Source organism: Pleuronectes platessa, chromosome 22, assembly GCF_947347685.1.
Source record: "Pleuronectes platessa chromosome 22, fPlePla1.1, whole genome shotgun sequence".
Classification (NCBI taxonomy): Eukaryota; Metazoa; Chordata; class Actinopteri; order Pleuronectiformes; family Pleuronectidae; genus Pleuronectes; species Pleuronectes platessa.
In genome coordinates, this window is record NC_070647.1 from 9,639,121 (window position 1) to 9,708,971 (window position 69,851).

General features: G+C 41.7%; 6 protein-coding genes across 7 annotated transcripts in view; 3 read left to right on the forward strand and 3 right to left on the reverse strand.

Annotated features, from left to right (window-relative positions):
- Positions 1 to 18,897: 18,897 nt before the first annotated feature.
- On the reverse strand, positions 18,898 to 30,260 carry LOC128429052 (DENN domain-containing protein 2A). Of its 2 annotated transcripts, XM_053415335.1 has the most exons (20): positions 29,940 to 30,260; positions 27,993 to 28,064; positions 25,975 to 27,078; positions 25,753 to 25,844; positions 25,305 to 25,399; positions 25,014 to 25,223; positions 24,738 to 24,831; positions 24,602 to 24,652; positions 24,274 to 24,491; positions 23,384 to 23,493; positions 23,078 to 23,147; positions 22,538 to 22,615; positions 21,787 to 21,927; positions 21,406 to 21,554; positions 20,591 to 20,768; positions 20,435 to 20,476; positions 20,217 to 20,322; positions 19,846 to 20,115; positions 19,673 to 19,759; positions 18,898 to 19,572 (listed from the first exon to the last, which is right to left on the reverse strand). In XM_053415335.1, exons 1-20 carry the CDS (start codon positions 29,978 to 29,980, stop codon positions 19,541 to 19,543), a joined length of 3,240 nt encoding a protein of 1,079 aa, XP_053271310.1. In that variant the 5' UTR covers positions 29,981 to 30,260; the 3' UTR covers positions 18,898 to 19,540. The 2 variants fall into 2 exon arrangements, 1 of the variants encoding a protein (XP_053271310.1); XR_008333866.1 differs by lacking the exons at positions 18,898 to 19,572; positions 19,673 to 19,759; positions 19,846 to 20,115 and having other exon boundaries at positions 20,239 to 20,322; positions 20,549 to 20,768.
- A 1,145-nt stretch (positions 30,261 to 31,405) lies between these two features.
- On the forward strand, positions 31,406 to 41,166 carry slc37a3 (solute carrier family 37 member 3). The gene is made up of 14 exons (XM_053415336.1): positions 31,406 to 31,531; positions 33,186 to 33,426; positions 35,055 to 35,169; positions 35,762 to 35,854; positions 35,990 to 36,073; positions 36,404 to 36,549; positions 37,115 to 37,211; positions 37,306 to 37,390; positions 37,712 to 37,914; positions 38,004 to 38,145; positions 38,398 to 38,499; positions 38,766 to 38,965; positions 39,236 to 39,301; positions 39,649 to 41,166. Exons 2-14 carry the CDS (start codon positions 33,350 to 33,352, stop codon positions 39,739 to 39,741), a joined length of 1,503 nt encoding a protein of 500 aa, XP_053271311.1. The 5' UTR covers positions 31,406 to 31,531; positions 33,186 to 33,349; the 3' UTR covers positions 39,742 to 41,166.
- A 199-nt stretch (positions 41,167 to 41,365) lies between these two features.
- cdkn1d (cyclin-dependent kinase inhibitor 1D) lies at positions 41,366 to 47,902 on the reverse strand. Its single transcript, XM_053415338.1, has 3 exons — positions 47,636 to 47,902; positions 44,489 to 44,961; positions 41,366 to 44,396 (listed from the first exon to the last, which is right to left on the reverse strand). Exons 2-3 carry the CDS (start codon positions 44,955 to 44,957, stop codon positions 44,338 to 44,340), a joined length of 528 nt encoding a protein of 175 aa, XP_053271313.1. The 5' UTR covers positions 44,958 to 44,961; positions 47,636 to 47,902; the 3' UTR covers positions 41,366 to 44,337.
- An 8,605-nt stretch (positions 47,903 to 56,507) lies between these two features.
- LOC128429054 (uncharacterized) lies at positions 56,508 to 58,020 on the forward strand. The gene is made up of 3 exons (XM_053415337.1): positions 56,508 to 56,805; positions 56,905 to 57,187; positions 57,327 to 58,020. The coding sequence occupies exons 1-3, from the start codon at positions 56,624 to 56,626 to the stop codon at positions 57,978 to 57,980; spliced, it is 1,119 nt and encodes a 372-aa protein (XP_053271312.1). The 5' UTR covers positions 56,508 to 56,623; the 3' UTR covers positions 57,981 to 58,020.
- Positions 58,021 to 61,357: 3,337 nt separating this feature from the next.
- sapcd1 (suppressor APC domain containing 1) lies at positions 61,358 to 66,426 on the forward strand. The gene is made up of 4 exons (XM_053415508.1): positions 61,358 to 61,692; positions 64,300 to 64,470; positions 65,018 to 65,173; positions 65,572 to 66,426. The coding sequence occupies exons 1-4, from the start codon at positions 61,594 to 61,596 to the stop codon at positions 65,659 to 65,661; spliced, it is 516 nt and encodes a 171-aa protein (XP_053271483.1). The 5' UTR covers positions 61,358 to 61,593; the 3' UTR covers positions 65,662 to 66,426.
- A 2,364-nt stretch (positions 66,427 to 68,790) lies between these two features.
- LOC128429235 (achaete-scute homolog 4) overlaps positions 68,791 to 69,851 on the reverse strand; it is a 1,469-nt gene continuing 408 nt past the window's right edge. The window contains exon 2 of the mRNA XM_053415507.1: positions 68,791 to 69,851. This exon is cut by the window's right edge and continues 158 nt beyond it. Within this exon, the coding sequence (XP_053271482.1) occupies positions 69,475 to 69,851 (377 nt within the window). The 3' untranslated portion in view covers positions 68,791 to 69,474.

Below are 69,851 nucleotides of genomic sequence, written 5' to 3' on the forward strand. Positions count from 1 at the left end.
AGTCTCACCAACTACATGCTCATTCTTTTTTTCCCCCCAGAGAGTAAAGCATGAAAACAAGGATCTTCTATCACTGTCGCGTGGCCAGTAATTTTCCTTCAGGGCTCCCGTGAGAGCCATACATTTTCACATATGGCAAGCTCAGTCTGGGTTTTATTGGGTGAATTGTTTTGGGATTCTGTGAGAAGAGAAGGAGTAAAATTTTAACTGTCAGTGGCAAGACAGAGAGGGAGAAGGAAAGAGACAGAGGGAGAGAGAGAGCCAGAAAGGGAGAAAGAGGGAGACAGAGAGGGAGAGAGGGTTTTTTTTTTATCCCTCAGTTTATCTGTTGTGACGTGAAAAACTGTTGAAAATTCAAAGTTATTGGCTCCATCTAATACACACTGATATAAAACCAGCACTCTGCACTTTGATGTGCGCTTCCTGCTGTTTCTTTTGTCTGCTGTTGCAACACTTTTCCAAGCAGCGTTCCATCCACACACACACACACACATACACACTCACACACTCTTACAGGAGGGGTTGTCTCATTGAAATTCAGTGTTGCCGTATGACTAAGATTAGGTTCAGCTCATGGCTTCTGTTTGCAGGGACCATGTCTCTCGATCTCCACAGTTTGATGCATATAAGAACCGATTGCACCGGGATAAATGAATTGCATCAATCGTTTATCACAGTTGCACTTTCATTTGTAAAAAGAAATAATGCGAGGGAGTGAGAGTTTTACAGCACATAGTGAGCTGGGGCCTTTTAACTTGACCTCAATGATTGTGCACAAGGCAAACCAACTTGAATTCACTGCCCCCTGCTGGTAATAGAACTGGAGGATTAAACCTAAAGGGGTATTGAGAGAAGCCTATTTGAGATTTCGAATACATTCTGCTTAAAGCTTATTTATCAGTGAGAAATTAAATATAAAATTGATCTTGATTCATGTATTATGATCTTGCAATTTCTGACATCAAAAAGTACACACAGGTTTGATGACACCACATTCATACACTCAGTGTGAGAGTTTGTTTTAAAAGGGTAAGTCTCAGTGTCTTGATGAGGGAAGTTGCTGGTAGGTGGGCTTCCTCTACTCCCACAAGGGCTCATGAGATTAATCTAAAGGGGTCATGAGAGGAGGAGGATGATTACTGGATAACAAGGACATGAAATAAGGAAAGTACAGTCTTCTGCGTTAATTTTTTATAGCATTTTTATGGTTTTATCTCTCCAGCGAAAACAGTCTCACAAGGGAGAATCCCTCCTCAGATCACCTGATCGTAACTCAGAGATCTGTGAATTGATCGAGTCAGTTTCTGTCCTGGAGATGCATGCGTGTCTTTAACTGGCCTGTAGAACCATTACCCTCAAATGATACAGTACAGAACAGAGATGTATCTGCATCCAGATTTTGTGGATTACATAAGAACAGATAAAGATTTGGTTCAATCCACATTTACACACGTGGTTCTTGCTCTAATATGTACCGAAATCAATGTTATATCTAAATCCTCCTCTCCTCTTTTATATATCCACTATCTATATATGTATGTCCTTTGAGGACTGGGGTGGGGGCAGGAGTCGATCCCAGTTGAGATTGGAGGAGAGGCGGGGTACACCCTGAACAGGTGGCCATTGTATCAATTTACAGAGAGAAACAACCATGCACTCTCACATTAATAGTCATTTCAGAGTCTCCAGTTGACTGTTACCCTTATCTTGATGGAACTGTTTGAGGAAGCAGGAGGACCCAGAGAAAACCCACAAAAACACGTGGAGAACGTGCAGCAGGAACCTTTTGCTGTGAGGTGAGAGAGCCAACCACTGAAACAACGTATCGCCCCATCTGCATACACAATGTCTGATTTCCATAAGAGTACGAGAGGATTTGGTTAAATCCACACCTCCTCCTGTGGTGCCTCCCTGTTTTACATGTTCTAATGTTTGCCATGACCAACTTTATGTCGAAATCATTAACAGTTTCAACTTCTGTCAGTCTTTTTGGTGCTGTAGCTCCAAAATGCTCAATTCAACAATAGTTTAAAGTGCAACTGGAATTGCTGCTCAACGTCTTTCAGAATCTAGAAGTAGAAAAATGGAGGCAGTCATTTAGGGTGAGGAAAAACTTCAACCTTCGATGTGACTTTTAAAAAATCCATAAATTTTAGCTCCTGCAGTCGCAACAGTCGAGCAACTGGTGTCGATCATCAAGCCTATCAACACCCTGCGGGTTATTTTATGGTCAATTTTTCCTAGGGGGCTGTAAAACTTGGACTCGCTGCTCCTTCAACAAATCTCAAGGAAGTTCCTCCAGGATAAGCTGCTGTTAACTGTGTCCTTCTCCTCTGATAAAACCGCGCCCTCGTCTGGGAGGATGACGTCTCCCTTCTTCCAGCTCAGTTTCTCACCTACAGTCGAAATAATCAAAAAGGAAAAGTAGTCGTCCTTCCTTAACCCGACCTGCTTACTTTCGAAATGAGTCATGTTTGTCTTTTAGCTTTTTGGTTTATTTTTTGGGTGGGATTTCATCGAAAAGAGGCTAATTTCAACAGGAACCGGTAAAACAAAGGTTAAATAAAACTTCCACTCTCCCCCACACCTTCCCCTCCACTCCAAAACAACCTGTACACGCCTGATTTATTGTTATTACAGCTGAGGAGAATCAAAGAGTGGCAGGGGCACAGACAGGAAAGGCAGCAGGAGGAAGGAGAAGCTGACGTGGCCCGAGGCTACGGTCCGCAGATGGTACATGGACTTTTAAACGGAGCGGGCCAATATGGCATTTTAACATGTCTGGTAACTTCCATTTCCTCATGTGGGCCAGTTTTTCGTCTGGTAGGAAATCAAACACATTTCATACGGCTCAGGGACACAGGAGGTATACGCTGATATATATTTGTTATGTGTAATATATGTTATTATGACAAAATGTGAGTGATTATATCTAAAAAAAATTCAAGGAGAAAAACAGTTTTATTAATTAAACCCCTGAAACTTGACTGATTCCTTGTTTTTCTTTATATTCTGTCCACTTCTACTCGTACTCCTACCTAAAACATATCAGAAGATGTTTAATAATTCAGATTTGTCAGAAAGTCCAATTCACTGAAGCCAGGATTCACTGATGACATATTCTCGGGGTCTGGACACAGCATAATTCTTTTTTTCCTGTCTTTAGTTCTCCACCTCATGCTCTCAGAAAAGTACGATGAGTCAAATGGCACAGGCCTCTCTGTGCCAAAGTCACATGACTGTTGTGCAAAAGCCCGGAGAGCAGTAATTGACCAGATGTTCCATAGTTTTTGACTCTCTTTCAACATAATACAGCTGTATACATACGTGCTGATTGACTGACTAATTCACTCGACAAAACCCGCTGGGAATATGTTTGTAATCAAAAATGTATAATCCTCTCAGTATGGTGAAGAAGGACTCCGGGATCAGTGATGGTTCTGGCGATATCCCATAAGTTTGTGTTTTTGTTCGCTGATGCAAAGGTTCGTTAGTAAAGAGCAGTTGAGAAATGACTTCTTCATGTTCAAAAGGCTTGTGGAGTGCGTGTTCTATCATCTGTGTGTGATGTGGTGATGAATTCCTTTTGTGAAGGGTGTTTGAGTCTGATTAATTACTTCTTCACCTATGGAGCAAGTGTCGGATTCAGCAAAACAGAAATTACATCATTTTAACATCTTTTTCATTTGATTCATGTCAATAAATGTAAATAGATACGGGATCAAATTTTGACAAGTAACAGTAAACCTGGCCCAAGCTTTTTACTCTTGCTTTTTTTCCTACTGCTTTTAAGACTTACTTACAATCTCACAGCAAAGTCCACAGATATACAGATTGATAATTATTCATCTAATGTTTTCACGGTGTACAATTTGCCCTGTTCCACAGATTACAACCTTTAAACCGAGGTCATGAACATCATCAAGACTCATGAACTCAAGGCCACAGGTCCTCATTCTGTGCACTCTGTTCCGTAACGAATGGATGGTAAATGGATTTATATAACTGTATCTATATAGTGTTGTTCTAATCTCATCGACCACGGTACAAGTCGCAATTTACCATTTACAAGCACATTCATTCAGAGCCTCTTTGCACAGCAGTTTTTCTATCTTACACCATTAACAGACTTCAGGCAATGTTGAGCTGGGGAGTCAAACCTTCTGGTTGACTCTACCTCCTGAGCCACAGCTTATGACGTATGACCACATATCTGGGTGAAGAAGTGGAGTCATACTGACAAAGCACTGCTAGGGTTACTTTGAAGATAGTTTCCTGAGATTTCCTGTTCATGCACAGGACTGTAAGTTTGGAACAGTCTCTTCCAAGCGCTGTGCTGTGCTAATGCGTGTTGTGCTGCTGCATGGATACAGCATTCAGCTCATATCTCAACATATAATTAGATGCTCATAAAGTTGTCAGTGCTCTTCGGATGCATGCAATCTGTGTGTTTAATGGTATTTCAGTGGAGCAGGAGTTGTAAATCTGTCTCAGCGTACAGAGGAATATGTCATCTGTCAAGTCGGTGAGAAAATTAAAGTTGCAGCATGTGTGGGATTTTTTTTTTTCTTTTACCAGAACATAAGTGTAACACTTACACACTTTGTCCCCTCGACCTGCTGTTTCCTGCTTCCTAATGCCCACGGTTTCACACGCTAAGTTCCCACCATCCACTCCTTCTTCCCTCATCCCTACTACCTCTTTTCCCTTCCCTCCATGCAGTTGCCTCTATGGTTTCACATCCACTTACTGGTTCCATCCACACCTAAATCCCTCTTCTCCACTCTCTCTTTCTTCCGTCGCTTCTCGTATTTGTCCGGCCACTGCTCTCGCCTCATCTCTCTGACATTGCATCTACCTCCGTTCCTCCTCCTCAACGCTGAAATCCAGGTCCAGCTGAGTTCTGCTGGGAGCCAGAGCTACCAGATGACACCAGGCAGAACCCAAACATCTGCATTACCCAACTCGGCCCAAGTGGGGCTCCCAAGGATACGCAGCTGTGTAAACAGCTTGTGTGTAAAAATGCGAGCTATGCAGCCAAACACAGGGGTCCTCACCGGGTCGCTATGAAAAGAAATATTATTAATAATGATAATAATGAGAGAGGAAATACCTTCGCTTGAGACGTGACTCTGTGCTTGTGTGACAGCGGGGCATGGGAAAGATGACAGGAGCCTCAGGCTAAGATTAGATACACTACAGGGCACAGCTGGCTGCATTAAAAACATAATTCATTGCAGTTATAGTTACGTACAGTATGAAAAGAGCCACAAAGAATAACTAAAGGAATAGTGACAACGCTCTTGGGAGATTTCTTGCTTAGAGATGAGAAGATCAATACCACTCTCATGGTATCTACTCTATTATCCTATGTTTTCCAGTTACATTTTCTGTTAACAAACATTGATCCCTCTATTGTGTTCAGGTCATATTCAATATTGCATAAACATTATTGGAACTTTAACCCCCTGACCTCTATAAAAAACGTTTCCTGGATTTTTTCTAGTCTGCTGTAATGGTATGAAAGCTACCACACACACACACACACACACGTACGCATGCCCGCACTCACACAGACACAGAGAAATAACCCCAAAAAGTCCCTTGTGGTGAAAGTTGAAGAGCACACAAAGGCCAGGATATAGTGCAACAATGGGGCAGCACACAGTGCATGAATGACTAAGCCACGCTAGATGAGTTTTGGGCTAAACTAGGATTACCTGCATGTGGACCGTAACACAAGTATCTAGTCATACACGGCCTCTCAAAATTCAACAAAAGCCTTATCTGTCTTGTGTCTATTCAGTGAACATTTTAAAGAAACACAGGTTTGGGCAGTTCTGTGTTTATGTGTGAGGGGTGGATTATAATAGCTTATCTCACGGGGAGCCAGTGGCCTATTCTCTTTTGCCCCAAACTCCAAAACAACACTCAGGCCCACTTGAGAGTCCTCTGGGCTTGGATTAGCTTTGCCTCTGGCACAGAGACATCGGCACAAGAATCTGGCTGCCGCCCAAAGACAATATTTGTCAGAGTAGCCTTGTTTCAAACCTTTACTGTTTATTACATTCTGCAGACTCTACTCTTTTTTTTTTTTGCATCAGAGATGGGGTTCCAGATTAACTCTTAAGATTCCACTGGAAAAGCTTTTCATGTTTTTAATTGTCCAAAAACATGTTCAAAGAGTGCAGTGTTTTTCATCAGGCTGCACAGCTGCAGTAAGTGAAAAAAAAATCATGCATTCATTTTTCATCTGCATCATATGGTTCAAATAATTTTCCGCTCAGTATTCTTTAAGAATAGCTTTCACAGTGCACGTCAGTCTATTGCAATCTGGGTTTGTGAATAGTTATGAGCCACACTGAAAAAATCACCTACTTTTAAATTCTTGCTTTTCTGAACAACATCCCATCTGGACGGAAAAAGTTCAGTGCCAGTTTTAGATTTCACCTCCCAAGGTAAAGTAAATCTACTATAATTGTTTTAATCAAACTCAATTTTATGCAATAACAATGCAAACATGTCAAAGTGAATCCACTGGGAGGTATATTTTTCAGTGCATTCATTGAATAAACAGAGCACTATTGCACAATCTAACCTTTGACCTCTGCTGCTGTTTGGTTGTGCAAGCTTTGACTGGTGGAATGTAATTTGTTCCTGTTCATTTGAATGCATTACTGAATGCTTGAAAAAACTTCACAGACAATGCAACAAGCCTTTTAAGTTGATGCAGTCAAGTATCAAAAGGCGGCAGACCCACAAGGGCCCAGGGTGTAGAGCAGTCAACTTCCTGCACCTGCAGACTCAGCATATGGCAGAAGTCTGGACCACCCGTGATAAATTATTCACAATATTCCAAAAGACAAACTTGCTTTCCTGAAGTATCTGTGTGTGTATGTGTTTGTGTGCGTACATTTTAGCTGCTAAATTAGCTAACAGTTTTAACATTGTGTTCATTTATGACTGTGAGACTCTAAATTGAACATATGTGTGAATTTAAGTGTGAATTGTTGTTTCTCTCTGTGAGTTGGTTCTGCTAGTGGATAAAACTGAACCTGATTTAATTTGGTAGTACCCAGATTCTGTCTTCTCAGCAACGGCAGCGAACTGCTTTGAAAGATCAAAGCGACGAATGTGCCGTCACATCTGAGCGTGAGTCCTCATATTTCTGTGCTTGGTGCCAGCTTCTTCCTCTTAGCTGCAGCCTGTACAGTGTGGATGGCAAACAGCCACGATCCTGGTTCTCCATCATAAAGCACAGGAAACCCCTGGTGTCTATTGTTTGAAAACTCTCCCGACGGCACCACAGCCGCAGCTCTCAACAACGCAGATTGGCAAATGTTCTGTGTAACGTTAATAGAAAATGAGTGCCGAGGTCTCCCTTGAATGACTTTCCAGCACATTAGTGCCAGGAAGCCGTTCATTTTAATGTCAGTGGTGTATTAGTGGTGCTATATAGTGTTTTGACTGTAACTATCGCAGCATTTACTCTAAATATACACATAGCATTATTCTTCTGCTGAGCGTATCTTTAAGGCATACTTAAGTAATTACTGGAGATTTTAAAATAAACACATCCGGTGCACAGACTCGGTTTTGTTAACAGTACGACTGTTACCACCCTTTCATGGTGTAGACCCAGCGCTGAATAACACTTGAGTCGTTTCCCGGGGAACATGACACATGGGCTCACTCCAGAAGGAGATGGAGTGCTGCTCAGGGCTTCTGTCCTGCATCTCACTTCTACAGCATCCTTCATATTTCATGCTGAACTTTTCATTTCCAAGGCCCTGGTGTCCTGGTTACTCAAGCAGCCTGGCATGAATGGTATGTGACCGCAGTGCTGTGCATTTAAATCTGGCTCGTGTCATGCCCCTTCATTTTCTCCTCTTCCTGTCTCGCCATAGAGCAGTCACTTGTTGCAGCCTAGTTGGGCCTCATGTGGAAAACTGTACAATAAAGTAAAAATGCGTGCATGTATAAAGTTTCCTAGATGTTTATAACAAATATTCACAATCCGTTTTTCCAATATAATGTTTAATGCACCCATTTTTATATCATTTAATATAACTAACCTCTTACTATGATTAATCTCACACATTGTCCAAGGGCTCACATGGAGGTTGCAATGTTGACCTCGTAAATTTGATTTGAGCTTTCGTAGCGGCAAAACTCTGGCCCAAGAAAAATAACGAATATAATCAAAAATACTCTTGGTTGTCTCCTGACATAGAAAGTGTGATATCATTTATAATTGAGTGCAGTGTGTCTATCATATAGAAAGCTTTGCCCTGTCATTGAGGACAACCCCCTCTGTCTGGCACCAGTCAAACGTATTACAGTTGCATCCTGCCCTCTCTTCACAAAGAATGCTTGTTTTGGCATACATTTGGATGTGCTCTCCATTAGAGGCTTTAACACTCTCAGTGGCTGCATTATCTGCGCCCATTAATGACTGTCAAAACACGGGAGGGACTTTGCATTGCCAGACACAGGATACTTGACACCACTTCTAATCTTTGCCTGCTTGAAATACCAAGCAGAAGTACATGAACAGAGGTACAGACAGAGGGACGGAGATTGTTGAAACGATGATGATTAATGACAGTGAAGTGGTTTCGGAGCAACGAGTAAAACAAGTAGCCATTCTGTTTGAATGACTCTTGTAAACTGTAAATCTACATCCTACATATCCCATCAATCTTTGAAAAGGTGGTTATGTAAATCATAAATTCTTAGTGTGGATTTTTGGCCTTTATTTGTGAAATTGTAATTAGATGAGAAGATTGATTGTCTCGAGTCTGTAAGCTACATATGAAGCTACAGGCAGCAATCAATTAGATTAGCTTGACTAAACCTCCAGGCATTTCCTTTCAAACACCTGCCTTTAAAATCTGTTTTCTGGTTGAGTCAGGTTAATTTGACCAGATGCCTTCACATGTGCCTCAAGTCCTATTAGACCCTCTTTAACTGCCTGTAATAAGTGGTGTTTACCATTAGCTTGGAGAACTGTGTGTTCTAATTCTGATGGTAATCACTTTAATGGCACATTTTAGCACAAGCTGCTTTCTCTAAATAAAACTCAGGCTTCCTGTTTGATGTGAAACTCTCTGTTTTGAGACACACTCAAGCTGCTGATGCTGATTTGAGGCCCACTGCATCGGTGTGATTCATTCACTGAGCTCTGTTTTCTGTTGCCTTTATAATGAGCTGGTTCAGGGCCCGAACCAAACCCTTGGGAGCAATAAACTCACAGTTTAATGAGCTGTATCAGGCCCAGTGCAGAGAGCTGAGGGATTCCTGAGTTCCTGAGGGGGCTACAGATCCTACCTGTTACCCCGAATGCTCCCATAACCAAACACCTGCATTTAATAGCAGTTAACCACAGTTTGTATTAGCTATGGCTGATCCAGCTCATATTTATCAGCAAACTTTAAAGGCCACAGCCTTAAATTGATTCATTTGTGTCTTTTGTAGTGGGTTTTAACTGGTACACATCATAGACTGTATATTAAGATGGACAACATGAGGGGCCCATAAAAAGTGAAGCCCAAAGTGTCCCAATCACTCCCTTGTGGCTTGCTGCAATATTTTTCAGAAACCCCGCCCATCCATGTTAGTGGTTGGGACATATATCTAACAAAAAAGTCAAATTAAACATGAAATAACCTATCTCTGGTTTCTGCCATTTGAGGTGCTGATAAGGCAGATTGCAATGTGCACTTGTATCCATCACAGTTTGATGAGACTATACAGCAAAGGCAATGACAAGCTGACAAAGCTCTGGTTAAAGGTGTCTTATAAGGTCTACCTCTTCTATGATGTGGGGGGAAGTTGAGCCTTACCCAGTTATATCACATCTAGATATGTCCAACTCTTTCTACATTTGAGGCCTTAAGTTTGATGATCCAGCTTGCCAGGTACAATCAGTCCTCCTTATGGATATGTCTTCTAGCTCTTGTGAATATTGGCCTTAGAAAAGTAAGGTCAAAGTCTTAGAACCACCTGCACACACACAACGTAATGTGGCTTTTGAAATGTTGATATTTGGCACCTGTTATTTCTGGAAGAAGATGACTGGAAGGCTGCGCAAACTGGAAGCACTACAGATGGTATTACCTGGAGAAGCTGTTTGCACGGTCATTTACACTTGTGGTCACATCAAAGTACTGGGAACTCCTTTAATAAAGTGCCACACACAGGAACGTAAGGAGGATTTAAAATATGGGAAAAACAGAAGTCGTTTTTATCAGTTCAAAGACAGAATTAACATCCAGCTCTCTCATTGAATGCCAAGGCAGGTATAATCATATTACACCCTTTGCAGTGAGTATGTATTTTTACCTTAGTTCTTTCTAATATCTTCATTCTAGGCAGTTTGAAATGTTATGGTCTTCATTACCAGGTCTGGTTGTGTTATGGTTTCTTGTGAGTGGAAACTGACTGGAAGGAGACCCTTTCCCGGAGGCAGCTCTGTAAGAGGGCGACAGCCAAGATGTATAAAAGGACAGAGTCTGTGTTTGTACAAGTGTTTCACATAGGACCGGTCCCAGACATACTTCTGAATGGGACTAAGTGACGGACGATTTTCGGAATCACAACTTTTTTCCTCTTGGATGAGTCCAGGGAGATTCCAGGGTCCACAGACGCCTGCCTCATTTCCCAGGAATTCATCCGCTGGCGCTACTGTGCTATACCCTTATATTACTATACACAGTTTTCATTTTTATTACCTGGGATTTTTTGCATGAACTGCCAAATGATGGTGCCGATCACAATTTTTAGATTTCTCCTGAAACCACTGAGCCTGAACCTCCCGACCACCCACTCCCAGGTTTATTTGACATTCCAACACCTGATTGATTATAAAAGCTGCTGAAATGTAAACTGCATATTTGCAAGTCGGGCCAGGTTCTTCTGTTTACTACCGTTACTCTCTTCATGTCTTTTGGGTTCTGAGGAGAGAAAGAGAAAAACGATGAGCAACGGCCTCCACCGCATTACGGATCTATACTAATTGATAACATGTGTAGAAGGAGGTAACTTGATACTAAGCAAGCGCACAACTCAAACACGGGCCACCTGCTGCGGTTTTGGAGTTAGCAGAGTTTATCTCTCACCGCAGTCTGATTCAGACAGTTCAAATGAGGACGGCCTGGTCAGAGTCCATAATTCAATCAATCTGCTTGTTCGCTTTAAAGTACAAAGTTGAAAAAGGTTGGGCAAGAGTGGGGAGGCTGCCTTTGCGGGAGCAAAAAAAAAGAAGAGTCAACTTTCAGGATACAATATTCGACTTTTGGTGAAAGTTATTTATCTCTGTACCCAAAATAAAGAGTCTCCAACATGTTAAAGTGGTGGGGGTTTTTTCACAGTTTCATTGTGTGCTGTTTGGCGAGACAAAGTTTCACCTTTTCCTATAATGGATATCTCATTTTGGAACCCAATGTTCAGACTCAGGGGTGATTGCAGCCAAATTGACCCATATGTCATTCAGAAGATTTCATTAAATGTCTCTAGCCTGCAGTCACTGAATGTCTTCTGGTTTGCTCTCTGGCCAAGAACGAGCTTCTGAGCTGAGCACAATCACACTCTTTACTTTCCCTCACAGGATTTTTTTTTTTCCTCCTTCTATCCAGACAGCTTTGTACATATCGACTCCTAGCGCAGTGGAACATCGTGGAGGAAAGGAGTTGAAACCTCTGCACTGTCTCCCAGACTCCCTCTGTGGTACAGAGAGACAGGCCTGAAGGCGGCTGCTACCACACACGCAACTGTGCTTGTCACTACTAGGACACAGTTACAGTCAGTGGCTTGGACAGTACATAGATAAGATAACACGAGTCCCAGCCACTTCTCCTTTTCCCACATTTATCAAAGTGAGGACCAGCTACCTCATGTGATCTGTACATTGAGTACAGTATGTCCGCCATAACATCACTATCTGTTCCCTGCAGCAATGAGCAATGCAGCTAATTTAAGAATGCCCAGTCACGTACTTTCAGCTTTTTCAGAGCACAATGTTCTGAGCATGTTGGTGTGAAAGGAAATTCATTACTAAGGAGATAATTTTACAGGCAGCTTGAGTGTGTCAAAGTCTATTTTCTGCAATTAAGTTTGGATTAGATCAATGATATATTTAACAGTAAACCTGCATTTAAATCACTTTAACTTGATTTCACTCAAGATTATTGCACTTTATTTCATTCCGCTATATGTTTTACAGATACGACTGAAATGACATAAATAGACTTGAAACTTAAGTAGTAAGCATAAAGTAGTGGATTACATGATATGGCTAAATCCACATGACACATATTTTGGATCCACTGTTCAAAACATATGAAATCCTTTGCAATCTATTCCAAGTTGACTGATATATGTATTTGGCTTATGTCTTTGTCAGTATTATCAAACATACTGTACTCTAACACTATTAAAGAATAACTGCACCCAGCTTATAAATCCTGCTCGCGACTAATGTTGAAAACAGGCTTTTCCCACAATCAGTGCAGCTGTGATGGCGCGTGCAACTGTAGCTACATCACAGCTGGGTGTGGTTGAAGAGTTGTCATCTAAGCCAATGCAATGCTTGTTTTTCCTCCTTCCATAATGTATTATGGGATTATCAACCCATGTGCTCCAACACAAGCCCCTTTAGCATGAATCTGATCTTTTCATGACGTGACAGGCTAAGAACAGAGGCCTGCTGTATGTGCCTGGTGTCCTGAGGTGCTGGCTGTTGGACACGTATGATTTGCACCAAGCTATAGAGTTGAACTGATGCCAACTCCTGCTCTCTTTCTCACACACATACACACTCACACACATACACACACATGTTCCAATGTATTTCTCATGTGCTTGGGATCTCTCCGTGCCAAACTTTTTTACTTCTCCTCCCTCTCTTTTCTCTGGGCCCCTCAAATCATCTAAAGTGATAACATGTCGCATATATTTCAGCCCTCCATTATACTTTTTTCCTTTTTTTTATGATAATGGACTTTCAGTATTTAAAACATCAGATCCCATCACATCGGGCTTGTTAAAAACCTATGGTCTGACCTTCAATAGCAGATTGAAAAGCCCATCCTCTGCGATCTGCAGTGGTGGAACAAAAACCTCCCTTGTAACCCTTTCCAGATCTTTCCAGATGTACACCGGTTAAATACCTGCTGGAGCACAAATCACAGCGAAGAGCGGCTGAAGTGGAAAATGAAGAGGACTTAAAAAAAAAAAAAAAAGTATATATTTTTTAATCCTGACATGTTATCTATTACTGTCATTTTTAAGTGGAGAGCAGCAAGAGCCAAAGTATTACAGTAGAAATGCAATGATCGGAGCAGAGCGTTATACTGCACAGCGTCATAGACAGTATGTTGGCAGGACATGAAAGACACCTGTGGAAAGTTGCTTGGACAAAATGTGCAGGAGCTTTAGTGATAGCGATGGTCATTGTCAGCAAAAATAAGAGGAGAAAAAAAAAGATGTAAACCACATCAGTGTACTGCCCGTTCTTAAACCTGCCGGTTTTGAATAGACTTTTTGCTGCTGTCACTTTTTTATTGTTTGTGTGATGGACGTTGTGTGCTGGACGTTGTGTGCTGGATGTTGTGTGCTGGACGTTGTGTGCTGGATGTTGTGTGCTGGACGTTCTGAGCTGGATGTTGTGTGCAGAGCTTTAGTCTATGGTGCAGACCGACGTTAAAAAAAAGGATACAATTTGAATTGCAGACAAACCAGGTAGAATGAACACAAAGTTTTCTATTAAAGAAACTCAAATGGCTTTTCTTACTTTTGTTCACCTACAAGTTCAAAAGATTTACTTAACTACTTAATTGCACGTCGGCCATTTCAGCAATCTGCACAATCGTCAGACCCAAATTCATAACTTTTCACAATAAAAGCACTGTGTCTTTGTAGACAATTCGCTGAAGGGGAAGTGATGTATAAATGTTGTTGGCATGTTGGAGATCATAACTCCCATCAATGCACCTGTCAGTCTGATATGGTGATAATGTAGTTATTATGATGATTATCTTGCGATGATTTCTGATCTGCTCTGTTACCGGCCACTGCTGATGTTTATCTTAGGACGTAGACAAAGACTAAACTCAGGCGGCAGACTGACAGATAGCCTCCTGACCCCACCCCACTGACTGTGTGACAACTGGGGAAATCGATTACGTAAGTGGTTCGTGAGACTCTTGTGGAATTAGTAGATACAAAGAAACAACAGAAGTCATACACCTGAGTGAAGGCGTGGAGCATTCTGGACATGCACACCCAGAGACAGCAGCTAAAAGCGCTCTGGAGGAAAATAAACACGGCCACCGAAGAGATAAGCGTTTCTACCCCCCCCCGAATAAACACACAGGGTGATGAATGGCTGAGTGACAGCTTAGAGACAGAGCCTATTTGTATGGGCGTAGTTCCTCATGGCAACATTACTCACAGGCAGCGTGTACAGTTGTCAGGCAATTTTCTCTCTCTGCAAATAGCACCGCTCTCTCAACACACTCGCTATTGCTCGGGATGCCGGCACATTAGGCCCCATTCTCTGAAAAAAAAAAAAAAAAACTCAATTACTCCAGTTGACATCAACGCCAGAGTATGAAATTATACTCAACTCATCACCACGAGTGGAAAAACAAGCCTCGATTTCTTAGGAATACATACATAAAACACGCACGCTCAAACACTGGCCTGATGTTAATGTGAAAACCACATGTTACTGTATATTCTCCTTTTCTTTTTTTCATAGCAACAGTAATTGTCAGTCAAACTGTTTTATGTCAGGCTGACCACTGCACTTTAAAACTACAAGTGTGCCGCAGTGAGCGCCAAACAAAGGAACGAGTGGATCGCGTTTCATCCAGATTATCATGTTAGCAGATGGTCCACTCATACAGGAAAAGATATCATGATTGTGGTGTAACTCTGGCTGGCGGACACATTAACGTTGGAAAGCTGATGAGACGCTGAAGCTGAAAGGTGAAGGAGAAGATGCCAGCCTGCTTCAACAGCTATTGGATTAATTGATATAACGTTTTTTTACTTACATTAACGGTCTTTAGAGAATGAGGTTAAGATGAGTCTTTACCTCTGATGCCACTCTGAGGTCACATTTGCAGTTTTGATTATGTTTCTCAACAGCTTTAAGATGAATTACCATAAAATAGCAATACATTAAAGAGTTCATCCTAAAAATAAACGTTGTGCATTCAAGTTGCATTGTGCACATGATTTACAGAGGGCATGTCGGCGGACATGTTCGATTCCGCACCAAGTTCCTCACGTCCGCACCATGGGCCGCACATAAAAACCACATGAGGAGTGATGAGTCTCCGCACTGACACTTACAGACTGGACCACCCTGCAACTATACTCTTGACAAAGACTCCCGTGCGACCGGCCTATGTCAGTGTGAGTGTGTGTCTGGGTGTGTGTGTGGTCATGAAGGCCACTCCTCGGGCTCCAGGCTCCAGACAGACTCCTCTCTCTCTCCGTGCTCAGAATAGATACAGAGTCAGACGATGTAAGGTGAGATAAGGGAAAAAATTGGGGGTATGACCCTTTAAAGGGTCTATTCCAGCTGAACGAGTGAGTGAGAGAGAAAGAGAAAGAGAGGAGGATTTTAACCCTCGTCGTCAGATGCCATGACTAATGGTGGTGTAATAGTGGTGTGGATAAACTTGGACACATCCAGCCGACCACATGCAGACGGGCCTGACTGACTGACGCACCCTCAGGCCTGAAGAACGATGTGTGTGGCCCGAGCTTCCCTTCCCCCCCACCCCCTAACGGACTCTCCCTCCCTCTCTATGGCTATCTCCGAGCCTCTCTCACCCTTTTTTCTTTCAAAATGTGAGATTACAGGGAGAGAAAAAAACAGTCGAGCTGCACAAGCCACAATGGTTTTCCTCTCCTCCTCTGTGACACGCTTTAGCAGCGAGGAAATGGAAAACCCTCCCTTCCTTCCTAATCCCTTTTTTCTCTCTCCTCTTTACTTCCTACCACCTCACTCCGTCTTCTGTCAAATTCCCCTCTCCTCTCCTCTCCTCTCCTCTCCTCCACCGTTCTCTCTCCTCTCACCTCCTCCTCTTATGTTCTCCACATGCTTTGATGGCTCCTCCTCTGAAAAAAGGTGGGAAATGATTCAGTTCCCTGGCATGCATGGCAGGGCTGCAGCTGGACACTGCACCTGCAGCTGCGAAAAACAAGCTGACGGGTGCATGTTTGGAGCTCTTCACATGTGTGTGTTTGTGTGTGTTGCACATGTGCAGGCATTTTTGTGTGTGCACGGCCGATTTTTCCCGCTCTTTTCTGCACCCTCCCCGCCTCCTTTCTTTTTTTTCTCTACTACATTTGTTATTCCCACACTTCTGCTCCCACAGAGGCAGAGTTAGACAAATTAGAATCAGTGTGAGTTGGCGTTAAGAGGGGGTTTTCAAGTTCGAGGCACGAGAGAACTCAATGGGCGTCGTATTTGTGTTGTGACAGCAGAAGAAGTCGGAGGCACCCGGAAGTTACAACCATGCTTTTGAGCACATTCAGATCTGTTTAGGAGCCGATTGCCAAAACATTTAGTTGAGCCTTGTGGGAGAGAAGGTTTAAAAAAGAAATTAAGGAAAATTACATTACACTTTTCATTTTGATTGATGGCGAGTGCTGCGTAGTTGCCGCACCTCCTTGCCTCCATAGATTACGCCGTAAATCATGTAATTAGCAGAGGCAAGAGCCTGAGAGTTTCAAATGTACATGCCTTGAAATGAGGTCACTATGTCTTCTGAGAGATTTTATAAGTGAATATGTGGTTGGTTTTAATGGACCATGATGTTTGTTTGGTTTGATTTCTGCTGAGAATAACAGACGTCAGCGCCTGTGATCAATGCACATCCGAGTCTTGCAGCAGGTCCTCGCAGGTAGTGAAAACAATGTGAGCACTGTATCTCTTGAAGGTGGAAAATCCAGTCAGATAATAGAGACCTGTGAAAACCACTCTGAAGGATGATTAGTTTAAACAAACTATTGTTGTTTCTAAGTGGCAGATAAGAGGGCTCTCTCTCTCCCACAAGTGAAAGTGCATGACATTTGTGTTTGCAGTGGTGAGAGATATTCCACACGCAGCTTGGCAGTGGAACTACACCAGTGCAGGATGTGAGGCTATGCGAGCGAACGCGTGCTTACTGGAATTAATTGAAACCATAATTACCTCCGCACTAACGAGCCAGTTGTCTTGAGCCGCAGCCAGGTGTTCAGCAGGAAACCAAATGTGACACTTTGGGTTTGGTGTTCACCCGTCTGCACACACACACACAGACTCACTCGTGTTCCAAGAACCTGAGTGAGTTAAGCAAACATTTCGCCAGCCGTCAGAGCTCGTCTCTCACCACATACATTCATCTTCCTGAGACGCCTCCTGTCCAAAAAGCAGGGCAGTTCCCCCACCTTGGGAGCCAGATAGGAAGCTGCGGTAGGATTTCACCATTTGTTACTCTGTGACAGCTTCACTGAACATATTTGTTTCAGGACAGTGGTTTCCCAACAATTTTAATCTGATGTACCCCCCCCCAAAAAAGCCATAATGATCAACAACATCACCCATAAACTTTCAAATGTGCTCATTTCAGTTGAGCTTGAACCAGAGCTTCGATATATAACAGTGGCCCTTAACTGAATAACAAAATAACATGTAGTCACAGACCCTAGTCTGATCTGTCAATCACGATGTTTAACCTCGTGATTAAAACCAAACATTCCCGGTAGATTGAGCACTTGGACGTGCATTGGTGGGATAAGAACAATACCGAAAAAACATCTTAGAGTCACACTTATTCGGGTGTCCTTTGACTTTTTATTTGGTCCACGTCCCATCCACTAACACGGAGGAGGCAGGGTTTATGAACTGTACTGTATCATGCCACCAGAGGATGATCAAGATGAATCTCTTCACTTTGGGGAAGCTTTTATCTATTGCTTAGCTAATCTAATACTTTAATCACTTTTCCACACAACTGCTTATCTATCTAAGTACTTTCAGCTAAATTAGTTTGAAATCATTAACCAAATACACCCAGTCATATCAGGATTATTTATTGTTTTATCTTAATCATCCATAACCTTTAGCTGACTATTAATAATTGATAAAGGTTATCAGCTACCTTTTCAAAAAAATGATCTGCTCGATTGCAAACCAGTTTTGGCATGGCAGCTTGGGGTAGTTGTACACTTGGGTTAATCATTGTACAACTGGTGCACATAACGTGTGTGTATAAACTCTGTGCGTCCGTGTATTTACGTCAACATCTGTGTCGTCATGTGTGTGTGAATTTGTCACCATCAAGGTGACATGTTCGGCACCTAGCGATGCCCGGGGGCCATCCTGCTTGCTGAGCAGGCACGAACTGAGAAACACTATTCCCCAGACAATACACGTCTATGCTCTGCTCTGCACCTGTGTTATGTTTTCAGGCTGACATAGATGTGCTTTGTTTCCATGACTCAGAGACTAAAATAGTAAGGCCGCCACCAACTCTGAACTCGGGGCCCTTTGTAGTAAAACGACCACATAACTTCAAACACAGCAGCGAATGGTTAGAAACAAGGTTGTTTGCGGATTGCTCAGTGTGTAAAGCTGGCACACAAACGCTGAGTGAACACAATTTCCCTAGGCTTTTTATTTGCCTCTCAGGATTTTCCAGCGTTGAAACCAAACTCATATTGTCAAACTGTTATTGGATACACTGTGTATTTACCCAAATGTGATCTCATGGCTCATAATCTGCAAACTGGAGGACGGTGGGAAAAGAGAAGTTCACAAAAAAGTCATCCAAACTATATAAACCAGCAAAGCAACGAATGAGACGTGGAAAAAACATGACAGCGTTAACAAAAAACTCAGAGCTTCAATGAAATTTATTTACTTTAGTGTCAAAGTTTTAGTGATGTTGTCACTGTTACGACTTAAAGAAAATTAAAAGCATTAAAAAGCAGGTTTGTGTCATTATCATCAAGATCATGTAACTAGAAAAAAATATACTGCTGCCCCCTGGTGGATTCAGAAAACAAAATGCCTGTGAACTGTCAAGTCAAAGTACAGGGTGACCAACATACTGTGTAGCATATAAACTTCAATGCTTGACAAACAATGCCCTCTATAGAAGCACCCGGACTCAATATGATTTATACACAAACTTTAACCTTTAATAAATCATCTTTTATATATATATTACACCATGTTATTTGATTGATTCATGAATGTCTGAGGAGTATCATATAAAAAGGAACCAGCCAAGAAAACATAAACAGGACATATTCCCGTCTGTCTGCAGTCCCATGTTCCTTCCTTGAAATGAAATACAGCAGCATTTTCCTTTGGTAGAAACACAACAGCCACTTTCTGTTGAGTCCTAGAGCGTAACCCTCTGTCTCGCTCAAAATATAAGAGGAGGATGAAGATGGGAATTAAATGAGGAGGTGCTTATCTGAAGTCTTTTTTTCTTGTTTCAGTGCTTCGGTGCTTTTTGTTGTTAAAGTTGCATTATTTCTTGGAAAGAAATTTCATTTTGTTTCCTAGAACAAAGGGAAAGAATCCAGAGGTTTGAGGTTAGAGAGCTTATGGTCATTTGCACAGAACAAAATCTGGCTAAGAAAAGCTCAGAAAGATCCTTACCCAAGCCTTTGAGAAACCTGTTCACCCTCCGATGTTCATTCTCATTGATTGAGTCCAGATACTCCTGCAACCTCACTTCAAACAGTCCTGAGAAAGGAGAAGGAATTATGAGCCTCTGTGTCACCTGACCAGCGTTTGGGTTTGAGCGTGACCTTGCCGCTGCACCTCTGTACCTCTCAGAGCCTGCCTGTGGAGCTCCCTCTCCTGGATGAACCAGCCAAACATCTGGGTCTCCATGAAGACCTCCAGGAAGCGACGCACGGTCTTCGAGGGGATCGCTTTACGAAAGCCCTCCCGCTGGAAGGAGCAGGGGACCGGGGAGGAGGACGAGGAGGAGTAGCCGTCCTCCCGTTCCCCGGTGATGAAGAGCGGGTAGTGGCCAACTAGCTCCACGAAAAAACGGACAAAGGCCTCAGATACGACCGTGCTGAGCTGTTCAGAGTCTGAAAAGAGGAAGTTGAACCACATATTCATCGGTGTTGCTGCAAAGATGCAAGAAATAAAGAGGTGCTTTGTTGTAGTGAAATGTCTTGTTATGTCTTACCACCCGGTGCGTCTCCTCTCTCATTGGCGAGATCCCTTCTCCTCTCGAGAACATTCTCCAGCGCTGATTGAAGCTTGGAGGGCAAGATGGAGTCCTCATCGTCCAACTATAAGGAAAAGGACAGGATGATATTTTATCATCTGAACTTTTTCCACATCCATCATAATCATGCAGAGCCATAAACACCAACCAAACACGGGTCAATGCATGCAGCCTACCTGTCTGAGAAACCGACTGTTTCCTAGATCCACAACCAGAACCTGTGCACAAGAAATATAAGTCATCTTAATTCAAAAGATATCAGTCTGTTGATGTGATAAATCTATTTACACCTTCAGATAACTTCAATTTCAAAGAAGCGGTTCCTCTCTGACCTCCTCCAGGGGCAGGTCAGTGAGCTGGGGCAGCGAGCTGGACAGCAGGCCCACGATGAACGGGGTCGGGGTGCACACGATGTCGAGCATGGCAGAGGGCAGCACGGGGATGTAAGTGTGCTGCCACACGAAGGGGTACAGCAGGGCCACCATGGCATGGCAGCACTGGGACAGAGTGCTGAAAGGAGAAGGACGAGGAGGAACAGAGGAGGGATATGAGGTTTTTTAATAGATTATAAATAAATAACCGGTGGATTTCCATGTTTACACCCACTTCGAAACACTTTTTCCATATTTGACTGAAAGCATAGCTGGGAAAGGAGAAAAGAGAAAGCAACAGATGCAAAGATGACTTAATTCTCGCCACATGAGGGCAGTATGATCCAATGACGCAGATTATTCCCTCAAGGTCCATTTCCCACTGAGGGAAACGAGGGTACATTCTTCTGTCTTTTAACGTCACTGAGACTTTGCATTCCTGTCCTTTGCTCATGTGACCACACTCTCTGGCTCTCACTGGCTTTTCTCCTGCAGCACAAACAAGCTGGCCCCAGCACAACAACATCAACCAGCAGCCTGCAGGCCTCAAAATATCTCTCTGGCATGTTCCCTGAATAAAACTGGGACTGCCTTATATTTATTTAGATATGAGGGGCTATAGACCACCCACACCACCTCTAACTTCATTATGAAAACATCATCCCTTCTGTCTTCATAATCATGTAAACACTGGGAGACTAATTTACAGCACAGCATTTTGTTTTATAAGAGATAGGGGGACACATGCAGACATTAAGGGGATGCGTCAGACCGACCTGAGCTTGTCAGCAGTGAAGATGACCCGTCGCTCCAGCAGCAGAGAGCCGAACACACGCAGGAGCAGCCGCAGGCTCAAACAGGAGAAGAGACACTCGAAGTTGACGTGCTCCAGGCGGGAGTCAGAGGGTCGACAGAGCTCCATCACCTGGGAAATAGCATTGGATTCAAAATGATATCAGATGAAACATTTAGAAAAGTTAATGCTTTATTTTAGATTTGAATAATTCAGGGAAGAGAGAAAAGTGACACCACGATCAAGTCTCACTTCTGTCTTTAACCCTAAATGCTAATTAGCTATGAAGCTCCTGTTCATTATCGCAATAAAGACAAGTAATAGTTTCCTCATAATATATCTTGGTGCTCACAGCATCGCTCACCTCAGTGCCCGAGCCAGGCAGGAACGTTTTGACAGTGATGGTTCTGCCCGGAGCAGGAAACTGGGCCTCCATGATGGCTCTCATGAAGGGCTGCACCAAAGCTGGAGACAGAGCCCTCCGCCTCTCCACCTCATCCAGCACCTACACACACACACCAACACACTGTCATTTGAACCCTTTGAGGAGACTTTGTTTTTGGGGACTTCTGATGTGTTTGGAACTTTTTTTGCGGAGAGATTTCTTTCGGGATCTTGAACGTAATGTTCTCACTCATCACAATAGAACATATAATGCTCTTAAATGGCCATCTCTGAATGTAAGAAGACACATTAAGTGGTTGCTGATATTAATTGTTAATTGATATTCAAACGTATGTACTTCAGTTACCCTTCCGATTTACAACAATATCGTTTAATTAAAATTATCAATTGATTTTTGCTTTTATGTTGGCTCCACCTCCCCGCGACCCTCAAGAGGATGGATGGCCTTTTACTCTTTTTATCATCTTAAACTTGATTGCACAATAGTGAAAACATCACTTGGATCATTTTATATTTATTTTCTGCCAATAGATCCCTTTCACCTAAATCTGACACAATGAAACTTTAAAGGTGGTTGAAGATAACGTTGGATAATGGTTCACAACTTTGAAAATTAAAGAAAATCTGCCATCATTTTGCATCTGCATTCTAGTCGTAACACACCTTATTAATAGTAATATTATAGTAGGGCACCAGTGTGAGAGATTTACCTTGGAGAACAGGTTGAAACAGCCGAGGTGACTGACGATACAATAGACCTCTGGTAGACGTTTGCCTTTTCCACTGGGCTGAGGAGTAAAAACAAAATGTACTTTTGGAAAACCTCAATGTCTTTATTCAGTTAGTTGATAATTTGAGTCTGAGGGTAAGAAAAAGATTTTATAGGTGCAAAGCATATTTTATTCTTAAGAGATACTGTAATCTCATCATTGTGAAAATAACCAAATTGGAAATGCAAGACTTTCATATGACCGGAAGAATATGCTTCTTTCCTCTTCAATTTGTTTCTGACCCCCCAAATAATTTAAAAAACACACTCAAATACATCACAAGATGTATAGAAACACACATATCCACTTTCCCAGACTCACACACTTCCTCCCAGACTCTGACATGGACTCTTTAATTTTTTTCCCACAGGCACGTAGACTATTTTGGCACGCTTATTTACTCAGCCGTCACCGTGGTATTTGGCCACTTCCTGTCCAGTACAGCAGTGACACTTATTTATTCTGTTCATTCCTATTTACCAGTAAACGCCGGCAGTATCCGAACCTCCTGGTCCCGTCCTCTCCAGTCAAAACAAAGGAGAACATCTCACTGTGGGGGACGCAGCAAACACACAAATAAACAGGATTCATATTTGGAAAAATACACGGTTATTATTTTTGTGAACATTCTAAACTGACTTTTCAATCAAAAGCCCACATCGACAGTCATGTGCAAGTTTTCAAGAGGTAATAAGAGCTTCATATGTGTATGTAGAGGCTCTGGGAGAGTATTTAAAGCTACTTTAACTATTAAGTTGGACAATTGGATTCATTTTATATTCTCACCTTGGGAAGTTCTCCACCGACTCCCAGTCTTTAGCATCAGGGAAGCAGAACTGAGGAATGATCCTCAGCTGATCCTCTGTCTCCCTCATGAACTTGAAGCTTCGCTCCAACTGCAGCCCAACAGAAAACCCAACTTTCATACATTTTCAATAACTTTTATCATCATTTTATGAGAAATAACTTTCTACATGTGAAATTAAATTTTCCAACATGTGCAATACTGCCACACTTTGTATATATTGTTAACATTGTACATATTATTAGTTTTTACAGTTCCTTGTGTTTATGTTCTATTTTTTTACTTAATTTTTATGTGTATTTGACTGTTGAAACTTTGCTGCTCTTTAAGCTGAATCCTCCCACTGTGGGACTAATAAAAAGTCTTAATTTAGATTAATTGTAATTACTTCCGCCTGGTTATGTTTCCACCCCTGTCAGTTTGTTTGTTGGTTTGTTAGTCTTGGTGTTAGCAAGATTACACAAAAACAATATAATGGCTTTCCACGGAACTTTGTGGAAGGATGCAGGATGGGTCAGTGCAGGATCCAGATCAGGGAGATTGTGAGATTTGACGTTTGTTGATGTATTCTCAAAATTTCCCAGAGGACAATACATGGATCTTAATTTAAAACATGTTAAGGCAACAGATATGAATGAGTGTGCACAAGTTGATGAATTTAAGGAGACTGTTGGCCCTTGGTAGAGGGATACATTTTGCATCTGCATCTCCAAGAAGGTTCCCAGTTCGATTCCAGGTTTGCTCAGCATCTTTTTCAGTGGGGTTTGAATGCTCTCATTGTGTCTGCCTAGGTTTTCTTCAGGTGCTACAGCTTCTATTTTGAGACATCTACTCCACAGCATTTACAAACAATGCGTCCTCTGCTCCTGACCTTAGGGGGGAACTGCTGCGTGACCTCCGGCAGATAGTGGACACCAGCCTTCGCCTTCTGCAGCGACACAACCAGGAAATACTCAAAGAGCTTCCGCTGGTGGAGCTCCTTGTCCAGAGAGCTGCTCCTGCTGCTGGTGCCATTGTAGTTGACCTGGGTCTGGCTCGGCCGGCTCAGTATAGACTGAACGGACACAAGGCGCTGGCGCTGGCGGTGAGCTGGACCAGAGGAGGTAAGATAACAGTGTAGTTAAAAATTTAGAAATGGAAAAATTAAAAAAATATGACAGTTGTGTTTGAGGTCAGAGAGCCTTGGCGATGGACGCTACCTTTAGCTCGTTCTTCAACTTCACTCTCAGAGTCACTGTTTTCATCTGTTACTGTAAAGACAAGTCAAATTATTTAAAACTAAAATCCACATTTATACATTACAATTTCAAGTTAGGAAGCATTTAATGACCTCACCTCTTCCTGAGGTCGTCTCAGCATAGTGGTAGATCCTTCTCAGATGTTTCTTTCCGATTCGAGCTTCAAAGATGCTGTTGATCCTCAGAACAAGCTGTGGGGAAAGAAAACTCAGACTCAGTGAAAGGATTCGGCAGCTCTGGCACCTATAAAGTCAAAAAATGATCTGTGCTCAATTTGAGTTACCGTGAAAAAGGGTCAGTTTGAACAAAACCAAATCATTTCTCCATGTTTGGGATCTAGGCGGGCTGGCCTAACATTGGAACACATACAGACCGTTGGTATCCTGCGGCAGGTGCGGCTGTATGGATCGCCGGGCAGCCACGAGGGGTGTTCTGGACCCGTGGGGGTGGAGGGAGGGCTGAGCCGGGGTGGAGATGACACGCCGCCGCTTCTGGCACCGTGTGTCTGCTGGTGGCCCCGCCGCAGTTCCAGCAGCTTAAAGCTCCTGCCCGAGTTCTGCCTGAAGAAGCCCGGCCGTGACGTCTGCGAATGAAACAATTCGTTTTTAATCTTTTCAATGTTATAAAGTGTTGAAGTGTTTTTTGTAGCTTCTACTGCAGGGACCTTGGCTGTATCAGCACCAGGGGAGGAGGGCAAAGACTGCTGGGAGCACTGACTCTCCAACTCGATGTCCTCGTATGGGTTCTCCTTGGGCGAATCTATGGAGAGAGCAGAAGTGAAATGTATGATTCATGCTTTTAACTTTTGTCCAAATATTACCTCCACCAAGGAGTTTAAGGTTTATTGCTGTTGGTTTGACTGTTGGCAGGATTAAGCAGAAATTACCCAACCAGTTCTAGTTACATTCACCAAAGAAAATATGTGTGGGAATACCTCAGATAACCATTTAAGTAATTAAATAAAAACAGATCTTTCCAAAGGTCCCATCTCTTTTATTTACTTCCTCTCTGACATACCTTCTTCATTTTCTACGTTATCTACATTTCGTACATTTTGCTTGGCACAGATTCTAAAAAAAGGAAATCGGTGGAGGATAAGTGATGTGTCTGACCCTGGATGTCTTCGTAGTGATGGTCCTTAGATAGTGTGTGAGAGAAGAGTGGCCCAGTCGACCCTGCAAGGTCTTCAAACTCAAAGGATTTCCTGTCACAGTGAACAGAATGTACAAAACATTATATGGTGACTCCAGGATGTTGAACATCATTATATTTAACATTACTTTAGCTCTGGTCAGTACATCAGCAAAGAATTGACTTTTCAGACCCGTCTCTACCTGTTGATGTTGTCTTTGACTCTCTCACCTCTGGGTCTCCCGGGGACACCAGAGGGAAGTTTTGAAAAGGATCTTGTGGAGATGGAGGGCAGCGGAGGGAGGTTCCTCAGCCCTCCGCCTTGCCTCTGACTCTTCCCCATGGGGATGGCAGCTGGATGTTGGAAGGTACGTCTGGGTTTGGGGACGGGGTTAGTAGGGAGGTCTCCTGGCTCTGTGTACACATTCTCCTGGTGCTGCATCCCATTCCCACTCTGACTGACGGCTTCAGATTCTTTCTTTCTCACCTCCACCTCTTTGTCCTTACTCGGCGGGCTGAAGTAATTTCCAAGCTCCGGAGGTGTTTTCCCTTGGTGGTCCCCCAAAGCCTCCAGTGTTTTAAAAAGAGTGAACACCGCTCTCTTCTCTTGGCTGGTGTGTTTGGCCGCTCTCTTGTCACTGCTCTTCCTCAACGTTCCCCCCTGCTGCATCACCACCGTAGGCGAACACGGCCTTGAATCTGCGAGCTTTTCTACGTTCTCTTTCTCGTGGTCTTGGTTTTTGTTTTGAGCCACTCTTTTACAGTCCGCCTCTTGTTGGGTTTCATAGGGTTTACTGATATTGAGTGTCCCTCTCAGCTGTTTTCCAGTTTCAACGGGTGAACAAGGCCTTGAATCCCCCAGTTTTCCTACAGTCGCTTCCCCAAGATTTTCCTTCCCAATCTGAGCCACTCTCCTGCAACTGTCTCCACTTTGCACATCAGTAGTCTTATTTTGGCTTTTTGTCTGTGATTCTGTCCCTTTCAAAGTAGTGCACTGGCCCGAAGAATCGGAGGTAATGGGTGAGTGAGTGGGTTCCTTTCCCTCCCACAGAGAAATCTTGTCCTTTATCTTGCCTCCATTGGATCTGGGGAGCTTGTTGCCTAGCAGGAGAGTGTTCTCAGTGCCGTGAGCATCAAAGTGTGGCCTCCTGTGAGCCATCATGGGTGATTCTTCCCTCTGGTTGATCAGGTTGTCCAATGTGGTGAAGGGAAGTTTTGGCGGAACCTCTCTTCTTTGCCCAGATCCCTTGTTTTCCACTGAAGCAATATGGAAACCACTTCTACCACTGAGGTCGCCCTTCTTTATCCTTAACGCAAAGAGAAAAAAAACTTAGACTGAGTTCTACTAAGTTACAAATGAACATAAAATTATTCATTTCAAGAACATTGTCAAAATACACTAGTAATGCAGAGAGGTGAGCAAGTTAATAGCACTTATTACCAGCCAGGATTACATGTTCAGTTAAATAAACAGTATAGATTATCATAAATACATACTAGATAATAATAAAATAAATGGATAATGCTAAAACTACAAAATAAACAAACAACTGTATATTACTTTTAGGTCAAAATAATGAATTCATAGTTGAAATAGCTCAAATTAAAGGATAAGCATTGTAGGTCATTAGCTAAAAGTAATACATAAACAACTTTGCCCAAAGGTAATGGATAAAGCTCCAGCCTCCCGCCACTGTAAATAGTATGAATACAAGCTTATTTTGAATTGATATGCGCTTTTATAAATATGAACAGATATTAAATAGCTTCCGTGCTGTGGGGATATACCAGAATTAAAAACTTAAAATAATTCCTCAGTAAACCACATGTGTGCTAACATACGGCTGCGAGCCGGCTGCTTCGAGAGTATCCTTAACTTCCCAGTACGGTCACTGTTGCTGCCACTTCGGGGACATTCTGTCTTTTTCTGGCCACAGTGGGAAAATTCCTCCTGAGAGTAAATGCCAGAGGACAAGCCTATGACCGAGCATCTTCTTCTCATCAGCCTCGCTAAATAAACACATACTTGGCCCAGGGCCCATTTCATCAAACTGTTATGTTTTAATAAATAAACTGGAGGAAATGGGAAGCCCTGGGTTGAGAGACCTTTTCTGACTTTTCATTAATGGACGTGAGGAGTAAAGGGCCACATAAACCCTGTTTCTTATTTCTCAGGCTCAGGAGGGGGTTTGTGAGGTATAATGACTGCCCTGATACAAACCTGTTGACAGTGGAGTAGATGCAGTCTTGCTTTGTTCTCATTCTCTCAGTGGCCTCCATGATGACTGAGCACCTGAAAGAGAGGAACGACAGAAGCATCTTCAGTCACCAACGTCACTCAGTTCTCAGTTTAGTTGCGTGAGGCATTCAGAGTTTGGATGTGATTATTGACATCCTGTCTGGCTTGGCTCCAGTTAATAATTACTGTCAGGCTTTTCCCAATGAAACAAAAAATCCCTGGACTATTTAAATTGGATTTGGGATTAATTTGACTTTAAACAAAAAAGGAAATCTCCATCAAATTAAACACACTCATAGATGTCAGTCCCCTAAATGCATGTACCGTATTTCTGATTATTCTTTTCATCAAGCCCTATCACGCAAGGTTAAAGAAAGAGAAAAACATTTCCTGGATCAACCACTTGTCCAGATCCATGCCAGGCTCTCTCATGGCCCATGTCCCTTCCCTTCCATCTTGTGGAAATCCCTTAAGTGGTTTTTGCATAATCCTGCTGATAAATCCACTTGTAACCAGGGAACTCTCCAATCAACCTCCCAATCAAGCAACACACCAACCAACCAACCCATCCAACCTACTACCAACAAATCTACTAACTTTTTTTCAAGGAGTGACAGAGTCATGTCTGGTTTTGAAATATCACTGGGATCATTTTTGAACTGCAGTTTACAGTATCTATACCACCACATGTCAAGATCAATATGAGATAAGGGTCCATGGTGAGACGGATATTTTCTGATTCAATCTCATCTGGTAATGTTCAGTGTTCAGGGGCCAGCTGGGTAGACTCAAGGGGAAAACATGACAGCTTCTCCTGTGAGCAGTTCATCACACAAACCAACATTTCAACAGTCATTAGGTAAACTGTTAGTGATTGTGACCCTCGTCTTCCTGCCTTCTTTTCTTCAGTGTATTCTGCTGCCTCCTCCACACAGGAGACCAACGACCTTTGACCCTTCCAGCAGCAGAAATGCTCTGTTCTCCTCATCCCGACTCTCATATTTTCACGTTGCCAAGGCAAATGTTTCAAAGTTCAGTGGCCTCTAAGATAGCGCTTGGTAAATTCCCAGATCTGGAACTGGTGTCATCATTTGTTAAGCTGACATGTTTTCCAAGATAATGTGCAGGCAGCCTTTACAGCAGGATCGCTGATTAGCTGGGACACAAGGGATTCAGATACTTAAGTGATGGGGACTGGATCCTGAGCTGTGGAATTTGTAAATCATGCAAACATTTTATTTTAGTTAAAAAGTGACAGAGGAAAAAACATCTCAGCCAAAATACAGAATTGATTGATTCTTCTTCTTCGTGCGTGCGCACTGAAAAGGTTTAAGATTAATATATGGACATGAAACAAGAGAGTTTCAATTTCACTTTTAATTTCCTTACATCTAAAAGTATGGATCAACTTAAGCTATAGCACTTTTTTCATTAACTAAGTCACTATGTTATTGTAACAAGGGTATCTAGCCTGGGACCTGCAGGCATCACCCTTTTTTATTGTCTGGAGAAAGAGAACACAACAGAAAGTGAGGAAAAGAGGGATCAAGGGAACAACGTTGTGATCCATTATGTTCCTGGAGTATCTGAAAAACAACACGTTTCTGTAGATGTCTGGAAATAAGTGATACAGACACAGCCATGACGCCACATCCATCATGCTTAATAGATGAGCTTGTATGTTGTGTATCCTTCCTCTCTCCACACTTTGGCCTTTCCATCCGTTTAACCCTGAGGTCTCATGAGGACATAAAACAATCTGATCTTCAGATTCTAAATGAATCACATGACTTTGTGTTTCTTTTACTCTGCACAAAACCAGTTTGCGTAGAAAACAAGTCAATGAATACACGAGACCGCAGCATTGTATTGAACTCCCTTACTCATCACATGATCTACATTACATACAACAAATGTTATGTCTCTTACCTCATTCTGTCGTAAAGATTCCATGTGTTCATTCGTGACATGGCAGCATTTTGCCAAAGATGCTGCTGTTACAGTATCCATTGGAATAAGCTCCTGTGTCGGTTGTGTGTGTCCAGATTAAACAGTCTACAATAAATCTTATTATTTAATTGAATCCTTCAGTTGTCAGGTGAATAGAGACAGGAGTCTCAAATCAAGCAGCTGTACATGCACTCGTCTCCAGTTTTTGACTTTCATTCACTCTCCCTCCTCCACACAGCTTGAATATGACTTCCCCTTTCCTTCCTTCCCTCTCTCTCTCCCTCTCTCTCTCGCTCTCTCTCTCTCTCTCTCTCTCTCTCTCTCTCTCTCTCTCTCTCTCTCTCTCTCTCTCTCTCTCTCTCTCTCTCTCTAATGCTCTCTCTCTAATGCTCTTTCTATCTCTCTTTAAGTCTCTCTCTATGTACAAGCTTTCTCCCCCAACACTGACATTATGAACTTGCTACATAGACTGAACGTTTATGGTTCTTTAGACTCTTAATTCTGACTGAGACCACTTCAAATCCATAATCTTTCATGAATGATCATTATGAATGATGATCAACATTTCTGCTCCTCCAGGGAATCTGAAGTTCCCGGGTACTCACGTCACAGCTGCTCCAGAGCTACAGTTGGTCATGCAGCTGCTCTACCGAACTCAATAAAAGGCTTCCAGTGAAATTCGGAAACCGCAATTTAATAAGAAATAACAAGAGTGATCTAAATTATTCATTTCTAGGAAAAGTGTTTTTCTGCTTCAATACAGATTACATAAGAGGTAACCATTAAATGATACATTCAAATTTCCAGCACAATGATTTTAAAATCAGTACAAACAAAAAGCCTATATGAAATTTCTTTATTTTTATTAAAGTTTTATGTATTTATTGTCACAAAAATATCCAAATATAAACTGCATTGCAAATCTTTTTATATTTTAAGTAACATTTATGGCATATGTACATTTTAGATTTATATACATATATATCAATACATATTTTTCCCGATACGTATTTTTCTATACTTTCATCTGCTGTCATTGATGGTGTATATTTTGTATTATATCCTTTGCTGTCTTTGATTTTAGAAGACATAGAATCATATGCTTCTTCCGCTCTTAAACTTAATAATTTTATCTTTTAAATGATGTACAATCACCCCGTATATACAGTTTGAACACACTCATAGATAATACTTAAAAACTGACAATACATTATTAAAACAGGCTTACCAGTATTCAAGCAGGCACTGCTGGGTCCCTGTTGCAGTGTCAAGCAGTGGACTTTTGGCGGTTACACATGTTAAACTATGCTGGAATCTGCCTGCAGCCAATGACCAGATGGGTCCACAACACAAGTCAGTGACAGGTGAGAGCTCAGCAGCTGTTTCTCCCTCAGCCCTCCCTCCATCGCGTGTTTACACGTGTAACTCCACCCCGGTCCTGCTGGTGGCAGCCGTGCGCCGCAGCGCTCTGCAGCAGTGCCGGAGACATCCGTGACACGAGAGTCTACAGTAAACACAGGGAGCCGCTGCCCAGAGAAACCAGCTGCTGAGCGACAAGCCGAGCTAAAAACGTAAGAAACCCGTTTGTTTTGCTTGATTCGTTCACAGGAGTCTAACGCTGTAACTGTCTCCTGTCTGTTCGTGGAGGGATACTATGTGCTTTCGCTTTGATAAACCCGGAACTAGCTAAAACTGTCCCCACATATCGTGATGAGCCTTGTCACTCAGTCAGGAAGAGATGGTGGGTGGGGGGGTTGGTACCGAAACTGGCTGATTGTTCCTTTTAAGCATGTGATGTGGCTATTGTGTGGAGAAATAAAAACATGGCGCTCACATCTACGTCACTGCAACAAAACAACACCTCCTCAAACTGAACAGTGTCAATTAAACGAGGGGCACGAACCAGAGCTCATCTGTTGTGTAACGTGAAGGAAATTGATAGCGTCCTTTAAACAGCACGTCTTGCTCCCATCTTCGCTTTCAGTGTAAAGTGGTGCCCACAGGGATCCCAGTTTATGCATCTGCATGTTTGGAACTTGCTACCAAACACATGCTAAATGCAAATAAATCCTCTCATTGTTATTATTGGGTGTGTTTCTTAGAGTTTGCTGCTGAAGGAATGGATGAGATGAAGTGTTACAATCCACCTGTGACTGTGATTATGTATGAGACTGTAGATGAAGCCCAGTTTCAATGCAGCTCCTTCTGCAAGAAGTGTTATTGCATCAATAACAGCATCTATCCCTGATTGGAAACTTGTTAAAATAGGAATCAGCAACTTTTAGATTTGACCCTTTTGTCCTGGTAGATGATTAAACACAGAATCATATACGGTTCACATTCTTTGGCATTCAGCAACCTTTTCTGGGTGGTGTCGCAGAAAATAAGGTAATAGAAATGAGGCCACAGATGTTATCATCAGTGTGTCTTTGGCTCCTGGCCATTCTAAACAAAGCCAGTCACAGTATAAAGACACAGTGTCCACAGTGGTTTATTTTAAGAAGCCGGCACACCCTGCCAGGTGTACAGGTAATTGCCTGTTCTATGCCAGTGAATCCATCTATTTCTCATTTGTGTCATTGCTTGCACCAAAAACGTCCATGCTACTGAAAGTGAAAGCAATCCACGTGAAATAATTTTTTTCGGATAATGTGGTACACAAGCCAGTTTTTCATACCACAGAGTTTTCTGGTATAATGAATATCTCTTAAACGCTGCAAGGCTTATTCAACTTGATGAAAAGAAAGGAAGTGGATAGAGGATCAGATTATTCACAATTTTCAGATACACACAGTGTAATTCTTAATTCAGAACACGAGTTGCTGCGTCTTGACTTCCTGGTTAGTTGAGTCCTGTTTAAACACCGCAGCTGAGGCTGAACGCGTTGGTGGGGAGGAGGAATCAGAGGCTGTAGACGTCACACTAGGGCCATTGATACCTGAGGCAGGCAGTGCACAACTCAGTGTTCAGTCAAGACAAGTCTATTAATGGTCGTCTTTTACATCTAAGAGCAGGTTCTTACATTTAAATGCAGTGAAATGTAAAATAAATATAGTTCATATGGTTACTGCAAGTTATGGTGAACTTTTAAACAAATGGAATTTGCACGAAACATCTGGGATTTATAATGGACTATTAAAAGTTGTCCATTAATGTGGAATAGAGTTCTCAATGATAAACATTAATACAGTTAACTGACTTAACCCTGATTTCCTCCCTCTTCAGGCACAGCTTTGTTGTTCTAGTGATGTCCTTGTCCCACGTGGCCTAGTGGGACTGTAGCTGCCCCTTCCCCTTATCCTGTCGCTGTTCCCCCCTGAAGACCTCCACCAACTCCACCTCCTTCCTCGTCCTCCACCTCCTCTTCCTCCCTCCAGCCGCCCCCTGTGATGCCTCCCTTGTGCTGTGGCTACCTGTCACAGTACACCAATCATCACCTGGTTGCCTTCCTCCTCACCTTCTTTAGGTAAACCCGACCCATCCTGTGTCCTGGTTGTAAGATTTTGCCCAAGTTGAAGCTGTTGAAGTGTTTATACCAGTGATGATAAGAGTCATGTCCTTGGGGTAACGGGAATCCCAGTGAGCACATGATTGTTGAGCTCATCAGTGACCAGTGGGACGTCATTGTTTGTGTGTCAAATTGTGAGGCATGTAGAGCAGAAAAACTCCAGTAACACAAAAGCAGCGAGAAATAAACTTCACTCTCATGGGGGGGGAAATACAGAAATATTTTATTACATTAAGAAAAGCTATGTAACTTATGACCTTTGCAAAGATGGCTCATCATGTACACAGTGAGCAGGATTCATTGCTGCACTTTATCTTCCTTGGCTTGGAGAACATTTTCACCATGGCATCATGAAATAGAAATTTTGCCATTTGTTATTTTGTTGGCATTTTTGTTTCTTGTTCGCCTGGCAGCCCGCCATGGAGCTGGACTTTTTGGTCAATGTGTTTGCATTTAGTTTTATAGATTACTTTTAATTTGCCTGCCGCTTGATTAACTATTCACAGGAAAGAAACATTGTAGATTTTCAACAGAGATTTGCAGCAGTTTTAAAAGATACATTTATAAACCTTTTATCAATAGTCTGCTGAGCCTTGACAAGAGTGGAGAAGTATAACAGGACATTTCAATGCACTGTAGCTAGAGTAGAAACACTGGATGTGAGCTGTCAATTTAGGTGAAAGGTCATTGGGGGTGCAAGGCTAGCTCGGGTCAGACATTCCCAAGATAGTATTAAGGGTGAATATTGATTTCTAACATTCAGGATGGCAGCAGTTCACAGCCTGAATGTTAGAAAGTATGACATTTATTATTGTGTGGTTATTAGAAGTTTTCTTTATAAGAAAAGAACATTACAAATACTTGAAATATTGTTAGAAAATACAAATAACCATTTTCTTAAGTGTAGATTAACTGGTTGGACAAAACCTTTTATCAAACCCTGCATGTTGTTTTGAAAAGGAGAATGTGCAGCGATGTTTAACATGTATCATGTTTATGACCGTCTGGTAAACTTCAAACTTGTGCGTCTTTATTTAGACCCAACTCATGTGTATATATATATATACTGTAGTCAATCATTAATCACTGGTTGTGATCTCATACGTCTGTGGCGAAGTCACCATAGTCATGACTCACCTTATCAGGAACAGTGCAACGTACCGTCTAGAAGTTTGGAGCAAACAGTGAACTCAGCAGAGACGCTCTGTTTGCATTGTGTTTTTTCCCCCATTTCCAACTTCTTCCAACACAATTCAGTGTTTCCTGTTAATGAATCAAACTGCTGCAACTTTGGAATCGAAATGTCTCCAAACTAAACTGCAGAATATTATTTATATGAGGTTGTCCAATAATTTTAAAAGGACTATTAGTAGTGCTAGTAGTATATTGTGGTATATCAGCCATTTTTCTCAACCATCAGCACTTAATAACTCAAAGCTTGATTCATGTACAGGAATAATTAAGTAGCTGCTTTCCCTTCCTGAAATGTGACATTTGACCTCTTGCTACTGGGATAAATTTTGTTAAATCTATCAAATAGATTTTGCTTTTTAGTTTCTGACTAACATGCATTTCTGTCTCTGCAGCTATGTGTTGCTGCATGCATCACGGAAGACATTCAGCAATGTGAAAGTGAGCATCTCGGCCCAGTGGACGCCGTCCACCCAGATTGTCAATGGGTCAACTTTCTCCCCTGGCGAGGTACAGATTACCGAACAGAACAGCTTGCAGTTCAACATAGAACAATATTTCACCAACACATAGTTAAGATGCTATGTTCAATCTCAATGAAAACAAGATGAAAAGCTGTGTAGTGACGTCTGTGAAAAACTCCCACTAAGATGCTAAGCAGGCTCTTTACTGTGATGCATTCAGAGTGATACAGGGGTCAAAATACGTTGTGGTGTCGAAATACAAACTTAAAACAAGATGTTACTGTCAACAGTAAATATCAGAGCTCTACTCCTGTCTTAATAATTATCTGCAGCCTAAATAAAATATTCCCACCACAGGTTAAATATTTATTTTGGCTCATACAAGATGATCAGCTTGATTTCGATCCTGTGAGAAGGACCTTAGTGTTTTTGGCTAACTTTGCAACTGAGACCAGTTACCAAGATTGAGATATTTATTTTACCTGGTATTCAGTTAATTGTTACTTTTGCGGTAAAAGCTTTTCACTTTCACCTTTGTGATTTTACTACATGCAGCACTGTCGACAGTCCTATTTAAATCGTGGCCTCTATTGGTCCCTTGATATAATGCATATAACTAAGTATGTTTTCTGTCCCAGACATGGGAGGACAATCATCTGTTTGCAGATGAAAAGCAGGCCACTCTCTTCCTGGGAGCTCTGGACTCCATCTTTCTCTTTTCATACGCTGTGGTGAGTATGGAACATTGTATTATGTGACAGTGCAATAGATAACGTTAGGAACATGCCTGTGACATGATTAAACAAACATGACCTGTAGTCGTCTTTTCTCTTTAAATTGTGTATTTTTTCTTCCTGTCCACACAGGGTCTGTATTTGAGCGGTGTGATCGGAGACAGAGTAAACCTGCGCTATGTTCTCTGCTTCGGCCTGTGTGGCTCTGCTGCAGTGGTTAGTAAACATACAAAAGGTTTTATTAGGTGTTATATTATCCTGACACACTGTTAAAAATGAAAAAAGCCTCAAACTGATGATACGCATCTTAAAACTAGTCTTAGTCTTAATAAACAGGGTCATGTAAAGTGCATAAATGTGGAAATGGTGTCATTATTAGAGAGTAATTTTCTTTTCCCCGAAAGAGTATGCAGATTAAGAAGTGATAGTCTGTATAATTCATCTTCCTGTGAGTGAAATATTGATTTTAGAACAGAAGTCAGTCTGATGAAGATTTAATCCTCTGTGATTGTTTTACTATAACTCTGTATGTTCCTGTGTTTGCAGGGGTTTGTGTTCGGCACTCTGACAGAGTGGCTTCACATCTACAACGTCTACCTGTACTGTGGCCTGTGGATCCTGAACGGGCTGCTGCAGTCCGCCGTCTGGCCGTGTGTGGTGGCCGTCATGGGCAACTGGTTCGGCAAGACGGGGTGCGTGACATTTCTCTGTTTGGAAAAACGATTACCGGCATCTGTCCAGCCAGAGATATTTACCAAAGAGCTTTATAACACACACCCACACTCAGACACACACACGCCCACACTTGCACAAAGACGTCCATTTATTGGTGCTGTTGCCAAAACACAGAAGCCTTTTAGACTCAGTTTTCCATAGTCAAAGAACTTGCAAACATAATATGCTGAATACAGATAGAGTAGGAAGTCACTGAGCTATTTTTGATGTAGCATTGCACCCTTGTTACCTCGCCTTGTGTTTATTGAAGTTACTTGAACTTTTTAGATTTTTAGTAGTTTCTTATTTTACATATTGTATTTTTACACTTTTAAATCTTTATAAAAGGGACAATTAGATATTTTTTACTTTTCCAAAATTCCGTTGTGTTTGAACAATGAGAAAAAGTTCTCGAATCGTGATGTTTTCATTTTATAAAATATAGTACATTTGTATTTTAAGTGCTTTTCAAGAGATGGTATGTAAAGGATTTTATAATATGCATATCTTTAAATAATTGTACTTCATGATGTTGTTCTCCAGGCGAGGCTTTGTGTTTGGTCTGTGGAGTGCTTGTGCCTCTGTAGGCAACATCCTGGGGGCTTTCTTAGCTTCTAGTGTGCTCAAGTATGGATACGAGGTAATGCATTTACACACACACACAAACACACTTTGCTGTTGCTTTTTACCATCATATTCTGAGAAGCTAAATGCTAACATGATGCTGTGTGCAGTATGCCTTCCTGGTGACATCAGTGGTGCAGTTTGCTGGCGGGGTGATTGTGTTCTTCGGCCTACTGACCTCCCCAAAAGAAGTCGGTAAGAACTGCCGGCAATATGTTAGTAAATGTGTGTATAGATGCATCTCAACATTATCTAAATGCGGCTTATTTATTCAACATTTTCACAAATTTCTTTCGGAAAAAAATCTGGATTTCAGTGCATGTCGGAAAGTAGCGTCAGTTTACTTTTAATTGAAGTTATTCCCACTGAAACCAATTTAAATTTGTGTCACAGTTAAACTGGGAAAACTCCACCTTCTAATATAGAAAAATCTGTGTTTCATAGTCATAACCTCAAGTCTTTACTGCGTTTAGCCACTCTCCACAGCTTGACTAAGTGTTTCTGTGTGTGTGTCAGGTTTATGTATGGAATCCGAGACTGGCCTCAGCCCGGTAGAGACAGACACTGACAGCCACAAGCCTCTGATGAGCGACGAGGAGGATGAGGTGGAGGTCTATGGCGCACGACACCAGCCGTCTCAGCAGCTTGATGAGCCCGAAGAAGAGTCCCTTCCAGCTGTTGGCTTCTTCCAGGCCTTCTGTCTACCTGGAGTTTTACCTGTGAGCCCCACAAGTCAAGACTGATTAATTAACAAGAAGCTATCCACAAGTTTGACTCCGTGTTGACTCTGTTTCTGTTTGAACTGCAGTATTCGTTGTCTTATGCGTGTCTGAAGCTGGTCAACTACTCCTTCTTCTTCTGGCTCCCTTTCTACCTGAGTAGCAATTTCGGCTGGAAGGAGGCCGAGGCTGACCGCTTGTCTGTGTGGTACGATGTCGGAGGAATCATCGGTAAGTGGCAGACAGCAAATGCTAGTTATCATCCTTTACTTGAATCATTTTAACAAATACCATGGAATTTTTGGTTTCAAAGAAAAAAACTGTATTTAATAGATATGAGGCCAGAGCTTTTCTGTTTTGAGCTTTAAAGTAGAAAGGCTCACATATAAGCTGGAAATTAATATGAGCTTAAATCAACAGAGGATTAATTGATGGAATAAGACAAATAATCTGCAGCGATATGTCCTTGTCTCCGTGTGTCAGGAGGAACAGTTCAGGGTCTGATCTCTGACTGCATGGGAAAGAGAGCCCCGGTGTTGGCGTTGAGTCTGGCAGTGGCGATGGGAGCCCTGGTGGGATACAGCCGTGAGTACGCACACATTTAATCTGTAAATCAAACGCACTCTTTGGAGACACAGGGTATGACTGATTAAAATGAAATGACAACATGGTAATTAATCCTTACTGCAACTTTTATTATGCTTTTTTTTCATAATTGCTGCTTTTCATTATTTAAACACATGCACTTGTTCAACACATAGACTTTTTCATGAGATCTGCACTCAAGGCTTAAACATATATAATATATCCTGGTTCCGAGTTTATAATTCCGACTCTCTCTCTCGTCTCAGGTTCACCTAACGACCAGGTGATAAATGCCACACTGTTGGCCTTAACCGGCTTCTTCATTGGCGGCCCATCCAACATCATCAGCTCGGCCATTTCTGCTGACCTGGGGAGACAGGAGGCTCTGAGGGGCAGTCAGCAGGCTCTGGCTACTGTTACTGGTATAGTGGATGGAACTGGAAGTATGGGAGCTGCAGGGGGACAGGTAATCACAAATACAGGATGTACCACAAGGAAACTTCAGATGATTTTACTTAAGAATCCTCAGTGTCTTTTAAACCTGTTCTTTAATAATTTCTACGCCTCCGCACCAGCCAGTGGCCGGAGGTGTTACGTATTAGCATTGTTCGTCCGTCCATCCGTAAATCCATCCCCTTCCTGTTAACGCAATATAAAGTCAGACACACAGCTCTGGTTTCAATCAGAGGTCTTATCCACAGAACGATGTTCACTCTGTATCTCCTTCACCTTCTAGTACCTGGTGTCCCTGATCGAGAGCAAGCTGGGCTGGATGTATGTGTTTTACTTCTTCGTCGTCATGGTAAGATGATCTCCTAAAATTAAGGCAGGCTTTATTCACAAAGGACTTTTTGACAGTTGGCAGAGAACAGGTGCAGTACATAGTTTAAAAAAAAAAGAAAGAAAACAACTAATAATGCACAGGTACAAATTAAGGGGCATTAAAGCTTTCTTGTCGTGTTGATAGGTTAAGGCTATAAGGACGGGACAAGCTGGTGGAGGCTTCATTTTGCTTCACTAGCTGCTTAGACCAAGTCGTCTGAACAGGGCAGCCCTTGAATTGAGACACAACTATAGAATGAAAGACGGTTGAATTCCATTCGGTTGCTTCAGAACCCATTAGTGATGTCTTTTGTTTCTACGTTACAGACAGGGGGCAGCATTGTGTTCATCACTCCCTTGCTCCTCAACGAACTGCGCGCCATGTGGAGGGACAGACGAGCGCTGCAACACCAGCTGTGAAACATCAGTGTCTTCCGTCCGCAACGTTTCGACCATTGGCGCCGACGGCCTGCTCAGAAACGGTTCTGTTTAGGTGAGTTGTGGGATGTGATAAGATTTGGTGGATGAAGTTTCTCAGTGGTGAACGTGACTGAGACTCACACCCACAACCACCAGCACACCGCGTATGTGTGTGCACGTGTGTGTGTGTGTGTGTTTGTGCAAATATGAGTTTGAGCAGGCCTAGCGTCTTTGAGCACAACACTTGGTTTTTTCCACTCTGTAGATAACAAAAATGTAAATGTACTAAGTGTCCAGCTGAGCCAAGCTTTAAAAGGGAACTCACCGTCTGTGGTTCCAGGCTTTGCTGAGCCATCACAGAATGTGCTTGTGTATATATTTAATGGTTGAAATGGATTTAAATATTTATAATGTACATGCGATGAAGTCATTTGAATTTTAAACCACAAGTTCTTAATTTAAAAACGAGACCCTTCAAGACAAGTTTAGGGTCGGTACGGCTAAAAGAATGTGAATAATATTTGTAATGTAGACATTTATTGTCAGATTTTGTAGATATGTATGATATTTAGTTTTTAGTTGAAACAATGAAGATTGCACTCTCAAGATTCTCACGGAGACGAGATGGAGTCCTAAAGGTTTTAGTGAACCACTTTTATCTGGGTTTTTAGAAATGTTCACCACAGATATTTGATTTCTCCTGTGTACAGTTTTGTTTTATTGGGGTAAATAAGGATACTGTCAAGATTGGTCACGACGGGGACTGGTTCTCTTTAAAATGTCACTTGTTTCTGTTACTATTTTGATGTATCATAATAAATCATTTTAAACTCGCTGGTCAATATTTCTCACACACGCACACACACAGTAACAGATTCTACTCTGCACTCAATCTACCATGTTTTTCTTAAAGGGATAGGTCACCTATAAATGAAAATGTCCCTCATTTTTTCCAGAGGTACTGCTCCATTTCTTCTGATTTTACAACAGCAGTTGCTTGATCATTTACATGTGGATGTTTATCTTCATTACTTGGATACTTCTGACTCACTGGAAGGATGATTCCTTTATTCAAAGCAGTAAAAGAGACCAACATTTTCCAACCACTATGGTCATTAGACATAACAGGTAGTTTGCACCTATGCGTGCCGTGCATATACATGGATCATCATCTCAACTGTTTTTAAGAGTGACAAGAGGATGTAATATAATCTGATATAAGTTACTGATGCCAAACCTTCTAAATGCTCTTAATGCAAAGGAGCAGAAAATGAGACTTGAACCTCTAGTGTCTCTGAACTTTAAATGTCATGGAATGTACCTTTTAAATGTGTCTGTGGTGTATATTTTTGTTTGTTGACTTTTCAAGTTTAAACCAATGTAAATGCAACGGTTGTAAATAAACGCAAATTACATTTTTTGCAATTCATGAACATTTCTTTCAGTTTGAATACAATCTTGAATTATATCTAAGATGCATTAATATTATTACTGCAAGCGACAGTATGACAGCAACTTCATTGTTAACATGTGCAGTGTTATATCTACACCACCAGGAGGTGCTATAGATTCAGCCCCTTTTAGTCCATCTTTATATACCGTGAAACAAAACTCAACACCAGTATTTAAGGTTTATCATTCATTAACATTTAATTATTCTCAGCACACTATGTGATCAACATTGTAAAAAAGGTAACAGTGCACCAACAACTCAACCGATTCCATACAAATATCTATCAAAAACAAAAAGGATATGATTCTGATCCCATGCATATACACTTCTTACACGTTGCAAGGATACACAAAATCTGTATTAAATTACAATAACATTATTACAAATCGTTTACAAAGATTATCATACATTCATGCATATACAAAAGTAATAGAGAACACTACATTTGTGATATAGCTGCGACAGATAAATTAGGAAAGCAGAGTTTGCTTGGGCACTAACAGACCTGTCTTGAATCCATCATTATAATTTATTTCCTGCCAATGGACTTAAAAATTTGAGTGTGAAAGGTCCAGTGGGAGGAAAACGTCTTTTTCGTTAAGAAAATCTGTGCCTCAGTTTCTCAATGAGGATTTGTGTGTTCTTCTTTTAAAGATTACTTAAAAAATATATTTCTCTTGTCAACAATGTTTTAAGTAGTGCAAAGATGTAGCTTCAGAAATAACACAATTAGTTAACAATAGCAACAAAAAAAAAAGGAATTTGTAATTAGTTCCCTAAACAACAAAAAAGATAGAAACCCAAAATAAGTTAATATAGACATTGAAAGTTGTCTTTAACACGCTGAGAGGATAGTTGCACACGAAACAACACGGTCTCACACTCACACACAAAGATAAATTAACAAAAACAACAAGTAATCCTGATGAACTATTTTAAACAGCCACGTGTGCTCTGTTTAAATCTGGGAGGAAACAGCCATGTAGAGCCGTGAAAAAAAAGCCAACGTTGTGTTAACATGATTATGAGCGGCTGCTTTCAAGACAATTCTTTGCAGAGACTGAGGCGGTTGGTTTATGAAAGAGGGACTGTGTGACTTTTTGAGGGGTGGCGGGGGGGGGGGGGGGTAGGCAGACAAAAGCTAAATCCCAGGCCTCTTGTGTGGAGGGAGAAATGCTTTTGCGTCCAGGATCTGTTGTGTTCCCCTGAAGTATCTCGCTTTAGAGAAGCTTTTTATTCCGTGCCCTCGTTCCCACAAACACTTTACTCCTCTGCTCTGTCTGTTTCTGCGAAGCTGTCAAAGCAGAGAGAGGCAGTGAGAGAGAGCACAACAACAACCCAGGCCCCTCCTCCTAGAGGGACCAGAGTTTCCTCTGCTCTGATGGCCCCCCCCCCCCCCCCCCCCCCTCTGCTCTGACACACTGACTCTTTTACCTTGTGTGAAACTCTACACTTCAGCGCTGAACCCTCTCCAGCTTTTAACCACAACAGAATCGTGGCTTTATTTCCTGCCTTAAAACACAAACGACCTGAGAATTGTTCTTTTTTTAGTTTTTGTGTATCTGAATGATGAGGTAGTGAGATTTGATTAATTCAGGTCATGGCTTTTTATTCTAATGCAAACTAAATTATTGAAGGTGGGGAGAGAAAATAGGCACATCCAGTTTGAGTCAACTTAAAGTTACGGATCACATTAATTTAGTAAACCGGATATAAGAACAGAATTTGTTTTCTTTCTTTGTGCGCTTTCACTTGATAGTTGAATATTTGGAGACGTGACCTTCTCTGACCCATTGCCGATCACTCAAACCATAAGCAACTTGTTTCACTGATGTGTTCCTAATTGAATGGTACAGCGATTTTCTCTTTGGTTCAACTGCCTCAGCTGCCACAATTTTTACTACTGGTGAAAACCCGAAGATAAAAAAAACACACCGACACATTCGTACACAAACACGTATATGCACAGACACGATAAAAACCCTTAAAAACTGCACAGCGATACAACATGTGACGCAGCTCTTCTGAACATTTAAACGTAGAGCCAAAAGTTTCGATTCCTTTTGAGCTGCAACACAGTGAAATAAATCTAACCGAGTGGGAAAATGCTACATCGTTGGAAGCATAAAGCTGAAAATAAAAAAACATACAACCAAATAAGGTATGTTCTGGTCTGTTGCCAAAATACAGATTTTTACAACCCGACAAAGCAAAAAGGGAATAGTTTGCAATTTGAATATTTTTTGCTATGTTGAGGTGGTGTTAAATATTACGGCCGATACGGTGGAGTAATGTATGAGCCATGAGGAATTATAGTCTTTAATTTGGGGGAAATGGTACAGGTTTCAAAAGACAACTTATCTGACCTTGCTTTTCCCATTATCCTTTTATTTTTATTCTTTTTACTTTATTTAGTTGGTGAACTAGCATCGTGAAATAATAAATAAATAGTCACATATGGAACACTGCTATTATTACTCAGAATTTGAAGTCACTATCCTACAGGGTGTGGCTGCATTACCTCAACGCCAAACCTCGACAGTTGACCTTTAACCTGGCGCTAATCGCAGACACGCAGCTGAATTTTGAACCCTGTGTGAGGTTTTGACTCCGAGCGATCCGGGAAGGGCCGCGGGATGAGACTTAAGGCTGTGTGCGATGTGAGGTCAGGAATAGTCACTCATCTAATCGAAACCTCTCATGACTTTTAGCAAGAGGGAGACAAAAAGGTCAAGGACTGAGGTCAAATACTATCGGAGGCACGTTCAGAGGAAACTAAACCTCCAGGAACTTAAGCCGGTTTTCTGTTATTTCCTGAAAGAGTGCATTCAAAAAGATTTCACAGTATAGTCAGCTAAGGAAAACAGTATATAGAATATATACAGTATATATATAAAATTTATAATTATCTACAAAAACTGTAGAATCCAAGCTTGATTAACTACAAAAACTGTAGCTTCCTTGTGCTGAAAGATTAAAGGTACGTGGTGTCGGAGGAGTTTTGTAAGCCCATGCTGAATGAGCTTATGGACAGTCAGTTCACAAATTGCTACAAATATACATAAGATATGAGACATATCTATGTGAGGTGACACCTGGAGGGATGGGGACCATTTATCCTCCACCGGGTCTCGTTGTGCTTTTCATAGCCGGGAGGAAGCTTTGTAGTGCAGAAGCCTGCTCTTCTTCACCTTGAAGAAGTCTGAAGGAAAAAAAGAACCCAAAAGTCAAAGAAATTCTACTGACAGATCAATCTAAACCAAAAACATCAGACTATTTGTTGTGTGGACTCACCTGTGATGGCGGACTGTCTACGTTTCCCTCTGTAGCACCTCTTGGTGGTCAACTCCAAGTACTCATCCCCAGACCCAGACGAGCTGCTGGACGTCGGGGACGAGGACAATGTCCGCTTCATCCCCTTCTTTGCCTCGGCCCCGGGCCCGACCACCGGCCTAATCATGCAGCTGTGGTAAAACGCCGGGACATCCTGGCACTTGAGCTCCTCCCATTCAATGTTGGAGCCCTCTCCTGGCACGTCAGCCTGGAAATTGAAGTTCCACCGCTTATTGGCCATCTCCATGCTCATGCAGAGCAGCCTCTGGAAGTCCTGCTGCAGCTGCTGGTGGTCCAAAGGCCCAAAGAGATTCCTCCTCACGGGCCCCACCTTCATCTTCAGGGCCTCGATGCCCCCTTGGCAGGAGAGCGCCGAGTCAGACGCCGTAGGTGATCCTGTGGTTGATGTTGATGGAGAGGCCATTGCCATGTCCCTATCAGAGAACAAACACAGACGCACAAAGAGTTAAAGGAAGGGCAGAGGTCAAGCGCTTGATTTGTTAGCCCTGCAGAGGTTCAATGAGGTGTGATGTGCGGTTTTACTAACACCCACACACACCTCAGCTATTAAAAGCTCAAACCCCCAACACGCTGTACGCCTGCTTGGGTGTGTTTTATGTGATCAAATCCATGTGTGCTCTAACCTGCTGAGTAATTACTGCAGTGACGGATAACTAAACCAACACCAAATAAATCTCCTGCAACATTCACAGCCGCGACGCCTCCACTTCAAACTGATCATCCACCTGTTCTAGGGTTTAAGGGTGAAAGGTCGACAGTAAAGGTCAGCAGGTCACATGGAGAAAAGGCTTGTGTGCACCACTTGTGAGGAATGTTTTCTGCATTCCCCATCTGACACATTTCATTAGAGTAAAACTGTTGAATACTGACCTGGACTGATCATTGGCTTTCTACCTAGAGTGTAGATTGTATCACTTCCAATCTAGATTATTTATTTTACATGGCGGTGTATAATAACCACAGCCCTGGGCAGCCTGATTCCCTCCAAACAGGCTGCTCAGTGCTTTATCAGATGTGTGACGGCAGTAAAAGCTAATTATGTATCTTATGGGAATGTAACTACTGAATTGAGATATATAGTTCTGCTGCTGAATACTACACTAAATGAGTCCTCTTTCAAAGACTGGATGACCAACCCTGGGGGCCCAGACCATCAGGGGACCCTCAGCAAATGCAATTTGGGTTGGTAATAGACATCAGTCATAGACACAGAACTCTAACAAAAAGGCCTCAAGATGTTTTTATCTTGTCATGTGCCTTTGTCCCTATGTTCAAATATAGCAATAGTACCTCCATTACCAGGGCCTGACCAATTTATCGGCTAGCTTGTCTTTTTCAGTTTTTCTGTTTGCTCATTAAGTGGCCCACGTTTGTCCAGCCATTTACTGACTCCTAGTTAAGGACATCAGAGGAATACAAGTACAACTCATTTTGCATATACACTTAGCTTGGCAACTCTGAGGTCACACAGACTCAGAGGTGGGCAATAATACAATATCAATACTAACACCAATATCATTTTTATCAATAGCATTACAACAAAAGTCAATGTAGCGATATAATTCCTATGCTTGAGGATGTATGGTTAATTGTTTAAACCACAGCCTTCACAGGGTCAAAATAATTACGTGACATTTATCATGATAACTATCAACCGCTGTGAAATTGTAGTATCTTTATTCTGACCATATCATCCCAAACTTGGACCCAGGACTGAAACATTAAAAAATTGTGTTGGAGGTTGTTAATAGAAGTAAGTAATTTGTAACATTTGCTAAATTTAACGGGCTTTGTTGGTTCTTTGCACTTAGACAATAAAAAAGAACAATAGGACTTCAGCACCTTATCAACCAGCAGACAGAAATGAAAGGCCGTCTTGTAAAAACACCAGAGGGTTCGAGGGGGGGGGGGGGGTGTCAGTGTTGCGCAAGTGACACACAGAGAATACATCGCTGAGAAAAGCACTTTCTCAAGTCCTATAGCTTTTTACGTATCTGTCTGTCCATATAAACTGTTTGTCACAGTGTCAGGTCGATTTAAACAGCACCACTCCACTTTGATCGGTTCGGTCTCATTCACAGCGGAATGAATATGAATAAAAAAACATGAGTGTAGTTGCTGCCTTTGACCGACAGGGCTGCCCCAGTCTGTCAGTGAAAGTTGTTTGCGTCGAGAAAATGAAGTGGGCGCGGTTTTCAGATCAGGTTTCCCCGCGGTGTACCCGGGAAATAAAAAAACGCACACTACCTCCAACTATTTCACGCAAACTAATCCCCACAACACAGCGGTTACAAATTCGCCATTATCAACGCAAAATCCAAACACGTAACCGGGCAACGCAACGCGAAACGACACTGGGAAGTGATTCCACAGTTTGTAGGAGCGAGAGAAGATGCGACAGAAGACGCTGGTGACGCAGTTCCACTACGAGAATGTGGGTCAATGAGATGCGACACACTTACAGCAACTTGTCAAAGCCTCATCCTCGTTTTTAACACGCAGCAAACACACAACAATCCCCTAAACCACTATAAACCACAACTAAACAGTGGCAGCTGGACATTTTCACCAGCACCGACTATTTAAGCGCTTGTTAATGTTTGGAAAAAAGCGTGATAAACTTACGCAGCTTTACATTTATCCGCAAAAAAAACACACAACACTCACACAAAATAACACAAAAACCATGTTAGCGTCATAGCTACACAGATACTGAAGTATCTAAACGTTTTAGAGAGTGCGACGTGACTGGGTCAAAAACCATCATCCGCAACAACTAAAAACACACGCAACAACCACACAACTCTCACTTTGTATAATATTAACAAGTAAAAAAAAGAGTTGGCTTCAAATTAACACCTGTTATTACTTTTTAATGCTTAATTAATGTTGAGAAAAGCGACGTAAATGCGTCAAGAACGTATCGGCAGCCTTACGTTAATCCGCAACACTTGTTAATCTGCAAGAACTCTTCCAAACACAAAAAGCAATTTAAAAAATGCGTGGAGAAATTACTATAAAAACATGACAACGTTGAATACTGACAATAAAGTAAAGATATAGGTTCAGATAAACGTGTTTTCTTACCATCAGCGTCAGTAGCTCAAAAGGGTCGAAAATGCGGAGTTTGACGTTCGCTCCGTAAACTGCGCAGTGTCAGAGCAGTGCGAGGTGTGTGTACTCCACGGACCCACGGGAACAAACACTGTCACTCGGAGGCGTGTGTGTGTGTGTGTGTGTGTGTGTCTGTGTGTTTTTAAAGTAGAGCCGATCCACACGAGGATTCCTTCTCGTCCTGGCTCTTATCTATCTGCGACGTGTTTGTTGTGGACTCACTGAAGAGGGGAGGGGACGAGGGGCGGGGTCGCCCTGCTCGAGCCTCGGGGTCACGTGATTCCCTTCATAACAGTTGTGAGTCCCGGAGTGGAGCCAGGAGGTAAACAACAACTCGATCAGCTCTGACGACAGCACAGTTTGCGGGTGCATCGCTGCAGAAATGCAAAGACAAAACACGCCAAAATGCACGAAAGGTGGGGAGGGCACCATTATTTTGTTTATTACTCATATATGTAGGATTATGAAGTGTTAATGCACGCATGGAAATCATCTTTCCCTGTATTCTTGAGTTATACAACGCTTCCCTGTGCGCTCCTGTTGCACAAACCTGTTGCTCCTTCCCTCCGCTGCGCCCCTAGTGTTCTCATTCGTCTTCCCCTAGTAGTAGGTCAAATAACTTGGCAGTGGCCGCCATTTGCTACTCTGCCTAAAATGTGACACACATCCTCGTGGAGCCCTTGCATCACGTTTTGCTTTGGCACCTCGTGCACGTCCTCCAATCACGTTGGGCTGCATCGTGACAGGATACATCCATTATGGACCTTGGGCATTTTGTCCACCTTTCTACCACACATCCCCATTTGGTAACTATATGTGATCAAGTGGATGAAGTGGTGACTTATTTTAGATCTGATTCATAAGAAGCTGTGTGAGAAAAGTGCATTGAAACAGAGAATGAGACTGATCTGATTCAACCACAGGAGAAATTCACATTTTATGGCTTATTGTATTTAACCATATTGTTCTAAAGCAGTTCATGTGAAACGTTTGCACTATAAATCCTTAACGGACCCAAACTATTTTAGCTTTTCAATATTTTATCACAGGTTAGGAAGTGTATGCAATTCAGTTCCAAAGTTGTCAGACATTCTGTCAGTGTATTACACATGAATGACAATGAATCACTCCCTTTTTTTGCGTGATTAGATACAATGTGATTAGATACAATGTGATAAGATACAATGATAAGATACAATGTCTCACTTTGTCATGTATAAGCTGCTGAGTATCGATCCCTTTAATCATCATTTTTGAATTTCACCCATCCCCTCTTTTTCTTTTTTTTTAGACTTTGCCAAAATCTTTATTTACAATTATTTAATGACAACTCAATTTCCTCTCTCTATGACACCACCTGCTTCCCATGACCCAGTTTCGATACTTATTATGCCGCGCTGTGGGCTCCCTTTTCCTCCTGTCGTTGTGAAATATAGGTTCTCCGGTTTCCTATTATTACACAAGCTCTGTTTTATTTTGTATTCACACATTACACAGGGAGAAGTCTTATTGTTGCATAGTTGTTCAGTGACATAAGAGTCATCTTTGAGGCTTGCACACTGACCCACATTCAGAGAGGTTATTCCAGGTTTTCAGTTCCGACACCATTTCACTCTAATCAAATTAAATTTTTCAATTAAGCACAAATTATGATAACAACTGTTTAAGTAAATCCAGCTTGGGATCCCCTGCTGTGATTTCTACAGACTTTATAGTAGGTCAGGAGGATAAAGTCTGAAGAGACCACAGAGTGTCTCAGACATTTGCGTTAATGCATGAACCTCCTCTGAAGAAAACACGGAGGGACTTGTGGAGTTCATTGCATGTCTGAGAGCAGCTTATGCGAGGTTTCCTGGCTGGGGAGCGTCATATTTTCCCATGAGGGTGCAAGTAAGGAAATATTCGAGATAAGGATCAAAGCAAATTAACCATGCAACAAAGTGCATTACAAGTTTGAATAAATCTCAATCTGGGATCTAATTTACTTGGATTCTTAAGGGACTGTATGGACGTGATTAGGCGGGGGAACAATGATAAGTCTCTTAATTAAAAAAATATGTCTCGATGGATAATCTGCTCCTCCGCTGACGTCACCTCGTCAGCACAAACCCTCTCAGGGCTGAGTTTCGCTCCCATCATGACACTTAATAGTCAAATTAGGGTTGTGCCCCAGTTCCCTAATGCCCCTCTAATCTGGGTGATTCGACGTTGCTTTATACTGTGTCATACGTGACAGGAGACAATGAGGCCTCAGCAGAATCATCCCTCACTGTTAGTTCAGCTCTGTGACCTGTATTCACAGTTATTGTTCTTCATTAAATTCCTAATCCTCTCCTTGTTGTCTACAGTGCTGTGTGTGCATGTGTGTGTGTGTGTGTGTGTGTGGGTGTGTGTGTGTGTGTGTGTATTTGTTTTGGTGCGACCCCCCACCCACCCACCCTTAATCCTGCGTTGTTGTGTTACAGTTGGTTATTGCAGTCATTAAGCCCATTGTCTCATCTCCACGGTCAGCGCCCCCTTTGAATGCGTTATTGTGTGTGTGAATGTTAAACAACAGTCACATAGTAACCATGTGACTCTGGGATCAGAGGATGATGGGATATGTCCTGGTGAGCGTCATGAGTCCATAAAAAAACCTGATTCACCTCTTTTTCACTCAAGTGCTTCTTAATTACTGTGTAAAAGGCAAACAAAGAAGACCTCAGTGAGGCTGTTAGGAGCTATTTGCGTGCACGTACCCTGCATGGATTTGATGTACTACAGAGGATACTGATGAGGAAATTACTTCAAAACCAAGCCACATGTAACACAGGAAATGTATTTAAGACAAAATAAATGTGTCATAAGTAGCCTTTGAGCTCTTTTAAGTGTTTAAAGTGACTTTAACCACTACATACCCACGTTTAAACACCTTGATGAGTCTATTGTTAAAGGAAAAGATTTGAGTGTTAATCAGTTGGAAGTTATGAAATGTAAAATCAGATCAGGAGGAGAATAATACACATTATCAAAGGATGCTGCTTGTGAATGAAAGGGATTTAAACGTTGAATGATTAATGTTATGTATTCCTACAGTAATTTAGTTTAATTTAGTTCAAAACCAAGCAACAGCAACACAGAAAATGAATGTGTATACATTGACTTTAGTAACCAGATTTAAACACCTTTCTGAGTCTGTCTCTCTCTTAATGAAGGAAGAGATTAATATCTCGGGAAAGCAGTGTACTCACTTTATTGTGGAGAGTTAGATGAGAAAAGTGATACCACACATATGATGCTGGTAGCATAATGACAAAAACTCGTAGTGAAAACAGGGGAAACGTCGACCATGTTGACTCAGACGGAGGGAAAACAAGATCCGCCAAAGTTCAGTCAAAACAAAGTGTTCAAATTGAAATTTGTGGTTTATTATTTTTAGCGCGCAGCGAGAGGCAGAGCGATCGTCTCATGCTGTTCTCAGGAAGAAAACGATAAAGTGGATTTCCCACAATTCCTTGACGCCCATTATTTGCCCAACAATAATAAATAATGATAATCATTTTATTTATGGGAACTTTTCAAGACACTCAAGGATACTTAACAGAAATAAAAATAAAAAACAGCAAAATATCAGGACATCAATAAAACAATATACAGAATATGCCACAAATTAATTAATTATTTATTATTAATTATTAACAACAGTAGACTTCATGAAGGGCACGGTCACACAGAATGAGCAAGTATGTGTTAATGCAAAAGTCTGAGTGAAAGCTTCCGGACTTTCTGCAAAATTTCCGAAAGCCTTGAAACTCAAGAGTTTAGTGCTAAAGCTGCTCTCTACCGAAACACCACGATAAGAGGATGCACCATGCCATGTGGCAGTCTGAGAAGAACAGGAAGTCTCTGGTGAAGGGGAAGCTGTGACGCAGAGAGCAGGATGAGGAGGCGGCGGTGTTGGTTCACAGGTGCAGCGTGGGGCTTTCCACATCCGTCTGCCCCTCAGTTGCGGGAGCAAATACTGAGAAGAGGCTCGCCGCAGACGTGTAGATTGTTTACGTCAGCCATTATTTCCTCACGTACCACAACAAATCGTGAATGAGAGATTTGACATGGATCAAAAATGAGCAACGATCCAAACTAAAGGAGGGGAAAGAGAAAGAAAAGTGTGAAGCATCGTTCAGTCGAGCTTTTAAAGCTGCTCACTGAAGATTAGGGACATGAATGTGCTGTATTCATCTGCAAACTTCATTTATTGCATCTGACCAGGGCGTCCATATGTGCTGACATGCAAACATGTATGTTTATATGCAAACAATTATACTGCCGATGGAGATCTAACTAAAAACAAGCGATGCACAGCAGGGTTGAAGGATGCCAGGAGGCTATAACAGTGCAGAGGTTATTTGTCAAATTAACTGATCCCAGTCAACATGGAATTGGAGACCAACTGGTTTTACAGGAATTGCAGGAATGAGTAGAATTTAAAGTTAAGTATAAAGAAGTTTAATATAACGTTTTACATATTTTGTGTCTGTTGTTTCAACAGCCTTTCATTTTCCCTAATCGTCTTAAAGGTCCAGGGTGTAGGATTTAGGTGAGAGGGATGTTTTCACTATGAAATTGTACTAATGGTTGTTTTCTTTATCCTAGAATGGGCCCTTTATGTTTACATCGGGACCAGGTACTCTTTATGGATTAGCCTAGACTGGACAAACTACACAACCTTTGAGTTTTTAGGACAACTGAAGGCTACCACAGGTCCTCTCTCATGTTTGGAAGGGGAGGTTGCAACCTGCAACTTCATCATTAGATATAATTAAATTCTGAACCTTTAACTTCGATATACAGGGTAAAAAGGTTGATTAAAACTTATTACCATGAAGCTTCTCTACAGACTACTTATCATTTTCGGAAACATCATGTTTAAATATGCAAATAAGGCAGTTGCTAATATGCACTAAGCTGTATCAAAACAAACATTTGAACAATGGATGAGCCTTTAGAATATCTTGTTTCAATTTGTTGACATCGCATTAGATCTTGTACACATAACACATTTTATAAGTGCACCTATATGAATAACATGTCAACAAACCCCTTTACACACCTTTAAAGACAGAAAGTGATGTAACTTGAAATCTACAGAAGAAGATGGCAGTCAAATAAAAACCTAAACATGTATTTTAGACATTTTCTCCCTGTTAATAATAATAATAAAAAATATGTATTGGCAATTTTAACAGATGATTGATATCCGCTGTTACAATTTGACATTTGTACACGTTTGTATTTGAGTCTGTCTGAAATTTCCAAAGCAGATATATAGGTGTTAACATGGTGATTATATTTTTGATACATGTCTAATATCCTTCTAAGAAGTTTCTCTTGTAATGTTCTTTCACAGACTAAGTAGAAGTGTCAAGAAATCATGAAGCATGGAGGTTAACCTATATGTCGACATATTTTTCCTCTTGTAAATAATTGAATCCGTTCTCATTGAGATATAGACAGAGACATTTATTATCCAGGCTGGGATACCCACAGCAACACAATATGCTTTTTATAAACACAAATGATCCCCGGGATGTAAACTAAATTTGGAACTTTGAACCCTGTGAGAAGGGGAGGGGCGGAAAATACACAGAGGAATAAAAGTCAGTGAACCCTAAAATCTCTCACACACACACACACATTCACACACACTCCATATGTAAGTGGGACGTGTTTCCATGGGAGCGTTCGCCCAGCTGTGGAGGCCACAGGTGGGGTTGTGGGGGAGGGTGGGGGAGTGAGCTGTGCTCTGATTTCATACGTGTGTGTGTGTGTAAGAGAATGTGTGTGTGTTTGGGGAAGGTCTGCAGAAACGTGGGGTGTAGAGGGGGGCTGCTGTTGCTCGCTGGCAGCTGGATATTGTCAGGGGTTCACCAGGGGAGCCTGCGTGTCAGGGTGAACGGGTTTAAGATGAAATGCGCCCAAGAAGACCCTTGCTCACTGTGTTTGCTTTGGGGGGCTCCTCGGGGGCCTGCCTTGGGGGGGCCTGGTGTAACGTATATATTTATTTTCTTTAAGCACTGGTGGCCGGTCTGAGGGTTCATGTGTGTGTGTCACTATGTGTGCACATACCTGTACATTTAAGACCCTTCTTGTTCCTGTCGAGCAGCCTGTGGTTCGAGGTGATAACATCACGCTATTTGAAATATTATTTTGCAGATTGTGGGCGTGAACAGAGGAGAGGAGGAAGAAGAGGAAGAGGAGGAAGAGGAGGAGGGGGATGGATTCAAGGGCGGTGCGAGCAGGGTGTAAATTGATCCTCTGTTTTTGTCCCTTCGGCATGTGTATGTGTGAGCGGGACTTTGTTTGGTCTCACTCCAGTGACTTTGAGACTTGTTCAATGTCAGAACCAAGGAGACACAAACCATTATGTCAGAGTCGAGCAAAAATAGAGCAATTATGTCTCCTTCAACCAAAGAAATGCAACATTTTACATTTAGTGATGCTTCCAAATGAAACCTCTATTGCCTGATAATGTATATACTGATCTTCAATGCCACATAATGTAAGCAGCTGCAGGAATTATTCTTATAAGCATAAAAATATAATGTATGTGTCATTCAGAACTTCTGGCGTGAACTTCTGGTCTTTACTCCGTGCAGCTGAGGTGAAAAGGTGGTACACTTCAGCTGATGTGTTTTTCGCCGTTATCTCCATCTGTTGGGAACATCTGGTTCACATCTGGCTCGGCTCCGTGCAGTGTCGGGCCTCGTAGGCGAGCGTGACAATATGTGTGTTTGTGAGTGAGAGAGGGAGGGAGAGGGCATGGAATATGTTGGGGAGTTTCGGATATGAGTGCGTGACGAGGCTTGGCGAGGGTTAATTGAATGAGGAGGGGACTCTATGTGTGTGTGTGTGTGTGTGTTGTGTGTGTGTGTGTGTGTGTGTGTGTGTGTGTGTGTGTGTGTGTGTGTGTGTGTGTGTGTGTGTGTGTGTGTGTGTGTGTGTGTGTGTGTGTGTGGCCTGGGAACAATAGTGCTCTAGCTTTAAATCACAAGAGGGCAGATCAGAAATCCTTAGGTTTATAATAATTCTGACTGATGTGACTGATGTGATCACTGGAGAATATAAGTGCATGATTGGCAGCCTTATCGATCACTCAACGACTGGATTACTATGTCATTTGAAAACATCAGTGGATAAAGTGAAGAATGAGTCTTAAGAATACCCCAAAACAATTTGCATCACCATGTAAGGAGGGGAAGCAAGTGAGTGATGGTAGAAGAGAGGAGGAAAGAAGAGGTCTCCAATTTTCTAAAGGGGGTAGTTGGTATTTGGAGACCCTGTGCTGGGGGCCCATGGTTTGGAAACAGCTCCAGCTGGACTTGTGGGTGAGGCTTCAGAGAATTTTGTGTGACGGAACCTGTAACAAACAATGTCAAGAACAAAAAAAAAGGTAGAATGTGTTAAAACCTGTTCATGAGTATTTCCTAGAAATGTGTTCTCTGAAAGAATATTTCCACTGGTGGAAACCAGTGACTCTAACCTAGCTGTACAATGGAAAATGTGAAGAGCAGAGCCCTGAAGCCATGTGACATGAATAAGCTGTCCACACATAGCAAATGCGTGTTTACCAGTTTGGTTAGTACAGACATGTTCAGTAGTTACTTCTCTAAAGGGAAAAAAATAAAAAAGAGGTGTATCACACAATTTTAAATCAGCTATGTCCCTGTCCACACACACCCTAGGCTTATGACAAAAAACAAACAAAGCTACAGTGCTTATGATAGGGAAATAGAGTAAGTAAAATAAATTATTATTAATAAAAACAGTAATTTATCAAAATTAAACAAGTTGGGAGACGGAGGGGAAAGTGGGGGAGCAAACTACCCAGTATTTCCTTTAAATATCAAGTGAGTGCTGAAAAACGATAAAAAATCGACGAAGTGTAATAATTGTTATTTGTAGCAGAGTTCATCAACTAAAAATGATATGCACAACCTTCATGAGAAAAAACAATAAATGGAGAGGTGATCAAGGTTGAAACTATTTATACAAAAGTAAATAAAAAGTATAAAAAAAAGTAGTTTGGTGTGTGGATACATTTACAGGCCCAGTTATGATTTCAGCCAGTGAGTTCTATGTTAAGAATCTTGCTCAGGTGCATTACAGTTTTTTTCAGTCGCTAACAAGCGTTTTTCGAAACAGTAGTCACATTTTCAAAACTCTAAACACGATTAGCACAACATCGGTCCTTTGTGGCCATACCATTCACACATTTCATGTTGTTTTCACACAATATGCAGTCAGTGAACACATTTATATAATGCTTACATTTTCTTAACAGACAAGCTATACCTCCAAACAAAATTATGGATTGTTTTTGTATTATTTACAAATGTTAACACACAACATCCCACAATTGCAAACACAATATTCCAAACCTTAGATACAGTATAAAAACCTCTGCTTCTGTAATACAGTAATATCAGTTCTAAAACAATATATCTCAGCTGATAATAAACAAACAATTGAATAATTGACACACAGCTGATGTATGTTGGGTATATTGGGTCAACCACAGCTGATTCCACTCTGGCTTAGAATCAATGGCATTACTAAAAGGAGGACTTTGAGGAGTGATGTTTTTGGAAACAGAAACCGAAAAAGATGTCTGGACGAGGAAGAGTTAGAGCAAGGGGCCCAGGGAGAAGAGCAGGCCCAGTGAGAGGAGCAGTGAGAGGTGTAGTAGTGAGAGGAGCAGGAGTAGTGAGAGGAGCAGGAGTAGTGAGAGGAGCAGGAGTAGTGAGAGGAGCAGGAGTAGTGAGAGGAGCAGGAGAAGTGAGAGGAGCAGGAGTAGTGAGAGGAGCAGGAGTAGTGAGAGGAGTAGTGAGAGGAGCAGGAGAAGTGAGAGGAGCAGGAGTAGTGAGAGGAGCAGGTCCAGGGAGAAGAGCAGGCCTAAGGAGAGGGCAAGGTAGAGGTATAAGAATGCGTGGTGGTGGCATTCTAAGGGCTACAAGGGCAGTGGTGAGTGATGGAATTCGTGCCACTATCATTGACCATGTGATAAACCACGGTCTTTCACTAAGGGAGGCTGGTGAAAGAGTACAGCCCAATTTGGGGCGGTCAACGGTTGCGTCAATTATACGCATCTTTCAACAAACCAACAGGTAAGTTTGCATTTTACATGGATTGTTTCTATTCTCACTTGACATGTCAATGAGGCCATACAGTAATGCATATGTTGATTTTTTTTTGTCCCTCAAAAGAATGCAACGTCTTCCTCCCTCTGGGGGAAGAGGTAAGCTCCTTAATCATCAACAAGAGCTTGCCATAGTAGATATGGTTGTTGCAAATAACGCAATTAAACTGCATGAGATTCAAAGCAGAATTTTGGAGGACCAAGAGATATTTCACAATATCAATAGCATCAGCCTCGCAACCATTACGCGGACATTGTCCAAACACAGAGTGCGGATGAAACAGCTCTACACTGTTCCCTTTGAGAGGAACAGTGAGCGAGTCAAGGTGCTACGACAACAATATGTCCAGGTATAGTGTGTATATTCAATTCAATGTACAGTTCTATAAGCTTTGCACTTTTCAAGTAGGTAACCTACTCAGTAATAGGTTACAGTACTGTATGGTATATAGTACTATAATGGCATGATTTACATAAATTTTGTTTCAGAGAGTTATGGAATTGGAGGCCAACCAGGCCCCTCATGAATTCGTATACGTGGATGAGGCAGGATTTAATCTGGCCAAAAGGCGTCGACGTGGAAGAAATGTCATTGGAAAAAGGGCCACAGTTGATGTTCCTGGACAGAGAGGGGCAAATATCACTATGTGTGCGGCAATTTCAAATGCAGGATCACTCCTCCACAAATGTCAGGTTGGACCTTACAACACCGAGCGCCTCCTTGCTTTTCTCGATGATCTCCACCAGCGCCTGGTTCCAGAGCAGGATCAGGAGGGTGAAAACAGGAGGACCTTCGTTATCACCTGGGACAACGTGGCCTTCCATCACTCACAAGCAGTTACAGCATGGTTTGAGGTCCACCCAAGACTGATTCGTCTATTTCTTCCACCCTATTCACCTTTCCTCAACCCCATAGAGGAGTTCTTTTCTACATGTAGGTGGAAAGTCTATGACCATCAGCCACATGACCAGTTGTCCCTCCTTGAAGCCATGGATGCTGGCTGCAGGGACATCACAGTTGATGATTGTCAAGGGTGGATCAGGCATTCCAAGCGGTTTTATCCAAGGTGTATCGCCTTGGATAACATCAGATGCGATGTGGATGAAAACTTGTGGCCTAACCCTGAAGATCGCAGGGATTAGATAAAGGAATTTTGTGCTTTTTTTTAGTTCTCCCTTTTTACTGGGCTTTTTGCTGTTGCTTTTTTGTTCATGGATATTTTGTTAACTTTACAGTAAACAATACTGTAAAACGTTTTCTGTTGTATCATACTGTAAACAGTACTTCTACTATACCTCCTGTAGTAAACAGTAAAGAAAAAAAAACTGATTCGCTTTTTACTGGAATGCTTTTGAATGTGAACATTACATGTGGATATACAGTACAGTTCCCAACCAAAAAATTTGGCGTAAAAAACAGTGGATGCATGTTTTGCATGCAAATACCTGTAAAACTGAAACATAAAAGTCTATGCAGTTTTTGTAATGTCCACAATAGCCAGTATTTTGAAACCTGGTGTACTTTGATTGGCTGCATGTTCCTTGTGAAGTGAAAACAAGAGTTATTCTTTGAAAGAATAATTTCATTTTGAGTCAGATGTCCAGTGTTTTGGTAAAGTTAGTGTGTGCAGAGAAAGATGTCTTCTATTTTGAAATGAAGAGTTAGTATATAGTTAACAAAATGTGCTTTTGAGAAGAAAATGATCTATTTGGCCAATTGTGTTTTGTAGGTGTAAGTCTGTGTTAAGAGTTTAGAAAAAGTATTTTAAGTATAGGTAAGCGCTCGTTAGCGATGGAAAAAAACTGTAATATATCCAGTGGAGCAAGTTTTATCTAGCACCATTTAGCATTGCATTGTTTTTTCTGAAAAATCCAATGTGGGGATTTTGTGACTCAAGAGAAGGAGGTGAGCGTCAGTCTCTAATGAGGCCCCTCGAGAGACACTTCTATCATTCCTGTTTAAGTGTGTGTGTATGTGTGTGAGAGAGAGACAGAGACAGAGAGCAAGAGAGGCTGAGGGGGTTACATATCTGGATAAAATTCCAGGGAGCTATGATCTGGAACAGTGAGCCTTGACTGGCCAGTGCTGGCGTGAGCCGGAGAGGCGAAGGGAGCGCCGGGCTTCTTTTGGCCTGTAATATTGTATCAATTCTTTGTATGTGTATGTGTGTGTGTGTATGTGTGTGTGTGTGTGTGTGTGTGTGTGTTTGTGTGTGTGTGAGTATGTGTGTGTTTGTGTGTGTGTTTGTGTGTGTGAAACAATGTAGGTGCATATCATTCCAGCTGCTTGGGTGCATGTGTGTTTGTGTGGGTCATTCTCATTCTTTGTGGTTTAAACAAATATGCATGTGTGTGTCTTGTGTGTGTGTGTGTGTGTGTGTGTGTGTGTGTGTGTGTGTGTGTGTGTGTGTGTGTGTGTGTGTGTGTGTGTGTGTGTGTGTGAAGGAGTGAGACAGGAAGCATCTAGGGGCCCACTCTTGGCCACAAAGTAGTAGTAGTGACTAAAAAGTGAAGGGGAACATCTCACAGCAGTATGTGTTCGATATGAATGTGTGTATTTAAAGCTTGTGAATACACTCTAGCAAAGTGCATGCTATGTGTGAAATGTGTCTTGCGTATATATATATTTACACTGTTTTGTTTGACGATGAATTTCCTGTTAGGGGGCCCCCAGAGGAAGCTCTGCATGATTCTCAGTGCATCTTTGTGATTACGGGGAACTTTCAGGTCGGTGGGAGTCTATAAAGTGAGAAGAATTATAAAGTCAACACCTTAAATCTCTTGTACCCCTGTGTTTGCTCCCACAAAGGTCATAAATCAGCTAAATCTGTACTGTTGAACACATGATTGTTCTGTTTTCGTTATATCAGGAGACCCTTCAGAGCTTAAGGCTCTTTTCCGATGACGGTCACATGTCTTATAAGATAATGCACGGTCATGGGTTCCCCTCAGGCTGTGTCTCTGGGATGCTACAGCTCAGAGAGTCCTTCTTCTATAGCAGCTTAATCCCATGTTTTCCACCCGTGCCTCAGCTCCAGTGAACTGTGCTCACGTGAGAAAACGACATAACTGCAGCTTTCAGTGCCTTGAGGGATCATCCATATTAAAGTGACAGTTTAGTTTCTTCGTCTAGAGTCAATGAGATGAGGTTCATGTTGTTTTTCAGCGTGTAACGAAGAAGTCAAACTACGGGCCCTATTATTGGAACATGTTGCGTCTTATGCAAGTTGAAATAACAGAAGTGGACCACAGCTCAGGGTGGAGAGAGGCTGAGAACACTTGACATGCTTTTGAGCTCTCTGGATCCGTAGTGTGGAGCGCCACCTGGTGTTTTGTGGAAGGTACAACTGCAATATCTGATGAAAATATCAGGAGATACAAAATGTCAGCTCTGTCTGAACTATGCCTCACTTAGAGCGTCCCCTGCTGGTGAAAGAGCAGGACTGCAGTATATAATCATTCAGCAGGCTGGATCAGTGCGGATAGAGTTTAACAGGGAGGTTTATCCTCAGGAGAAACAGACTGAGCCGCTGGACAATCTAAGCTCAATATATGATTTATGTACTGCAACCATCGACCCCGTTCAGCTGGGGGATGGTTGATTGATCCTGAGAACGGGTAAATTACAAAAACTCTGAGGCCTACATTCCCCACAGTGCAGCTCAATACTGTCCCCATGTCACCTCTCTGTCTATTAGATCAATTATTTATTTACTGTCTGTTCTGAAAGTTAAATTAAAAAATATCTATTAAAAATACTTTTACCAAAAGATATGAGCACTTCCTAGCTGTGATCATACACACCACTGAACTTTGACCTCGGCTAAGCTTAGAAACCAGGATTTAAATAGGGAAACTAAGGTCAGAGAAGGTTCGTCACATGAGGAAATCCCACCCTTCTTCTACATATGTGACAAGACTTAAATGATTCAGTGTTACTCCAACAGCCAGTTGGGCCTGAGGCGGTTGTAATAAAAAAATCACGTGCCAGGGATTTTCTGTGCCGCCACTGTGGCTAAAATCCATCTGCACTCCGCCCTGCATCCATCCCCTCTCTGTTCTCATGAACACAACTCTCCCATTTAATAGGGCTGTGACCTCCACTGGCACGCTCGTCCCCAGGTTATGTCACATTCCAACAGGAGGGATGTGTTGGGACAGGGAGAAAATAACACACCTGTACGCTCTTCTCATTGAGCAGAGGGAAAGTCAAGTCTCCACCTTGGCTGAGGGTTGATGTGATTTCTGGCGACGGTCCAGCTGAAAACTCTGTTGTTTTCCTCCCTTGTTTCTTTAATGATGAGATTTATGATGACAAATATTTTTCATCAACACCCTCCTCTTAAATCTCACATTTCCTGCTGTAGCTCATTCTCTGTTTTCTTTGACCAGATACCCAACAGGCAGTTTTACCCTCCCTCAACCTCTCTCTCTCTCTCTCTCTCTCTCTCTCTGTGTTTGCGTGCGCCACTATATGTCGATGAACCAGTCATGGCAGTGACATGTGGAATTTTTCATAACCTCGCCCCGGGGGCACCACGCTGCCTGTGCCTGTGTATCGTGCTGCTGCATTTTTTTCCCCTACTCCTGCCTTCTATCTCTCGCTCTCTCTCACACACACCCACACACACATACACACATATTCATTCTCTCCCTGTGCTATTATTCAGAGTCAGCCAGTGTGGTTTGTTGTTTGCTGTGCAGGCGACTGTATGGGTTAGTATCCTGGACGTCAGTAGAGACTGATCTCCTCTCCATGGCCTGTCATCCCTCCAGCTCAGGCTCCTACACAGTGGTGATCATCCCACTCAGGAACAGCCTCTACAGCCTGGACGCACTGCGCTTCTACCTATGGGTGAGGAGGGGGGGTGATAGTGTGTGTGTGCTTTTGATTGTAATCAGTTACATCTCCCCTGTGTGTGAGTCAGTGATTCGACCTTGTGTATTCGTAGGTGTTTTGCTTCCCGTGTTCTCAGCAGTTTTTTATCACACAGTCGGCAAAATGACTTTGTTGTCATCTCAGTTAACTTCCAAATTTTGACTTATCGCTAAACTTGAGTCGTTACTGCTTCTCATGTTTGTGTGACCATGAAAACTTTGACCCTTTGGCCTCTCCAACTTTTCAAAACTTTGACATTGCAATATTAACTTACACTAAAAGTAAATCCATAAAAAGGGACATATATTTGTGCCGTAAGACATTTTTGTTCATGTTTCTGTATTGAATCTGAGACTAAAATCAACATTCAGTTCTGTACATGTTCATATATGTAAAACATATCATTGTAAGTGGAAACAAGCAAGTACAAGCCAGTAGGAAGGAGTGCCTCGGTACAGTAGCAGCAGAAAAACAAGGCTGTTACCATGTGTTGACTGGAGCTGAAAAACTGTTGATAATTTTCATAATCGTTGAATCCAAACACTACAGCAGGAGAAATTTTACTGAATTTGATCTAAGTCGGCCAATTAATTGATTATTGAAAAATGTGCTTATTGAATAATGAATGATTCTTTTAAGTTGTATGTCTTGCAGATTTCATTTCCAAAGACATTTGTTTCAGAGCCTCTCAAAACAGCCAGGAAATATAACTCAGACAGGGAAATACTGATTTGTATTTTTTAATTTGTTGTTTGATACTAAGCAGGATTGTGCAAAAGCTACAGGACCTATTTCCACGAGCGCGGTGGAAGGATATGTTATGGGTGAGGAAAGAGTTCTTAAAATGTTGGCCGAGATTCGGATCAGGGGGCAGATCCAGGATTAAGACATTATTCAACATTTCCCCTGATTTCTCAGAGAAATGTTGTGGATCTTGAGAAATCTGTCTATTTCTGTCTTTAAAACCAAAACGTAAGGGGTTTGATAAAGAGTTGAATTCATAGGGAGGGAGCCTAAAGCATTGTGATTGTTTTTTACTTCACTACTAAGGAGGGCAGGTTGTTTTAATGCAGATAGAACAGGTTTTATTTCCTTATGAAGTATCAAATCAGAGGCATTTACTTCTCTGACTGGATTTTAATATCAAGAGCCTAACCCTCAGCCTTTCTGAATCTAGTTCATTCAGGAGGTAACTTCACTCATTGTAATTTCAGTTTGAATTCGTTTAAAGGTAAACGAAAAAATTCATTTAAATCGAATAGAAACTAGAATGTGCCGGATTTGTTTTCATCAAGATTTAATGATTATTCTCTGCGAAAACGGTGGAAATGTTGAAATACGTCCTATCTTGCAATGTTAAAGACAGAGAAACAATAATCCTGGATCCACCCACTGATCTGGAACCGCACCAGAATGTAATGGGTTCTTTCTTGTCTAATCCCACATCCTCCACCTAGTTTCAGGATGATCCATCCTTTGGTTTTTGTTTAGTCTTGTTTAAAATCAAACCATCAAACAGGAACAAGTATCTAATCAGGAACATGTAGTGATAACTCCTCTTATTATATTATTAATATTAAGAGCATTACCCTAAAAACATTTCTAATCTGTTGTGCATTTTTAAAGAAAATGTTCACCTTAAATGGTCTTAAAATCTGATCTTTAAAGGGGAAGTGAATTATTCATATAAATCCAACAGAAAGTAACATTTCATGCTGCTTGTCTTCCTCTAAAAATACTCAGATTTTCCATTTGTGCTCCCTGAGGATTGTTTTGGAGGCAGCACAGCTGCAGTCAGACCAGTGACACATTCCCACATGTCAAGTCTGCTCCTCACAGTCTTCTGCTAAAGCCTCAGTGCACGTAACCTGGTTTCCACCGACTCTCGACACGGTGAAATCCCCAAAGTGGAACTTATCTGCATCACCTGAAAATGTTTAGATAGACCACATTAGTCATTCACCAGTGATGCAATGGTGTCATGAGCTTCTAATGTCCTCCTAATCTATAGCTCCCTGATCTCCTATAACATGACCAAAGTGATCACAACGCCCTGACCTCATGATGCCAAAGGTGGAACCACCACGTTTTCTGATTGCCTGCCTGCTGCAGAACGGTTACTGTACCTCTGTTCAGGCCTGTAAGTGCATGTTATCCAGCTGAGTGTAGACAATGGGAGTAAAAGGCCCCCTGCTGCTCTGTAGATTGGCTCCGCTCAGAAACAAAAGCCTCAGGGCCTCTGGAAGACAACAGGCCGCACTGTGCCTGTCACTTTACATCAGGCCGCCCAGTCGGGTCAGCAGTGGTCCGGAATGTTTAGCCAGCCATATACATGTAAACAAACAAGCACCTCACAGAACTGGGTATATGAATAATCTACATTCTAGTTATTTTATGGTTCTTTATAAGATAGTAGAGGGGAAATATGACAGGAAATTAATGTTATGGTTTGCATGGTCTTGGCAACTCCAATTTTGGTTAGTCCAGTTCAGAGTGGAGTTTACAGGACACAGATTAAAATCCAGTTATTAAAAAATAAAATTCCAAGGTATTTATACCTGATCATCGTTCATTTTATTTCAGATTAAGCGCCAGAAGGATCTAGAGAGGGAGAAGGACGCTCTGTGGTCTGGGCTGGAGATTCTAGAGAGGGCTCGATTCTGGTACCTCCAGCGGCTGCATGAGAACCGAACCCGGCAGGACAACATCGAGACCAAAACGAGGCTCGGCTCCTGCAAGGAAGATTCGGCTGAGGTACAGAGCAGTTTAAACAAAACATAAAACCTTGTTTATTTCAGTTGGGGGAGATCATAACCATAAATACACACAATACACATACTGATGGTTAGTAAGTTTAATACAATACAACACAACTTTATTAATCCTGGAGGCAATTTGGTTTGGGCTTAAGAGAAATGGGGAAACAAAATACCGACATCCGTTAAAATAATTTCACAATAAATGGTAATTTATTTATATATAGTGCTTAAGTCTTGATGACCACTCATCGCACTTTACAGTATAGTTTTGTCGCTTACACACACTCATACAGTGCGTTTATGTGCAGCACTTTCTCTATCACACATCACTGGGCTTCAGTGTCTTACCCGAGGATACTTTCACATGCACAATGGGGGAGAATGGGATCAAACCACTAGACTTCTGGTTTGAGGACGACCATTCCACACCCAACAGTTAGAAGTTTTTCTTTGCTTTTCCTTTTTGATAATCAATTTTTGAATATGATCATCTCATGGATCAGGTCTTTGTCCCTCTCACTATCCTCTCTGTCCCTCTCCAGACTCGCTCCTGCCTCCTCAGGTCTCGGATCCTGAGGGTGAACGGCTCCCTGGGTTCTGTGATGACTGAGCCCAACGTGATGAGCAGCAGCAACCCCTCTCTGCCTGAAACTGTGGCTGACAGCGACCTCCGGTGGCGCAACTCAGTACTGACTCAGGTAAGGAAAACAAAACAGGTACCTGGTGGTTTATAATGGTGAGGGAGGAAGAGAGTAGTTGGATATGTATTGACCATAAACAGTTGTTCTTGGGTCTTAGGATTTTAGTGTTTCTGTTTGACTCATGTTCTGAAACTTTATATAGATTCATCATTTTACTTTATCTGAGAAATATCAGTAGGCATCAAGATGAGGCTTTAAATATCTGTTTTGTATAAAGTTATGAATTTTTTCCCCGTCAAGTTTATTTTTACAGCTTCTCCCAGTATTCTGTGTGTGTGTGTGTGTGTGTGTGTGTGTGTGTGTGTGTGTGTGTGTGTGTGTGTGTGTGTGTGTGTGTGTGTGTGTTATGGCAGTGCATGGTTACCTTACTTAATTTGATTTCTCATCTTTTACAGGGCGTGAGCGACAGAAATCGTCAGATCTCTGTGTTGGAGCTGGAGAAAGACGCTCTCCTCGAGCAGCTGGATGAACTGCAAGTCTACTGACAGCCTACGTACATAAATATACACCCCTGCCATACTGCTGATTTACATTTCACTGAATGTCCCACAGCTGATTGCTTTCTAACATGTAAATATGTATTTAAATTAATAAATCACAGCTAATGATGCATCACTTGTTTGGTGAACCAGTTTCTCTGAGGCCCTGCTGTCACTAGCTTGATAACATAGTTATTGCTCATAAGTTCTTTCAAGAGCAGTTTATACAAAAGCTGTTCAATATAAGAAGTAGCCACAAGACTTAGTACATGCAAATTATAGTATCAATTTATTAAGGTTGATGTATTATATAGAGTAATATAGTATATTTATTAGACAAACTACCCAAAAATATTTATGGCAGTTAAATCCCATATGTCAACAATAATGATCCAATCAAACAATATACAGTAAAACACTGATTGGAACCAATCTGTCCTGTGTAAAGAGCACTTTTCATATACAATGTAAATTTGTTTAATATTTAAATATTTTTTATAATCTTCTTTTAAATCTATAATTTAAATTTGCTTTACTTTTATTTTACTTTAATGTTTTAATAGTTTGGTATTTATATTTTTAATTCAAAAGATTGTCTAAATCCCACTGTACAAGACCATATCACTTTTCCCTCAAATTTGATGTTAAGAGCTCATTTAACATTTTCATCAACGTAGAATAAAAGCTGAATATTTATTCTCAACTGGAAATCCTGACTTACAAAATGTACATAATGAATTGTTTATTAAATATGTGTAAAGTTAAATCTCAGCGGCAAACTTCAGTGTTTTTTCTGAGGTGATATTTTTCTGCAGCGTTTACAGGAAGGACCCAGCATCACCGTGTGTCCTGTGACTGCCAGGTTCTTCCGTTTCCGTCCCTTACATGCGGGCTCTGTGTCTCGACACGTAGTAGCAACCCTTTCCCGGTGGTCCCGCACTGATCTTACTTCATCTGATAATCTTTATCTAACCCAGTCATCATGCGTGTTTGCAGGAGTCATTCTCTTTCAACTGCACAAGTGTGTTGCAGAAAAAGGCTTAAATCTCTTACACATAGAAAACATGTGTCCAACAAACCACTAAAGATTTTGTAGTTCCACTTTACTTCTTTACTCAACTTTTTTATCGGTAACTTGTTTATATTTTTCTTGCTTCACATCTTCAATCCATGGCCCATGGTAGCCCTGTGTCTCTGCCTGTGTGTTTGGAAGAGATATTGTTGTTGATCTGAACTGCAGAGCCTGACCCAAACTCCAAAGAGTCGTAAATAGAGCAGAGAGTGAGCAGTAAGTGGTGTACGGGTGATTTGTTGTATTTGTTGGTTTTAGACGACCAGGATCTGTGCCGGGTTTTTTTTGTGGCATGTGAAAGATTAAAAAAGATAATCAGTAGTAAATTGGAATCAAATCACATCCATATACGTCTTCAGAAATACTAAAGATGTCTCTTGCCCTCTGTGTAAAAACATATACGTGCATTAGGGAAACAGGGCAATGTCTGCAGGGAGTCTGTACAGGAATCTGATTAGAATCAGCCACAGGGAAGAAAACATCCATTATGGCAGAGAGGCTTTCATTTAAGTAGCTGCATGTTCTCTATCCTCACAGCGCCACTGAACCATCAAGCGCAGGGTACCAGCACTTGGCTAATTATTGGGTCTAATTCAAAAACGGCATCGCCCAACACCTTTTTGTTGATGGCTTGTCATGCCTTCATGAGCGCCAATGCCATTCTTCCGTAGCAGCACGGTTCACTGGAGCTGCACTCTGCTGGTCTCTCACTTGTATAGCCTGCAATATAATGTTTACTATTCCGTTCCCACCCCACATCCCTAATTTGTGGTTGGGGTATTACTGAAATCAGAAAATGTGAGCCGAGCTGTTTCCGTGCAGGTCAGCGGAGGTGGGAAGCATAAACACACAAATAGGGTGGAAGTTGGGTGTCTGCATAGGTTCCTCTCGCAGGGCTGAGGGCTCCCTGATAAAGGCATTCCTTCCGCTATTAGGGAGAAATACACTTCCTGAGAAGGTGGAGATTTTACAGTAAGTAGGTGTTCTTTGAAGAGCACTCAGGTAACTGAAAACAACGATGGAAACCTTCCTCCGTGCAACAACCTCAGGGTTTGAGATATCTGCGCAATTTGAACTGGATGGACCTGTACGACTGTAACATAATGTTCCTGTCTGTGACTGAAACATTTGGAACAGAACAGGAGATGTTCATAGAAGATGTATCAGTTAATGCATATAATCAAAAGCAGTTTTTTTAGTTTAACCTGGTGTGGCTGATCAAATCCTGTCATTTTAACCTGCTATTTATATTCAATTAATTTTTTTTATTCTATATGGTTTACTTGATGGCTGTTATATCGTGGCCAATTTAGCGGCTGTATAGAATACATTTCATTTATTTATGTCAAGTTCTTTTAACCTGATGGCTTTATTTTATTTATCCCATCCAATTCAGCTTCTATCATTGTTATTTGTTTTCAATTTTGTATTATTGTAGGTGGTATTGTTATTGTTATGTTTTACAGTTATAACAGCAAAGTGTTGTGTGTACGACCAGGCTTGGTGTTAATCAAATATTCCACCACAGTCACAGTTTGCAGACTTGAGGCCACTGGCTCTATCCGCTGCCATGATACAAGACCCACGTTAGCATTCCTGCAGGTGCCTTAACAAAGTGTGTGTCGGGATTATGTGCTATACAAATAAAGTTCAATTGAATTGATTAACAAAACATCATGTGTAGGTGCATTAGAATGATGCCAGACAAACAGTAGAGGCTTGAGTACATGCACTCTACATGTCATAATGGGACCAGTGCACCCATGCTCCATATACTCACTCACTGAGGTCGCGTCTTGCTTAGTGTGCCACAAACAAACTACAAAAACTACAGTGAAGCAGCTTCCTGTAATTAAGCAAAGATTTGGAACAAACTCCCACTATACATTAGAAATGTCTCCTCATTTGATATCTGCTTACTGTTTTAATATGTTCTGTTTTTCGCCTTATGTTGTATATGTAAAGCACTTTGAGCTGCATGCTATGCTATGAAAAGAGCTATATAACCACATTTATTATTATTAGTATTATCGTTATAAGATCAAAGAGAGTAAGCTGTCCACTTAAAAGTAGGATTTATTATTTTAGACAATATCAGCCCTGGTCTGCACAGAGTGTGTCTATGTAAATTTGAGATATTAAAATCTTCAACAACCTTTGTCCTGTTCATTTGCTTCGACACAGTCAATAATAGCTTATTGTAATAACTTCTCCAGAAGACTTTATAACAATACACAAAATTATAATTTCCCTCAAGCAGTGGCTCATTTTGTCAACTGAATAATTCATTATTCATGTTGAAAAGAGCCGCTTTACTCGTCAAATGCTCCTGCAGAGAAGTAGAATGAGAAAGACTGTTTAAAGAATTTATTGATTGTCATTATCCACATAGTCCTGGTTTGGTAAAGACTTAGTTCACTGAAGCAGTGTATAGGTCAGTAAGCAGCCAAAGCCACAGGCCTCATTCAGGCACACAGCACCAAATCAAAATCAACTTTTCATCTCAACTTTAAACTGCATTCAAATGAGCTTAAACATGATATTTTCCCAGATGAAGTTTTATTGTTCTTTTAATACACAACAGAAAATATTTTCTTCTTCCTTCCTTCATACGTGTAAACAAACTATACCCACTTAAGTTAAACAGACAGCTTAAATACAAATAGGCATGTTTTATTTAATTCTGACCCTTTATTTACACTTCTTAATACACATATTGTCATAGAAAAGTTGAGTGTGTGTGAAATCTATACAGTTTCTCCACTGTCACTGAGGCCAGCTTTGGATTCTCCATCACTGCTACACTCTGTCCTCTGCGGCCGTGGCGCCCGGCTGCGCTTGTCTCCAAATGTCTGCATCTCCTCCATCCCGGACACGTTGAAGTCCAGCAGGCTCTGCAGGTGTTTGATATAGTCTATGGCCGCCCGCAGAGTCTCCACTTTACTCAGCCGCTTGTCCTCAAGCTCCTGTGGCAGATGCTCCCGGAGCCGTGCGTAGCCCTCGTTTACGCAGCGCACCCGGTGCCGCTCTCGCTCGTTCCTCTTGCGGATGAACGCGGGCTCGAAGGAGTAATCGCACACGCCAAGGGCTCCGTGGAAGGGGAAGTAGGACAAACGTCTGTAGG

Coding starts and splice junctions, on each gene's coding strand:
- LOC128429052 (XM_053415335.1), bottom strand. CDS start 29,980: ATGTCACGAATGAACACATGGAATCTTTACGACAGAATGAG. Junction 25,224..25,304: donor CTGGTGCTGATACAGCCAAG/GTCCCTGCAGTA, acceptor TTTCATTCGCAG/ACGTCACGGCCGGGCTTCTT. Junction 23,494..24,273: donor CGCAGCAGTTCCCCCCTAAG/GTCAGGAGCAGA, acceptor GTTGGGCTGCAG/TTGGAGCGAAGCTTCAAGTT.
- slc37a3 (XM_053415336.1), top strand. CDS start 33,350: ATGCCTCCCTTGTGCTGTGGCTACCTGTCACAGTACACCAATCATCAC. Junction 35,855..35,989: donor TTCTCTTTTCATACGCTGTG/GTGAGTATGGAA, acceptor CTGTCCACACAG/GGTCTGTATTTGAGCGGTGT. Junction 37,391..37,711: donor GACCTCCCCAAAAGAAGTCG/GTAAGAACTGCC, acceptor TGTGTGTGTCAG/GTTTATGTATGGAATCCGAG.
- cdkn1d (XM_053415338.1), bottom strand. CDS start 44,957: ATGGCAATGGCCTCTCCATCAACATCAACCACAGGATCACCTACGGCG. Junction 44,397..44,488: donor TAGACAGTCCGCCATCACAG/GTGAGTCCACAC, acceptor TTTTTCCTTCAG/ACTTCTTCAAGGTGAAGAAG.
- LOC128429054 (XM_053415337.1), top strand. CDS start 56,624: ATGCGTGGTGGTGGCATTCTAAGGGCTACAAGGGCAGTGGTGAGTGAT. Junction 56,806..56,904: donor ATCTTTCAACAAACCAACAG/GTAAGTTTGCAT, acceptor GTCCCTCAAAAG/AATGCAACGTCTTCCTCCCT. Junction 57,188..57,326: donor TACGACAACAATATGTCCAG/GTATAGTGTGTA, acceptor ATTTTGTTTCAG/AGAGTTATGGAATTGGAGGC.
- sapcd1 (XM_053415508.1), top strand. CDS start 61,594: ATGGCCTGTCATCCCTCCAGCTCAGGCTCCTACACAGTGGTGATCATC. Junction 64,471..65,017: donor GCAAGGAAGATTCGGCTGAG/GTACAGAGCAGT, acceptor GTCCCTCTCCAG/ACTCGCTCCTGCCTCCTCAG. Junction 65,174..65,571: donor GCAACTCAGTACTGACTCAG/GTAAGGAAAACA, acceptor CATCTTTTACAG/GGCGTGAGCGACAGAAATCG.